Raw genomic sequence first — 72,089 nt, 5'->3', positions numbered from 1 at the left:
TCAGAACAATCTTGTACCTGGACTGACAACTTCAGGTGAAAGCAGAGAGTGGATGGGGGTGWGGAGAGCCTCAGCTGCTGCTGGACAGGCTGTGGTAAAAGAGGGGTGTCCCAGCAGAGCCCCAGTGATGTGTGTGCAGAGGGACACAGTGTCATCACCATATTGTCAGCTGAATGGGGGTCACTAGTGCCATCTGCAGAACTGTGGGAGCYGAGATCAGCAGGAGGGTGATTTTAGGACTGATAAGACCTTGTTTTGTCCAGTGGTGARGAAAGCAGTAGTACTATAAAAGGACTCTTCACAGTGGCTACCAACACTCTTTGTCCCATTCTGGTGTGACACCCTTCTCCTCTGCGCTGTCCTTGGCTTTGTGAGAGCAATTCTCCTCCCTGTTTGCTGCAGACCTAATTTCATAAGGACAAGTGCCTTCCATGACCTGTATCCTGAGCTCTGTTCCTCTCCTGTTAAGCAGGGCACCCTCCTGGTAAGCCAGGGCAATGCTAAGCCCCTCACCTGACAGCCCAGCAGCTGAAGAGCATCAGCAAGAGTGCTCTGAGGAAATCTGAGCCCAGCCCAGCCTGTCAAAGAGCAGGGATTAGCTGATTGTGCTGCGAGATGGCCCTGGAAAACTGCTCTCATCACTGCCCAAGCCACAATGCCACAGCTGAGGTGGGAGGATGCCAGAGGTGCTCAGCATCTCCAGCTGGAGTGTGTGAGCATGGGATGTCTCAGTCAGCAGAGGGATTCCACAATGGAGGAATACTCACTCCTYTTCGATTTGAGCAGGCCTCCTCAGGCTGATGTTTCCCTGTCTTTTTGCCTGAAAAGGGGAAGTTAATTCACTTGAAATTCGCCAGCAGTTCTATGCTGCTGCCAGTCTATCATCAATGTGAAAAAACTCTTCCTCCCCTCCCTGCCTTATGCCGTGCCCAGGTTGTGCCTCCTCCTTGCCACCAGCAGGAGGTTGTGCCTCCTCCTTGCCACCAGCAGGACAGACATCAAGGCCAGCAGCTCCTTTTATGCTGGCACAACTCCTCCATCTTCAGATATCCAGGTTTCAAAGGACAGTTGAGGGCTTTTTGAACCATTCACCAATGTGATTCACATCAATCCCATTCATTTTTGGGGACTCATTAGACACCTCAGTGTTTTGGGGGGATCCTGGCCTAAGRGATTTTCCATGAGTGAAGCACAACATTGTCACCAGGCTGTCTCAGCCCACGAGGCTTTATGAAATGCTTAGCTAGCAAAACAAAAAGCATTAATTTCTTGGCTACAGCTTTCTGCCAAAAGATAGGCAGATTGTGCTTCAATGCAGATGTCTCAGGGAAAAAATGTGCAGTGCATTAGAGAGCTGTGACTCATAGAATAATTATCCTTGTTTCTCATAGTTTATTAATAATTTAAACCCAATCTTGATGTTATTGATCTATCATTGAATAGGAGATTTATTTCAGATCTGTAGTCACTGGAGCAGTAAATTTAATCCCCCTTTCCTCCCGCCCTTCCACCCACTAAACTCACTTTATAACTAAAACATGATGTTTAGGCTGTTTCTGTAATAGCACAGGAGAATTAGAGCTCAGAGGCAGTGGGTGGCAGGAGCAGCCTTAAGCCCACAGAGGACCAAGGGGGCCACATTCTGGCTTCAATGCATCTTTTCTGACCATCCTTTACACACAGTCTCAGGGATGCCAAAATAACCAGAACCTGCTTGCTGGCACCTGCATCACTACCAGATCCTGGACCAATTTTGCCTCTTTTCAYCTAGATTTGATTATCCATGCCCACRGTTTGCCATCAGTTTTGCACGCATCACCCCAGTGCGTATCCCCAGCCCGACTCTTTGTCACAGACACGAGTTCACCGAGGAAAAAGCGTGGGCTGTTGCAGGGCACACGAGCTCTTGGGTCTGACACTAATCTTACTTAAACTGGCAACAACCTGAAGCAGCTGCCTGGGTGTCCCAGGGGTACCATGAGTGTAAAATCCATTTATGTGCATGAAGGATCAAGCCTAGAGGACCATAATGCGAAGTCTCCTACAGCAGTGCTCAGTGGGCTGTACTGTGTGTCTGGTGATTTCAATAACACAGCAGCCAGGCTTGGCCTTTTAAAAGAAGCCAGGAATAGAAAACAGCATCCTTTTATGGCTGTAATGTGCCCAGAAGAGTGATTTTTGTAGGCAAATGAAATACGTTTTTATTAGACCAATTGGAGCGTGCAGTTGGGTAAGCAAATGTGTTCTTGGCTGTACCAACTCTTTTTCAGGTCTCAAAGAAAATAAATGTGCCTGAATGCTCGTCTGTTCTTTCCCATCTATTTTAATGAACACAATTAAATATATTTCCATCCTCTGCCAGCCTCTCCTTGCTGCTGACCTTAGACTTTGCAGCTGGAACCACAGCAAGTGGGGTCTCTTGGCCACCATCGGGGTCCCTGCAGCCGTAGAAATGAGGGACAAGGCCAAACTGTCACAGCCTTGCTCTAAAAGCAAACCAAAGGTGTCACAAGACAGAGAGGATGTGTTGGTGTGCTGAAGTGCTGCGTGCACTCACACATTCGTGCTCTTAGCATGTCTGATGTTTCTTATATTCCTAGAGAAGAACAGCAGGAAAACAAAGCACAGCAAGCTCAGTGTCATTTAAGTCTGTTTTCCAGAGATATCATTCTCAGTGAAATAGTCATGAAGCTGAGCTTTCCTTGGTTTGGGTTTGGGGAAGTTTTGGGTTTTGGTTTATGTTAGCTAAACCTGGAATAATGCCAGGGAAATGCCACAATTTCAACAATCCTGCAGGACAAGGAATGGTGCCAGCAGTAAACACTGTGGTGCAGGTGCTGGGTGGTGCAGGGCTATTGGAAGGGGAACAAGACCAGGGAAATCCATGTCTGGAAATGCTGCTGGATCCTGGGTCCCTGTGTCGCTGGGTCCCCCTGTACTGATGGGACTGTTGTCATTGGCAAGTAACAACTCCTGCAAAGGCCAGGCTTGGCAGCATCCACCCTTTCTCTTCTTTGCAGCATCCACCCTTTCTCTTCTTTGCGGCCTGAGAACCTTGTTTGGTGAGTTTTCACCTGAAGCCATGAATTCCTGGAAACTGGGGCTTTCCTCCAGTTGCAAAGGCATGGCCTCCCTTCCTCCCTCTCCTTGGAGAARGAGCTGGAGCAAGCGATGGCAGGCACAGGTACCCATTGCCAGTGCAAGCCAGTTCTGAGAACCCACCCRTGAGAGGAGCAGGTTTGGTGCCTCTTAAGCACATAACCCCAATTCCCAGTGTAGGACAGCAGCAGGCACTGAGGAGGGTGTTTTCAGTACTGAGCAGTCGAGTACAGAAGCTGAGCATCACTTTGGGACTTGGCTCCCCCCCAGACCAGAATATGTCATTTAATATGTTTAGGTCTCACTGCACCCTGGTGAGGTGAGGAAATGTCTTTTCCTGCCCTTTTAGGAGTGGGTAACCAGTGAGCTGTGCCCACATCTCTTTCCCCCCAGGCTGGGTGCCTGCTACTCCCTCATCCTTGCTGCAGGAGTCTGCTCCTTGCTGTTGACAATACCATGCTCTTCAGGGTGCTCACCCTGGACCCCGTGTTTGGCTTTCTGGGCTGTGAGTGCATGTGCTGGGTCATGCTGAGCTTCTCAGCCAACACCCCAAGTCCTCCTCAGGGCTGTTCTCAGTCCATTCCCTGCCCAGCCTGTATTTGTGCTTGGGGMTGTGTGGGACCTTGGACCAGCCTTGCTGAACTCCATGAGGTTCACATGGACCCACCTCTCAAGGTCCCTCTGGATGACATTTGTTAGGTACAGAAGTGGCTGCCCAAAGCAGAGGACATGCACTGTGATGAAATCCAGAGTTCTCCAGAACAAATCCCAGGCAGCACAAGTGACACAGCTGTAGAGTCTCTGCCTGTGCTCTTTGCCCACCCCAAACCTCTCCATCTCCCAYCACTTGAAATCCGTAGGACAATTCCTGGGAATCCAGTGCTGTGCCTTCCCCTGGCCTGCAGCTTGTCCCAGCAGCCCTGCTTGTGCTTGCCAGGCATTTGTATAAATAGGATTAACATCCACAGTTACACTTAGCCGGGTTGCAAATTACACAGGCTATCAAGGCTCGTGCTTCAGGGCATACGCTGATTACCATCAGAGGGGCAAAAATGAGTTTTTCCAATAACAGAATATTGCRTGATTGACTGGGAACATTACAGGGCAGAGTGGATTAGCCTTTGYCATCAGTATCAGTTATCTGTCATTACCACATCAAAGCACCAGAACCSCCCCCCCATTGGGGCAGCAYTGGAGGCAKCTGGGTCTCGAGGAGCAGGGCTGCTTGCTAAAGCCGGCACAGATTTCGAAGCTKCTTRTAAAATGTGCCTCCAGMAAGCTGTGCTCCCTGCTTCTGCTCGCCTGCCTCCTGGGCTGCATACCTTCAGCTGGTCAGAGGAGCCTGCCTGTCTCTCCTTTGGCTCCTGGGCTTTCCTGGCTCTGGTGGGATCAAGGGATATCAGAGATCTGGAGCTCGCTGTAACACAAGGCTGGAAGGCACAGGTCTCCTGACCCCATCCTTGTGGTGTTTCCAGAGGCTTGCAGGAGGGGCTGAGGTCCCTGTTATCTTTCTATCATGGATGAACAGCTTTGCCTGCTCTCAGATCATCTCATTTCCTTCATCTTGGCAGCAAATTATTGTCTCATTTGAATGGAAGAGCCAGAACTGACACAAAATCTAAAATAAGAAATGTAATTAGCAGCAAAACTTTTAATTCTCCTTTCTAAGCCATTTCTAAATGTGTCAGTGCTTATTTATTGAACCTGGCTTGGCATTCAGACAGTTCCCTTTAGTGCTAATAGGGTTGATTCCTGGTTTGAATATTAGAGCTTTGAGGACATGGCTGCTCAGTATTCAGAGCTGCCAAGTTCCCTCGACACAGAAATACCCACCTTTCTTCACAGGAAATGTGTGTTATTCAGCACAAATATATCAAAATAAGGCTGTCACCGGAGCACAGGAGTCACAGATGCCACACCAGCAGCCACCATGAGCTGTGTGRCCATGGGATGCCAGGGCTCAGCCTTTCTGGGGCTAAAAACTCCCTCCAGCACTGGCAGGACATGCCAGCCCTTGTGATGGAAACTGGGCTGGGGTTTGCTCCAGATCATCGGCTCAAATCTGGTGCCAGGGGCACCCTGAGGGTGGCAGGACTCCCAGCCAGTGATCCATGGGGAGATCCAAAGAGGAGGAGGAGGAGGAGGAGGAGGAGGAAGAGGAGGAGGAGGAAGCCACCTGGTTTCCCCAGGTCACAGTCAGGAGCTGGGGTTTCCTACCCTTGCCCACTTCCAGTTCACACTTAAATCCATGGCCCTTGTCTCCCTTCCAGAGCCAAACAGAGCAGGGTCTCCTTCCTAATAGAAATGTAGGGGCAAGAAATGTGAGTGGGGATTTTTTCCCCCATGACAGTCATTATCAGAGTATTTGCTTCATTGTGTGTAATGGACCTTTTTGTGCTCCCTCTCCTGCAGATCAATCAACAGGACAGATGTCTGATTGTCCCCATTTCAATATATATCATCATTACTCCTTCAGAGCTGCTGCAAAATAGCATGGGTGTCAATAAAAACAGAATTTGGACTTCCATTTACTTTCATTTTGGCTTTATAGGTGAAAATGGTAGGTTTTCAGAAAATAAGCCTCATCTTTACATTGCTGAGCATGTGATGTCAGCATGAGGCTGCCTGGGTGAGGCAGYAGCCTCCAGAAATGGGCAGGTTCCCTACAGCCGAGGGTGTCAAGCCAGACTGTCTTGACAAGCTTTGCCAATGGCTAGCTGAGTGCAGTGGCATTACCCTGATCTGGGAACAGAGATACTTGAGCTCAGGAATTTCTCCCTGGTTGTGATAATCCTGTAATAGCCGTTATCCCACATTCTCATTTCTAGCTGGGAGGGAGGTGCAGAGTGAGGTTTCTGGTTTGTGTCCACCAGCTTGTACGCTGCTGAGGCGTGGCTTTCGAGGCAACCTTGGAAAAGCTCACAGAAACACAACTGTCTCAGCCATTAAAGTGCTGAGGTTTCCACCAGGAGAGTCACTTGCATATTGTGCCAGTGCACAACCAAAAGTTTGTTTTTAATTTAATGGGGGAAAATCTAGTGAATGCTCAGGTTTGGATTGACATTAGAGCCAATGCTGCATGGTTTTTTTCCTCATTCTCTTGTTGCTCATACCCAGGTATTCTCTTTCAATGACACCTTGGAAAAACACACACAGGCCAGGCAAAGGGAGATGCACATGAGATATCTGCTTGGAGCACCAGGCTGCATCCCTTGGTTATCTGTTGCATTCCAGAACGACTTGGCTTCGGCGAAGAAACTTTGTCCATGCAGGTGAAGACTTTTGCTTTGGGAGTTAAAGGAAAACAGGATGCACCTGCTTGTGGGTCTTGGYGGAAGACTTTTTAAGGTACAAAATGTGTCTGGTGTGGGAACAGAGGCAGGCAAGAGCACCAGACACCTCAGGCTACATTTCAGCCATGTTGCCTTAGTGGGATACAGGACCTGGTGTGAAATKTAGTACAGGGGCATGACTGAAAATGGTCAGCCTCCAAAATACACCTGGCCCAGCATTCTGCCCTGGACAAGACCCAGCAGATTCTCAGGAAGTGATACAGAAATAGAGCAAACATTTGTTTGTTCTTCCCAGAATACTTTCCATTTTCCCAGTGGTCTGTGACTCAGGAACCTCCTGAACTGTAGATGCCATCTCCGCAGTTAATAGCTCTTGATGGATTTCTCTTCTATCGATCAGCTTACACCCTATCGAACCAACACAAATTTTAAACATCCAATGTACCCTGTGGCAAGGAGTGCCTCAGCTAAAAATCTCCTTTGTTTATTTTGAACTTGTCACTTGATAGTTTTCTTTGAAGTTCACTCTCTTCCTTTGAAGAGCACTGAATAATATGAACAGCTGTTCCRCAGTCACATCGCTCTTCCTTTCACAAAACTCGGTCATATTTCTCCTTCAGTCATTTTTTCCTTCAAGATAAAAAGTCTTAATCTATTCAGTCATTCCCTGAATGGAGGCCCTTTTGTGCTTTTGATCATCTTCAATTGCCTTCCTCTGTAACTTTTCTATTTCTTCTGTATCATATTTGAGATCAGTGAATCAGGACCGCACAATGATATTCAAGAGAAGGGAGTCCATGGATTTATACAGCAGCATAATGATTTCCCCTGTTTTGCTCTCTCCTCCTTTCCTAATAATTCCTAGTTTTCTGTTTGCTTTTTTGATTGCTACTGAGTCTTGAGCCAACATTTGCATAGAGTTATCTATTATAACCTGAGGATTTTGCTCCCAGGTGGAAATAGCCAGCTTGGAGCCCATTATTTTGTATGTAAAGTCAGGATTGTCTTTCCCCATGYGCATCACTTTGCATTTATCTACATCAGATTTTATCTGTGATTTTATTACCCTTTCATTCAGTGCCACGAGGGTCTTCCTGCAACTGTTCACAGTCAGCTCTTTGCCTCAACCACCCTTAATATCCTCGGCAAACTTCTCTCYCTGCTTGCTGCTATTTGGAGATTATTTATGAATATTTCAAAAGCGTGGGACAATGCAATGGCTAATTTAGCAGCTTCCTCTCTCCAATTTGAAGTGCCAGCTCCCAGGGAGAGGGGACAAACGCTGCTTCCCAAGCTCTTGGGGTGTCACTGGAGAGCAGCTGGCATTTCTGGGAAAGAATGGCATTGTGCCTAAGCAGCATAACCACCTCTCCCCTTGCACAGATAGGATGGGGGGTGATGGCCCTTACTGGGATGTGTCTGCCCCCTCCCAAACTGGACCAGTGGAAGACAGATCCAAGCCCAAGGAGGTGAGCMGAAGTCTCTCTTCTCCTCAGAGGAGGGAACAATCCCTTCTCTGCTTGGAAAATTCCCAGTCAGGAAGGAGAAGAACTGATCATGAATGTTTCATTGCAAATGTTTTGCAAGTGCAGGCTATTTTACTTTCCAAAATGTAAATTTTCTAACTTCCCTTGAAGAGTCTTCATACTAACATTGTCTTAAAAACTGAGTGTGTCTTGGTTTTAAAGGTAGTTTCTCAGAGTTCTCTTTTTAAAGAAGATACAGGAGCTGCTTTTTTAAAGCCTGTTTTTAAAGTTTTAAGCTTTTYAAAAAGGCATAAATCCTTTTTTTTCTCTTTTTTCCCTACTTTTTCAGTGCTTCAGAGGATGTTAAAAGAAGGCCAAATTCCCTAGTTGTCCACATTTTCATAAGAAAAACAACTCTTCCATTGAGCTCTTAAGAAGGAAGTCTAAACATGCCAACTGTGTTTATGTGGGAGTACAGATAATTAAATATAACCTACATTTCCTGACTATATATATATTATATATATATATATATATTTGCCATTATGAGAACTGCCTAGATCTATGTCAAATTTAAGGTTTTTTTTTTAAATTAATGGTGCTGATGCTGACTTTTCTTTGTCCTCTGAGGAGACCACCTGTAGGGAAGACTCTGCAAAGTGCACCTTCTGCAGTGTTTCTGTAAAGCTAATCCCAGCAGTGGTTGATGGGAAGGAACAACCCCAGGAAATGTGAGTCCTCCTGTATGTGTGAGTACGGCTGCAGCATGAGCTTCTTCCTGGCAAAAAGGGAGATTGGCCACCCCATGGCAGAGGCAGGGAAAGAGACTCTACCCACTTCCATAACATTTACCTCTCTTACCCTCCAAGCCAGGCTGCCCCATTCAAACTGCCCAGCAGGGTCAGATCCAGGCTCCTTGGCGAGGGGAAGTGCTCCTGGTCCCAGGCCAACAATTTAACAGCACAGGARAAAGCTTTACAGGGTCCAGGCAGCCTTGAATTCATGAGTGAGGACATCACCACTGTGTCCAGCAAGGGATGGGGTATCCCGGGACATCCCCTCCCACCCAACACCAAGAGGAGCAGGGCTCCAGGACCTGTTGTCCCAGCTTCCAGGATCCTGGCAGGGCAAGCAAAGACTGGAGGTCTGCCCCATCAGCCAGGGGTTGGGARGGATCTCCCTGACAGCTTCTCTCTGCCTGCTTCTCATCTCCCTTCCCCAGCCAGACAGCATTGCAGTTTCTGCCAGCATGCAAGAAAATTACCTGTGATTTATCACACAATCAGTGATTTTGTTGGCTTTTTTATTTTGGACATAGAAGCACATTATACTGCTCTCCCATACTGAAATATAGGGGCAGCAAATCCTCCTGCCTGGGACAGTCTGTCTTTTCAGCCTCATAAAAAGCCTGAAAAATGAAAGCARGAGCAAAATTGTCAATTYGTTGCTTTTTTGCTCCCCTCTACCCCTTACAGGCAGGAAGGAATTCTCAGCTGTTCTGCAGAGCCAGAGCCTGCACCCTCAGGTTATCAGATTGTGCCAGAGCTAGGGCTGGAGTAACCCCCTTCAAGTGCACAAAACRCCTCCACCTGGGAGCAGCTGTGGATGAGTCCCTCAAGTCCCTGCCACAGCCACAGACCAAGCACGGTGCCTTCCTACATGTGAGAAGTGGCTGCTGCAGTGATGATGATCTCCCTGCTTCCCCTCTCCCARTTGCTCCCCATTCTTCCCAGAGAAGCAGGCAGTAATGCTGCTTATTTCTATTAAAAATACTAAACCCTTCTCCCTTGTAATGCTGGGAGCTAAGCCCTTAGCTAAGAAATGTTTCTGTGTTGCTTGTCAGTACCTCGCAGGATGAATTACTTGTGTRTCTGATGAAAAGAGGGCCCTCAGCAAATTATATCATCAGAGAGCAGCTAATACCATAGAATAAAAAGAGTTCTCTTTGTATATGAAATGTGAAAACACAGAAGTGAAGGAGTTATTTGAAAGGGTTTCATTAAACAGTAAGCAAACAACAAAAAAGTGGCAAGGTGAGGTGGAAAGCCCAGAGGGTGATGGTCTGGCAGCACTCTGGGTTTGGTACTGGTGGGGGGGAAGAAAGTCTGGGGCAGCACATCCCCATCCCCTATGTCCAGGCAGGCATCCCCACAACACTCCCCCATGGAGCCCAGGTGGCCACAATGGAAAAATGCGGGCTTGTTACCTGCACCTGTGAGGGGAAGCTGCCATAGATTTGGGTAGCTTTAGGTCAACATTGCTTCTGGTTTGTTTTTCATCCCCAGTGAGTGTTCTCACTAAACAGTGACTTAGGTGACCAATTCCTTGCAGTTAAAGTTGTTACATGAGGTGAGTGACTGCTTTAGTAAAAGCTGCAAGCATCTGAGCCATCAAATAATAATTTTTGACATCCCATTCCCAGTCTCCAAAGTTTCCCTTCAGAAAGCTKCTATCTGGGGGAATCAGTAAATCCCATCTCAATTTTACAAGTCCTCCCTGTGCTGAGGCTAATTAATGGACATCTTAAATGTCCAACTGGCTATTACAAATCACTTCAAATAGCTTTTGCAATATCGCTTCCCTCAGACTCCCGCAGTCCCGCCGTTTGCCTGCAGACACGTTGGTCTTTCATCCATCACRCAGCAGTCAGGTTTTACAGCTCGACACCAGGGAAATCCTGAGCCRCACTAAAACATCGCTGGCCAGTCCTGGGTCTCTCCTGACCTCGCAGGACYGCGCACTTCCCATCAGTGCCAGCCACACACCACTGCTGGCTCACCTGCAAGCCGGGCCTGGCTGCTGCAGCCCCCCCCAGACTGCCCAGCACCTGGAAATTCGGCACAATGCTGAGTGACCGTTCTGGTGTTTGTGAAGAGCATGTGATAGTTCTGATGGGAGGACAGGAGGAAACCGACAGCCTGTCCTGCTTACAGACAGGCTCAGGCTTGCCCACGGCCAGTGCTGTAACATATCACAGATGCAAAGTTAGATCTTTTTTCTGTTGTTTTTTTTCCGAGCTGCAACACAAGGTAACAGTGAAGGAGGCTAAGCCGCTGCTGCAGCACAGCGAGAATCAACTTCTTCACGCTTAGGCAGGAAAAACTCAATGCCACACATGCTGCGAATGATAAAAACTCCATGTGCCACAGCTGGCGGATGCTCCAGCACCCAGAGACATCTACCCAGGATGTCATCAGAGGGGGAGCATCAATTTGTTGCCTTTCCCTCTCCCMTGTAGCTTGGCAAGGCCATTTCCCACACCCAGCCACACACACAACCATACACAAACACATGCATGGAAAGGCTCTTTTTAGCATAAAGCTACAGAGAAAAAGACATTCCTATGTCCAGGTACTTTCAGAAGATGTAGATGGGCAATAGGAAGAGGGGGACTGTGGAAAGATGACTGGGTTAAAAAAGATAACAGTGTGGAAATTTTTTTGGGAAAATACATTTACTACCTCCTTTATGGAACACGGTCAGCACATCCAAGCTCCCACACACAACACAGCACAATCTAAGGGGGCCTAAGGGGAGGGTGGAGCAGAACAGAGAYACCACGGCCAGGCTCTGTTGAAACCCTTGCAGAGGAGGGAACTCAGTGGTACTTTCCAGCTAAGCCCCACATCAGTTGAAAACCAAGGGAGATAAAGGAAGCTGTCCTGCTGTTGAACAGCAACRTTGGTGAAATCACYCCTTGGTCTCAGMTTTCTGGGGCTGTTGACAGACCAAYCAAACACAAAGGGTTTGAGTAAATCTCCCCTTTTCACATGACAGGGACTCCCACTTACACAGCTCATGCACCACCCAAGTGGTTTTTCTGCCCTCCAGGGACTCATCGCTCTCCAAGCGCTTATCCAATTTCTGTAGCGTGCTTACTGGAGGGCAAAAACTTAGAAAAAACAGCCCGTCTTGATGCAGAAAGTGCTAGAAGTGACTCTTGAATGGAAAACRAAAGTTTGGTCCAGTTCCAGACAAAATGTGATATTGGGACCAGGAGGCTATTGAGTCTAAATTCACCCAGCTGTGTATTTCTCCACAGGACCACCGTGGACCCATGCATGTGGGCTGGGAGGGGACCAACCAAAACCACAGGAAGTGGCCTGACTTCAGCCACAACTCCCATAGCCTTCCCTTCAAGTCCAACACCATGAAACAAAGGCCACATCACCACTGAGGCCCTGGTTCAGGACCAAACTGACTTACTGTTCCCCAAGTACAACAATCCTGTCTGCTTCAATATGGGGTCCCAGCTCCTGCTGAGCACTTGCTGTGATATCCCTGCCTGGCTGCTCCTGCCTATCAGCTCCTTGGACGGCAGCAAGGAAACCACCCAGTGGAGAGAAACCTGGGACTACTGCATGGGACTGGTCACAAATTTTCATGTGGAAAACCACTGTTTTGTTCAAAACCAAATTTCCTGCCTGYGTGACTCTTAATGAAATTCCCTCTCAGGAAAGCATTAAGATGAGTTGAAATGCTGGCACTGAATGGTAAGAACAAGACTCACAAACTCATTTTGTGAGTCAAAACATTAATATTARATGCCAATATAAGCACAAAGCTTCTGATTTTATCTAAACAGCATTTCATTTCACGTGAAAGCACGCAGGGAGAAGAACTCCAAAATCCTTCGATAATTGTTATCATTCACTCAGGTTTCCTACCTCTGACCCTTCCTCAGAGATGAAAATGCTGTTCTGGCCAGCTCAGTGTCGGTGTGACTGTGCTGGTGTGTAATCCTGTCCTTTACCAGAGGCAAACACAACTGGTCAGCACTGAAATCACGTGTTGTTCATGTTTGGTTGGGGGCTGAGGCCTCAGGTGAAGGATTTGAGCTGTCTTCCCTGGTGCAGCACAGACCAAACATTGCCAGCCCTCACAGCAATACTCTGTACATGGTCACAGCCCACTGCTAATGGAAAGGAAATGGTGGAAGTTCAGGAGGGCGGCAATGAGCCAAGGCCCCGAGCGTGCACAATCATAAAACACTGGCTATTGCTTTTGGGCCCCCCAAATTCAGACCTCTGCTCAGCACCATCTCCTCTGTTAGACAAGGAAGTTATCTCCCACCTGAGCTGGCTCAAGTCACAAGTTTAGTTCTTTGCTCCTCAGTCCCCTTGCACATGTGCTGGAAGAACATCAGCTCCCGGGGRAGATGTAGGGTTAGGGTGCTCCACTGGCATGAAGGGAAAGGGCACCCATGACACACATGGGTAACAAGAGATGCAGGATGCTCTCCCACTTGGCCTCCCGGCAGAGAGTTTAGCATCAAAACCCTTCACTCTACACAGGCTCTCTTTGCAGCTGAAAGAYACAGAGAAAAGTCACCCACTTAGGTGGCCAGAAAGTGGAGCTCCCCCTTCAGTCTGAAAAAATTCAGTTCAGGAGCCTTTTCTCCAAGAATCAAGTGTTGCACTACTTTTGGCAATCTCTTTCTTTGTGACACCACTCCTTGCATTTTATTATCTTCTACCTGCATGAAATGCTGAAACGCAAGAAATTAATGCTCACAGCAAGCAGTCACATCAGCATTTCAGACCAGTTTTTCCCATATCAGGGTGGCAACAGTCACTTAGCAATGAAAATAAAGCTCCTTTCTTCAAGCTCACAATGCCCATCTACACAYCAGGTCCTTGTAACACCAGGTTCGCCTCAGCTGAGAGCACATGATGGATCAGTCTGAGCAGCAGTTACACACCAAATGTGCAGCCCCTTGAAGCACATGGCTTCCATCCTAGAGCTGATGAACTGGAAACTTTGGGAACTGGTTGTGCCAAGTGTGACTGATGAGCCTGCCTTGGCTCTCAGCCAGGAATACCCAGGCTGGTGGCCACAGGATGGCAAAGAGCAGCTTGGGCACAGGGACRAGGGGCACTCCAAGATAGGGAATACGAGGTGTCTCTTGGGTGTCCAGGCTTCAGTTGATGACAACTCCCATGGCTTAGTGGCATGGTTGGCCACCACTGAAAGGGACCAACTGATTGTTTTTTCTTTTTGCTCTCTTTAGAGGTCTTTATATGAAAGATCTGATTTGCTCAACAGTATTAGCTTTGATTTGGAGCTCAATGAGGATAAAAACGCACAAGTGTAGGAGAAAACAAGAGCTGGATCTATCTGTAGTCACCAGGATTGGCTTCAGCAGCAGACTTTTTCCCCTTTTCATACCCACATTACTTTGTCAATACCAAACAGGCAGTTTGAGAAAAGGACTATTAAGTTTTGCTTGAAAAACATGTGGCACATCATAAGGTTTTGCTGCAAGCATCACTGTTGTACAAAAAGGCCAGGCATTCACCCCATTTACAAGATGCAATCCAAATGGCCAGACCCCCTAGGCTCCAAGTGAACAAGGAAGCTCTAGTCACACATCACTGCCCCATGTCTCTCAGCCAGAAGCCAAATTCCACAGGGAAGGAGAATTTTAACTTTGACAGTTCATTCAAATGGCATTGTGAAAGGCAAGAGGGTGAAGGGATGCTTCACGCTGACATTACAGGGGACAAATCACAATCTTCTGGATGATGTGCTTCTACAACACCAAGGGCCAGAAGAGTACTATGGGTAATGAGAAACTCTGCGTAGATGAATCTGAGTAACCAGGCAAGAACGGTTATCAAATACAATAGTACTTGTGTTTTCTGCCACCAGCTCCCAAGCTTTCTTAGTAAAAGCCAACTTAGTTAAAATTTGTTCTTATATTACAGTTGTGGGTCACAGCTGTGATTTCTTCCTCCTAACAAGACGGCAAGGAAAGAGACCTTTTAGGCACACAAGATTGCTTGTCAGTAARGAAAATACAAATTTACTTTTATTATAACCATAAAGAGGCATTAATTTAACGATTAGCTGTACATTCAGCACTCAGGTATATATCTGTGCCAAATAAACTCAATTCTCTTACAGCTAAAAAAAGAACACTTCTCAGCAATGTACTGCCTGTGCTTACAGGATGTTTATTTTCTCTGTATTACAGTTACCTTGACAGACAAGCCTCAGGATACAGAATAAAGCTTTACTCTTGGACCAAAATAGGAGGCAACATTTTTATTTTAAAAAATTAAAAACAGCAAGTTTCTAGTCAGATAATATAAAGCATCTTAAATTAATCTTTTGAAAGTATTTACACTATTTGTAAACGTAAATATCTGAAACTGTACATGTTTAAACAAATGTTCATTTAGCAAACAGGCTGTATAAACTGATTGCTCTTCTAATCTCTCCACCAGCTGTCCTAGAGCTGTCTGTGTACTCGAAGAGAGAAAAAGATCCCAAGCACAAGAGTGACTACTGCCATGGTTTACCCTTCACATCAATTCTGTACAATGTCTGTATTAAGTCAGTCATAACTCTGTACACCAACCATGCAGTCCTTCTGGAAAACTTTATAAAAAACAAATATACATATATTACAATGCACTAGACATTATTTTACAGCCTGTATTTCTACATGAGTAAAGGGAGAGGATAAGTTTTCCTCCTCGTTAGTTCCTTTAGTTAATTTTTAAGGAATCATGTAAGGTCCTATGAGTACCATTTATGTACCTCAGCACCACTGCGGCAACACTTCTTGTGGTAGCTTTCAATCCTACCATCATATTCTCCAGCCTTGTTATTTATAAAAGGAAAATTATTAAATCAAAATACCACCCATGGTATTTTTTCCGTGCAAGGAAATTTCTTCATATTCAAAAGTACAGAATAGGCTTTATAAATAAGTTACAAATCTGCCACATCACCCACTACATTTTTTGTTTTGCAGTGCTGCACAATGAAGATTTATGCACTGAGACACCCTGAAGTGTTCACTCCATTAGTGGCCAGGCATTTAGCATTCAGCTTTCCCCAATAATGTCCAGTTAATGCACACTCAACAGTGTGCGCTCTCTACCAGTTACCGAATAGTTACCCTCTCTTTACAACACTGATTTGACAACCTTGCAATCAAATTGCAGGCATCCCCACATCCCATTATTAGCTCTTACTCCATGGCACAAAGGCTGTGCAAGTTCCAGCCCCAGTTCCCACTTTAAACAATGTAACACCACCATCTCATCTTAGGAAAGGCAAAAAAACCCAGTTCTACCCTAAAAGTAAGTACCTGAAAACCTCAATCCTAAGTGTTGCTTTAAAACATGTAGTTTCCTCAGAAACAACAGAAATGATATTGCACAGCTTTCCATTGCAAATCCCAAGGATCTGAGACTCTTTACATGGAGAAAGGCTAGAATACGAAACTTCAGCTCAGACCTCACAGATCCCAGTCACAATAGTGTAAGAAAGACAACACATCCAGTTTCAAGAAACAGTTCACAGGTGGGAAATAGTTTTTCTAAGTAAGAACCTCTGCGTTACTTTCAAGCATGTAGTGGATTACCAGGATTTTCAGGGAAGTTAAAGAAAAACTCAGACCTTGCCTGCTTAAGTCTCATTGTCATACCAATGTGCTTATCTTCCAAGTCTCACAAATATCTATTGCTGCGCTATTTGATTCCCTGCACAGTATTTCCAGCATGTCTTTGAAAGTGTGACTTTCCATTGCATATATCAGCTCATTAAGGGAAAGCAGGAATGTTTTTTTACATTAAAAAACAAAAAAGGTTTTCAATTTTGAAGTATCTGGATAAGGCAGTAATTGAGCTTCCATAAGAGTGATCAGCAAAGGTTTTTTGTTTGGTTTCCTTCTGCCCAATGAACAGAAGACCTTTAACAAATCAACAAACCTGTCCATTTTGGTTTTTCTTTCCCTGAAACAGGGTTAAGCAACCTGAATAGTTTTGATGCAGATTGGACTGCACAGTGGGCTCTTTCATTCACTTCAAGCAAATGCCTTTGCATTCCCTTCACTGCCTGGCATTCAGCTGAAGCTTATTCCAAGCAGCCTCACACTGTTGGGCTACTTGGACATCGACAACAGYAAATTCACCTGAAAGACAAAAGAAAAGCATGCGTTAGAGCAGTCAAGTTTCAGAACTGAAGTGTCACACTTTACCCTTTAAATATGATTCCTATGACTCAGAAGACAGCAACAAAACAACTGGCCAAAATTTTCCAAATCCCTACTCACAAGCTTTKTAAAATGCAACTGTTGACCATGCTGACTTCATACTCACTTCAGCAGTCACAAACTGCTGTGATGAACTTCCTAAAATAACTTCATGTGTTGTCAAGAAATTCCAAACATAGTCACACTGAGAAAAAAATGTCACCATTCATCTCAGATATCTGAAACACATTTGGGATCCTTCACATTACTTGTTTCCCATAGATTAAAATATGGTTTCCCATACACTTCAGTTTGTAGGATAAGTGGTCCTAGGGTTCATCAGATAAACAGTTAGAGGAAGCCTTCTCTAGRATAGCCCCACCTCCTTTTGGTGCATCACTCCCACACAGTGCTGCAGGACAGTTATCACACATTCCTGTGGTCACACTCACTGCAAGGCCATGTCCTCTAATCCATAAACTAGATTACGTGTTTCAATACTGGCATCCTGTGATCATCAAGATTCTACCCACATTGACCTTCGTATCTAGGGAAAGTGACATTTTAAAAAGCCTACTTAGTTTCTGACAGAGAATCCTAATGTAGAGAATTCTTAACCTCAATCATCTCAGAGACTGAAGACCTTACCATGTAGAGTTACACTTCCATAAACATCTGCACATTTTCTCAATACAATTTACTTCATATGCACTCTAGTATTTTCTAATTCATTCTCGTGCTTCCTAAATGTAAAAGTTGCTGCTTCTTATATTAGTCAAAAGCCTGCCTTCTAATGCGCAAGTTTTTTAAAGGCATATTCACTGGCTTTGAAACCTTTCTGAAAAGACAACGCCAGGAAATGGCAAGTCTCTTCTACAATGCTGTACAACTCAATCCCCAGCAACATCAATCACCACCTTGGTTTAGGAAAATCTATTAGGTATTCATTAAAAAAACCCAACCAAACAAAGCCCCCTACTAGCTGAGAGCCTAAAGATCAGATAAAGCCCAAAGTTTAATCATCCAGGATTAAGGAGGATAATAAAAAAATAAGGATTCTGAACACTGGAAATACGAAAAATGAAAAAATCAATGTTTAAAAAAGCCAGTCACCATGAAAGAGAAACTGATAAAATAGGGAGCTTCAATATATACCTGTTCCATTGAAGGACAAGCTATAATCTGGAGGTCTTCATTACTAAATTCTTCTTTTAAAAGAGCGTGGAGCTTCTGGAACATTTGCTGAATGTTATTCTTTTAAAGGAAAGGAAAAAAATCAGTATTAAAAAACACGGCACCCATCTTAAAAATGAACCAGAACAAGCACTATGTACATGGAATAATTAATGAAGTGACCATGTATGGAGAAGCAGTCAAGCTTTAAGAAGTTTTTTGTAACAAGCCCCAAAACAGCTACAAGGAATCCACATTAATAGTGAGATAAAAACTTCAGCTAAGATGTGCTAAATTGAAACACTGAGTCCCAATGACTTAACCTGGAAGCTTCAAACTCAAGCTTCTGGTGCTTTACAATAGGTTTTCCACTGAATCTGTATCCTTTCTGCCTCTGGTGCTCCTGCCCATGCATAACTGACCAAAATCGACTGGTTTGGTGTGGGACAGGGTTATTCTTTATGGTAGCTCACATGGTGCCAAGTGGAAGATGTACAGAATAGAGAACACCAGTTATTTTCCTGTAATATGTGTGTGTTACATAGTGCAACAGAGAGAAATACAGCTGTTTGGATTTGGCTTTTTTAAGCTAAAGATATCACCATGAAACAACTACAGGAAAACATGGCAGCAATACTCACCTTGACTGGCTTAAATAGAATTAACTCTGTATCTTTATTGGACAAGTATAAGGACATGCTTCGTAAAGTTGACGGCAACTTTGTTTTTATTGTCTTGTAAGTGGAAGAGACCAGATCGTTGATCTTTGCTGAAAGTAAAAGAAAATRTGTTTAATAGGGTAAAATGGAGTTCTGCTCACTGAAACCTACACTCCAGCAAATCACCTCCACTCCACTTCTGGTGTGGATCATTACCACGGGTTTGAGTAGATGGGAGAGAGGGGGTGGCTGGGCTGTGCAGTATCGAATCCTTCACAGGACCACCACATGCCAGACACTGCTTCCTTTCCCTGCAGAAAATGCATCCATTCCATTTCTGAAAGCTACCACACCCTCCTGAGGCTTCTGAAATCACAGCCCTCCAATAGCAACAAAGTTCTACATAGCTTCCCTCCCAGAAACCTTACCCAGAAAATAAACTGCTTGAAAATAAACAGTGCTAGTAAAGAGAAAAGAATATCAGGAATCCTCCTTGCTGATCACAGGCCATGTCTGTGACAGGAAAGGCTGCACAGAAATCTGGATTTTGAATCAACCAGATAGGAATACTCGGTCAGACAAGTCTTCTTTCTTTATTGCTAGGAACTTTAATGATTTTACAAGATCGTTGTTTAAAGGCCAGGAGAAAAATGCATTCTGTAGTTTTAAAATACTGAAGTTAATATCCTATGTGGGTTCCCCCTGGCTCAACTTCTGCCACATCTAAATTTTCTGCCTAATCCTGCTTCCCAGACAAATGACTCCAAGAAACAGCAGAAGGTCTGCTTCGATCTGCCTCTATACACATAATTATCTCCAAACAAACATTAAAAATACTCCTGAAGAAGAGGGAGATGTTAAGTAGAAGCACAAGTTAGCCCTTGAGAGTGTCTGACCCATTGAGCAGCACTGAATTATGTATGAACATGGCTGGCTTTGCATCTTAAGAATATGATGCAACAGAAGGTTCCGAAGTATGAATTGGAATAATCAGATTCTTTCACTCAGAAGTACTACTTTGTAATATAAAGAGCAAAACAACCCAGAAACATCTAAAACTGCTCCAAATGTTCCGATGAAGCATTCACATTTGAATTTTTAAAAAGAAGGAAACAAACCCAGATTCCATTCTTGCACAGTGACAAGAAAACTGAAGAGAAAGAAAATTACCAAATGTACAGACAATAAGTGCTTCAGTGAGGATTCATTCCTTCCTACAAAAGTAAAAGCTTTATCATAACATAATCAATTAATTCCTTAAGCATATTCCATGTGCTGTTGCAGAAATGCTCTTTACATGCAAGAACAGTCACAGCTTGAGAAATACTCAAGGCATTCATCTACTGCTCCAATTAAACACATATTCTGAACTTTGTCAGGTTTTCAGAGCCAGCTTAAAACATTTCAAATAGCATACAGGCTAAAATGGAAGCCAAGATTTGCAAGAAAATGGTAGACAGTTCTTATATGTARAATTTTTGAAAATCAATGACAGTCTCTCAGTCCAAGTTATTCTGGCCACCTTTTCAGATTCCTAATAGTTACATGAATATAAACCAAAGTAAATACCTGGTTGTGCCCAAGGTTGCTGTGAAAGGCTGTAATTGGGACCTCCTTGGGTGGCCATTGTTTTTAAAGCAGCTACCTAAAACAAGTAAAATCAACAAAATTATATTTCTTTCGGTTGAGTTCACAACAAAATGACCAAGTAAAAGTTGCACAACTGTCTTCRATACCACAGTGTACAGAATCTCCACTGCTCTCTATCTTCTATGATCTGACTTAACAACACCACAGGGAAAGCAGCTAGACAGAAATGCAATTCAAAATTACAACTGTGATCACTTCCTGAAAGAAAAATTCAAAATGGGATTAAATTTACAAAGGTGCTTAGGCACCTAAGGATACAAAACTCAAAACAGATTTATCCTTAAGCAGCTGAGTCAAACTCCCCAGATTCCCAGCAAATCATTGAGATCACTCAGACAATCTATCAGTCTCACCAGTTACTCTCTGTATTTTAGGCATGCCACTGACCCCTATCCCAGCATGACAGGCATGAGTAAATTTATTACTGTAATCTTCTAAAACCTCAAAAATCAGCAGCTGGGATATCTGCAGTCCACACAATGCTGTAGCCCCAGCTTCTGACAGGTCATGTCACTTATTCTCAGGCCCTAAGGTTCAGAATAGATCCTGTTGCGAGTTTTTCTTAACCTAGAAGTCCTGAGCTCTAGGAGCAGGGTCTAGAAAGAAATGTATTGTAACAAGCTGTCTGAGACTCTAAGACCTCCCTCAAGAACATACATGACCCAAGACTATTTCTGAAGTTTACGAATGCAGTGAAAGTAGCTCCTGCAAACAGAAAAGCTCCTGCCAACCTTCACACACCTGTTCCAATTCAATGAAAAAATAAAGCTTCTTGATCAAAGACCACAATGGTTGCTTTAAAAAAAAAACAAAAAACAACAACAAAAAAAAAAAACTATGTCATGTTCCTTTAACCCATTAATCTCAAAAATTCCTGAAAAATTGTTGTTGGAACTTAAAGGAAAGCACATTGTCTTCAGCTAAACACATTAGCAGCTTGTCCTATACCCAATTTAAGTACCAATTCCCTTGTCCTACCAGCACTTCAGTTAGGTTAACAAACGTACAACACATTTGTACCTTTGTCATGAACTCCTCCAGCTGTTCTATAAACTGTTTGGTTTGTTGCTGAATAAACTGCTCACAAGCTGATTTCAGATGACGATCTACATCTTTTTTGGAGTCGATATAATGTTCTCTGATTTCTGGAGTACCCTTCAATAGAGAACAACAACAATTCTCTTACTTGACAGAGATCACCACACAAGTAAATGACCCAATTTTTCTTAATGAAATAAGACTCCACATTACCTCCAACAAGAACTGTATCAAGGCGTTGTTGCTGTTTAGTCTAAAAAATCTTGAAACTGTCTTAGGATTCAGGATTTTAAATGCTGCATCTGTGAATCAGAGAGTCACTCACACTATAAGTCAATGCCATTMATTTCCAGGAATTACAAATTCTAATCACTCATTTATGCATAAAAAATGGCCCAGCATGAATGATTATGACTGCAACATTAATGAYTCCAGTACTGCTTGGAGTGGATGCACAAGTGCATATGCACAGAAGCACACAAAGTTTAATTCACTGCTTTTCAATGGCACCTATGGTAAACCTGAACCTAAAAGTTGCATGGTCTAAACAGATAAATACATTACAAGGAACTAACAAGTTACTGATATTAACCACAGTGCTGTGAGCATGAAAATTTTGCAAGCCCACCTTTTACTGTACCTCCAAGTGGAAGAATTTAACATAAGCTRTTTAAGCATTTACAAACAATATTTTACACACATTGACTGGAAAAACCAAGTACAGTTGCATGGAATAACTCTGAATTGGAGCTTTTTTCCTATTGTAGTTAGGACTAAACAACAAAACATCAAGGTGGATAAACATCCATGTTTATGTTCTCTACAGAAGTCCCACGAAAGAAAATCAACACCTGTGATTAACATGAGATACTGAAATTATACCTATAGTGTTAACAGGATGTTGTCAAGCTGAAATCTAGTAAAATTGGGAAAAAGAAAATTATCAATAGTTGCAGTATAGYTTATTACCCTACTGTAAGTAATTTATCATCCTACACATTCATCTGTTTTTCTTCATTTCTAAAGGAATTCTGCACTCTGTCTTGCTAATTAAACAGTGAGAGGGAAACAAGACATAAGAGTAACAAGTTCTCTCTGATGCATTAAATAAAGCAGGAATACCAAATACATAGGTTTGTAGGTTTGGCACTGAACTAAGAATCTGCACTCCTATGCAGTGAAAGGTGACCACAGAGAGAGATTATTTTTGTTCTCTGAATTTTTTACCAGAAATTTCAGAAATTCCAAAGACTTCCCAAATTCTTTATTAGAAGCCTATGAGCTAGTCCTTTCTCTCACAGCATATTTCAGTTACATGAAACTTAACATTGTACTACTTCAAAAAAACTGGGCAAAAGCATGACTTCTACAGTAAGCAGTATCCCTTCATCTAATTAAATCTTAAATCTGAGTGCAGCAAATTGAGCTAGAACACAGTAAAACTATTAGTCATGTATTTTCTCTTCCACATCTCATCCCTACTGGCCTGTGCTACACCACAGTAAGAATTAAGCACAACATACATCTTTTCAACACCACTGCCACATCTTTTCAACACCACTGCCACATCTTTTCAACACCACTGCCACCATCACCCAATATAAAGAAAATGTTTTCCATTACTTACCACTACCATCTGCAAGGAACTGGCTGGCACAAAAATTTATTCCATTAAGTAAAGATGAAGGACAAACTTGTGTGTCAGCCAGGACAAGACACCAAAAGGATGTATTTGCCCTTTAACCTCCAGTCAACTAGAAACCACTCAACAGGTAGGAGGTTTCATTGATGTTCAAATGCAACAAGTGAAATGGTTAGTGTAAGAAATGCTTGCTCCAGAGTTAAGACAGCAGCATAGTAGATAGCAGAAAAGAGAAGTTATTTCTTCAGCTTTCTCTTCTGGAATGAAAGGAGAGAAATTTGACTTCCAATAATTTTTCGGGTTATCCTTATAAACTTGAAAAGTGCATGACAGTTGAGCTCTGTATTAAGAGTTTTTTTCCCAGAATTTTAAAAGAGAACAATAGCACTATTTCAAAAACCACGACCATGGCCACTACCTCCATTTTCACTTCCTACAAGAGAGATGCTTGCCACATAAATACCATCCAACAATACTGTTTAYTGAACTTGCAAAAGAAGAAATCCTTCCCAAAACATAAACCTCACAGAAAGATCTAGGAAATCTTAATTYGCTCTAGGCAAGTTGACAACATATTGTTAAATGCACCTGCTAAGCAGCAGTAAGAAAATAAGTACCTTTAACGAGTCAGAAGAGGGGAAACACAACTCTGTGCAACAGAAATGTAGATTACTTAGCTGTTCTTTAAAGAAACTGGATAAATAAGTTAGGTCAGCAGCGAAAGCAGGCAAATGTATCTCATACAAAAATAAAGAATTGTTAGATACATCTTGAATTGCTCTGAGTAGAATAGTTTTGTTTTTTGTAGAGAAGTTAGGAACAAAGCAAGAGATTAGAAAATGCATACAGATCATTGCAAGTGAACATAAAATAAACCCAATACTTTTGCTGACACATTATGGGAGGACAGTCCCATCCCATTCTGTAGCCAGCCACTGTTTAGTACCTCTAGTTTTCTTAAGGTCCAGGGAAATTTCCTTAATGGTGAAATCAGTGTGGAAAGGAGCAATTTGTTCACGAAGAATCAAAAGGTGTTTTATTAAGAAAAGCTGTCCATCAACCTGGGTCTACAGCACAAGAGAAAGAATATACAATACATGTAAATAAAACCCACCCAAATAATTAAATGAAGAGCAAAGTTTCARCATTTCCCCTTTTATTAGTTAACAAGCTTTTTCCATTAGTCTGCAGCATATACTTTGGGACCAACAAACCCCACTTCTGTACTATTTCTAATACACTGCACAGCAGAAGCAGACTTTATTCCCATTTCTTAGAAGAATTAGATTACACAGCCATATTACTAAATGTCCTCACTAAGTACAGGTATCCACTATTTGAAAGATACAAATTTATTCTTCTTAAGAGACAGAAATTATTTCATGTTATTCATATAATTTATAGTGGAAAAACATGAGGTTCTAAATCTGCTTTCATCATTATGATGACTAAAAAAAGTTAATGTTCCTGTAATAACCTTGATTAACTGTGCTATTCTGCAAAGGTCTTATAAGGCATTTTTCTCGTGTCATTAAACACAAAGCTTAGTTAATTTCTAAACAATACAGCAAAGATACAAAGAATTAAAAAAGGCCAAGTCCACATCACCAAGATGATCAGTTTTGCACTGCTTTTTATTTTAGCTACATGCTTTATACTGCCTGCTGGTTTTAGTCTTTGAAGTTCATGGCTCATGGAGGTGAAAGGAGGAGGACTGAAGAATTCAAATTTGCTTTTCCGAGCTGAAGGAGAACTTTCCTTGATACAAAGTTAAATAAAACAGTAAAGAAGAAATCTGATTTAAATCTGAAGTTTCAACAAATACAAATTTCACTAAAAATAAATGGTGGGAAGGGCTTGAGTTGTTTGAGTTTGGCTTTTTTTTTAAATTATTATATGCACAGTTTCACCAGACAATGTTAAATTAACATTCATCAAGAACAACGCAGTACAGATCCTAGTTCTGGGCCAACCTATTTAGGATTCACTGCAGGATGAGTCTCGTTCTCTGCAACACTTTTAAGTCAATGCTGTCCAGATACACAGTGTTGGAATGGATATTTAACTGTAGAATTATGAATCAGTTACACAGAAGATAGTTATCTGCTCAAGCTAAAGGGAACTGGAGCTTGAATTTCTTCTTAAAGATACTGTGTTTAACAGATATTCTTCAAAGAACACTCAAAAGAAACACATCAAAACAGCTCATTTCCAATCAGAACTAAAACTTTTTTCATTCCTAAATACTTACTGCTCATAAAAATCCAACTATTTTAGCCTACTAAGACTTTTTTTTTTTAATTCACATCCTGGCTGTTAGGAATTAGCAAATTACTACAGCATTTAAAGGAACTGGGATATGAAAAATGAACTACTCAAACTAACAGCTAAAATGACTTGATGAATCTGCACTGAATTCTGAGCAACACATGAGATCAAACCTTTTGATAATACAGTTCTGAGCAGACAATACTTAAAAATTCTTCCCAGTGAATATGAAGTTACAAATATTTTTGAAAATTCAAAAATTGGAGGCAGAGAAAAAGAGAAAAGAGTAGCAGGCAGTGAAAATAAATACAGCTAGCAGATGAGTCCTCTAGCAGGAACTTTTCTTTAGGCATCACTTCATTGAATTCCCATGARCTGGAAAAGCCTGTAAACACAATTGCTATGATCTGTATTCCACCTTTTCAGACAGGCTACCATGTGAATCATTATCTTTGCTCTGCAATACATTAACTATAACTAAGAACTGCAAATCCACAATGTCTCTGGGGGCAGAGCAACATTCTTTGACTAAGATTTTAATAGAATTCTGAACTGCTGCTTCATTACTTTAGCTATACAAGGGGCTCGGGGTGGGGGCTGTGGAAATCATACCCAAAGCACAGATTCTGACCTTGTTTTTGCTGATGGAATCAGCAGCTACCAGCAGAGACTGGATGCAGGCAGATAAGGCCTCTTGCGATAATCCTTGAAACACTGCCCTCTGCAGGGAAGAAAAAAATCACACCAATACAAAAGGTGTTAGCAAAGCTTAGGCAGAATTTTAAGAGTTGCAGGTTGTGAGCAATATGCTCACGAGCATATAAAACCCCAGATTAACTAGCTACAAAAAATGTCGGCTAAATGCAGTGAGAAAGGATGGAGCATTCACATACAAAAGGCTGCTGCAAGCACTAAGACKGGATGCAGGTACCCACATAAGCATGCCCTGCTCACCCTGCAGCTCTGAATTGGCACCTGGGTAGTGACACAGCCAGTGACACCTCATGCATTCATCGCCAACATGATGAAAGATGTTTGCTGGGTAACCTGACCAGACCCTGCTTCATGTTAACCTGACCAGACCCTCCTTCGTGTGTCACTGCAACTACCTGTGCGTGCAAGCTCCATCTGCAATAAACACAGATCACTGAGTGAGCTTAACCTCAGGCAGTCTCAAATTACATTTATGACAGCTTAGTAAACAAACATGTCAGCTGCCACGGCCCAGGGGACATGGAGCAAGTCCTTGAGCTGCAGCAACAAGATGCTACGGCTGAGCCAGCCACAGGAGCACAGCTCACCCCCACCAGCACTGCAACGAGCACCTGAAAGCCCTGACTGCCCTAAGACTTTACAGCACTTCATTCATGTCTTCCCTATCTACAGGAAGCAGGCAAGGGGTACCAGCTCTGCTACAGTATCTCAGGGGAAAACTAAATTAACCTCTGTGCAGACACACTATAAATGAGCCTTGCAAACAAYGCAGAAATTACCTCGTTTACAAAGGCGTAACTGAAAACAAGGGCAAATACTCATCTATCTTTAATGGGATTGATACTTTAAGCAAYAAACTATTAGTATTTTCCAATTTCTTTTTCAGCAAGAGCATCTTGGCAGGAGTTTCGTGTAACACACATCAAAGATATTTTGAATGCCATTAAATATATCTAACAAAAATAAAACACAAACAGAATAGCAAAAACACTTGCATTAGTTTCCTCAAGAGACTTATCGGCCTTATATGTTATTAGATGAGAGATATAAAACAGATTCTAATGGCAAAGTCTTGAAATATGTSTTAAGTAAAGATTTCTTTTGTTTCTGCTAGACAGGAAGATTTCAACTGTCTTAAACTTTAGAAACATCTCCTACATTTTAGAACATGAAAAGATGTGCCACAAAAAAAATGCAGAACACTTCCAAAATGCAGAAGCAGTAGAGTCACCATTTTTAAGACCAGAAACATCACTTTGTCTGATGTCCTGCAAAGCACAAAGAAACACATTCATTCACCCAATAATTTCAGCAATAGTATCRTTCTCTATAATTGACCCAGAACTTTCTATTTTTTCTTGTCCTGCTCACTCCTCAACTTTGGTGAGACCAGTGTCCTGAACATCAGACAGTGAATTATTTCTGTAAGAGCAAAAGCAATACATGTACAAATCAGTGTTGTTYTTCTAATTCTACAAATGTATAAAACTGTCTTGAAAATGGTGACCTAAATTTGTCAGTTCACTTGTTTTACATAAAGATAGCAGCAGAAAGACTAAAGAGGTTAAGAGGACAGTACTGGTCCATTTCTAATTTATATTAAAATACTGAGACATGATGCTTCACACACTTCATAACTTCACCTAAAAATTAGATAAAGAAATTTTTGCATACATCAATACATCTGTACAGTTTGGAGAGACACACAAGAGTCCTTCTGACAGTAGGATACCACATTCCATGTAGATCTGCTGGTGAAATCGTGGTCTGGTGCCTGGGATTAAGAGATTCAGCTGAACCTGTTTAAAAGCAAAACACACACATGAAAAACGTGCCCACCTGTCCTTTCAACCAAAGGAGACTGTAATATCAACTGCATTTTATACTCTCTACACAGAAATAAGACATTTTATTTTACCCAAACAGGTTAATTTCTTTTTTCCCTTTTGAGCAGGTCAGTACTAGATTTCTGACRTGAATAGAGCACAAGCCTGTGAAAGACATGAATTTGCTTTCAGGGGTGGCCCAGCTCAACCTTTTTTAATGAAATAATTCTATAGGTATGTCTCCAATGACACACAGCTCCCAGTCAGCTCAACAGCTGAAACAATCAGTTACTGAAAAAAAAATAGCACTGTAGAAAAGAGGAAATTATTAGAGATCATGGAATTGTAGGAAATGCTTAGGAAAAAAAAGGAAAAAAAAATCTAATATTTTTTTTTCTTCATGCTTTCCTTGCTGCTCAGAATAATCCTACATGGATTAAACAGAAAATATATGGTTTAAACATAATTTTAGTAACTAAAAGTAACAGCAAAACCCATTTTGTGATGAGTTTGTKGTAAACATTAAAAAATGCTACTCCTGGGTAACCTTTGTAATAATTCTGTATGCTCAAAATGGATTTTCATAAGACTGGACAGACAGAAGTCTGTTTTCATTTTATCCTTAAATCAAACTGGGAAACACCAGACCCAATAGCATCAGAACTCTGATTTCAAATACCAATCGTTAAAAAAAAGGAAATTTTTATTAGTTTCACCTACTGAYGGAAAAAGCACTTGTGTTAATGCCATCAGTGCAGAAATCGTCTGAAATAATCCAGTAATATCTTTCTAACTTTTGCAACTATAAATTTATTATCACAGTAATTAGAAAGCCTGTAAAATCTTAAATTATCAGTCTGAGGTTCCTAGGCTATTTATTAGTCACTTCAGCTACTCCTGCAGGTACTGAAATGGGAGAGRCACCCTTTACTAAAGGCTAAATAATCCCAATTATCTCAGACACATACTTCAAATTATACCATATCCTTCCAAAGGTTCCTTCCATTTCCTGAGTGCAGGCGAGATTTACAGGATTTGCAAATTCCATACACCTGGGGTGAAATCTAACAAACTCCATTCTCAATGGGATTTGCAGAATCCAGCTAAAAGCACCTCTTCCAAGCCAAAAGCAAGAAGCCATCATGTAATCAAAAAGAATACGAGAAACAACTGATAAAGAGCTGAGAACAATGCTGCTGGGAAAAATAATGCTGTACCATTCTGAAAAATGATAAAATAAAAGGATAAATTCTTCATGGACCTTTGACAATAGTTTAAAGATTTGTAACACTCAAATGATTGGCATCAGAACAGCCACATTTTATGGAATTTTATTCCAGTTTACTGTACTTCAAGACACCAGTCACATGTTTAAATGTCAAGACCTAAATTCTGAATTATTGTAAACACCTAAAATTTAAGAGATATGCCTGACACACCAAATCACTTTCCTCATCTTGGCACAGCTAACAACAAAAGCATACTCAAGTACACATCTTGATGGCAGGACTACTTTTCAGAGGAGAATACAAAAGCTCAGCTTTATAAATAGTACAGTAGATTATGTTAGCTGAAAAAGTAGTTGCTTCACTTAATGAACTGGACTGCACTGGAAACACAAAGAAATGCCACCAAAAGAACAAGATTAAGCTGTTTCTCATAAAAAATATGAAACCAAGAATTTGAGGCAAAGTTCACCTTTCAAAATCTCTTATGAATTTCTAGGAAAATAACCCTTTAAGACACATGCAACTTGCTCACAGATGGTTCAAGATAATGCTCACATCCCATGAACTTTATGCATTAATTTGATGATATGAGATGTGTCTCATACCAGATTTAACTAAGCTGCAGGACTCGGGATCTTCCAGCCGGACATCTGAAAATGAAGCTTCAGGTGGCAGCTTCTTCTGTTCCTCTTTTAAACTCTGTGCAATTTGCTGCAAAGAAAGATACACAATAATATTTTAATATCATATAACAATGCTCTGATTACAACAGAGAAAACCATACTGAATTGCAAAAGGAATCAGCTACACTCAGCTCCCAGTATTTCAAAGACATTTATAAGAAATAGGCAGATGTTTCCAAAACAGTAGCAAAAATATTGCAATACAATAAAGATTCACAAACATATATCTGTGTAAAGCACTCTTCTTTCCATTTTGCCTGTTTTTACTGATCTCTAAATAATGACCTATAAAGCTACCTAGAAAAAAAAAAGCTCAAAACAGGGTAACCCAGTTCAACACTTACTTGGATTTTAAACAGATCATTTTTGTGATGGCTTTATTTCCATAAACGATACATGCAGTACTCTCTAGTTTATTCCCAGCAGGAGTTCAACCAAAAGCTTTTCCCTAACATTACTCAACATATCCACACTTCCCACCTTTTCCACTGCTTGGTCTGCTTCAAAGCAACAAGATGCAGCAAGAATGGATGAAGAACTGCATTAATATTTGAGCAGAACAGCACAAGAAACATTTCTGCCCTGTGCTTTTAACATTTTAATAATTCAGTTACTAAGACAGAAGGTCTCTCTAAATAGCAAGGTTTTGAGGTTTAAAAGCAATCAAGTAGCAAAATGAATCTCCAACCAGACAAAAATTGGAGTCTTACAAGGACATACAAAGAGCAGCATAATTTCTCAACTTGGAATGAACTTTCTCTTCCTAACTGAAGGGCCATAGGATCCTTGTTAGAAAACAAGGCCTCATACAGACCAAGTAGCAGCATTACTTGCCCAAAGATGCTTATTAGTCCTTAAACTTTCAGTACAAAGAGCAAGCACCTCACTAGGTTCAAGGTTTAAAACCCTATGAATGTCCCACATAACTGCCGAAGTACAAACGGTAGCACAATGAAAGCTTTAGATGTGTATAAAGACAATATCATAGCAACATGAGCTCACTACTGATRAGTTTCTCACAGTGTTTTGTCTGTTTGCAGGCAACAATTGAGCACAATAAGGTACAGTTACACAAGGCTAATTTCTTTCAGCCCACAGCAAAATATATACATTTTAGGTAGGTAGGTAAGGTGAGAGACAGATTGATAGTTAAGATAGATAAGATAAATAGATATAAAGCTTCTGTGTTTTGTCTAAGTAATGTTCTGATTCTGAAGTCAAACAGCAGCTTCTCTACAAAGTGGTCAGCTGCAAAGYAAGTCCTACAATTTTCTAAGCACCACCAGCTATTCTGGCAGCTATATGGTAAGGGGAATTCTACAATAAAACTTGGATCTTACTAGTSCATGCTGGAATGGCCTTTCTCAGTCACCTCAATCCTTTGACAGCTTGGGCCTCCCATTACGAAGCGAATGGCAATCGTTACTTGGAGAGGGGATCTTTACTATGCCTTTACTATGCCTTACTACTTCCGCGCAGTGTCCGCGCAGTTGCATATCAAATGTGTACCAAATGCAGCTTGTTCTARTCAAAAACTCATTTTGGGTTTCTCCTTGGCTACTTATTTTTTTGAAGTAGAATTCATTTGATCCATTACAATAGGAACATTGACTCRAAGGGCTTGGAATGACTGCAAAAATGGCCAATACTGATAACAATTTAAGAAAGGCTACTGGAAGCCATTGCTAACATGTTAAATTATCTAAAGCAAGTCTCTCTCACACTGCCTGAGGCACAGGGTACCCACATGCCTACCAAAAGCTAGGTGACCAGTAATTCTGAAAACGAACTTGAATGGAAATAAAACTGCAGAAGCTTCAAGTTTTGATAAAACTGGTAACTGTGAGAATATTGCCAGTTCACTAAGTTTGACATAAAGAGTTCTTTGACATCTAGTTTAGAGTAATAATTCAATCAGCAGGTGTCAATTTGAAAATGCCAATAACACTAAATACACCTAAGAACTGGAAAACCCAAGATGCAAAACACTGTACAGCACAACTGCAGACACTGCATACAAAAAGAAYACCAAGCCAGGACAATAAAAAAGCTGAGACTGTACCTCCATCATTTCCAGCTTGTCAGGATAGGCGAGATCACCTGGTGCAGGCTTGTAGCCAGTGATGTCAGTCTGAATGTAAATATGTGTCCTGTAGACAAGGCGYTCCTGTACATCTTCCAACATTTGCTTGACACCAGCTGCAAACGCACCCAGCTGTTCAGCTGACAAAGGAAAGAAAAGGCACAAACTTGTTAATTACAAAACAAGCTTATAGAAACACAAGTTTGAAGTATCACATATAGAACTGTAAAAACCTGGCTCACTGCAGATGGAGTAAAGCATGCAGACAAATTTGTGAAAACAAGGAATTTACTGAACTCCATACTGCAGTTGCTTTGGCTCTCCACATTTTCATTAGACTATGAAAATGCAATCTTACACCGATGACATCAAATGCCTTGCTAGAATTAAGTGTTCTAATTAATTGAGACCTGGGTACATTAAGTGGAATTTCAGTGAGAACAACAAAGCAAGGGGCTCTGGTTCTATCACAGCCCACGTCTGTGGTGTGACTGTTGGGAGTTGATAAAAACAGATGAACCAAACCAGCTCACATCCAATTTAAGAATTATTGTATCATTCCAAATTTAAGTAGTAGGAAGACACTTCTTATGATAAGCCAAAAGATTAAGTCAGCAAGTTATTACTCATTCCCAACAGTGTTACAATTATACTTCCAGGAAAGTGAACAATTCTTCATGATTACTGGCACTTAAGCAACAAAGAGCTACACAGTGTGATATACCAGCTACCAACTATGATTTCKGTTTATTGCCTAGTGCAATAAAGGCTGTGAAAGGATTCCAATATGCACTGGTCATAGCAAGGAAATGAGATACCAGGTCAGCTCACTCCTGTGAGACTTTGAGATCTGCATACTTACAAAACCCCAAAATCTACACTGCTGCTTAACTCTTTCGTTGAAGTTACAATTTCTAGTCTGGGAAACATAACATTAAGGAGAATTGAAAAAAAAATCAGTTTGCATTCATCATTATGCAAAAAAAAGCTCTGCACGGATGATGCATTAGCAGGGCCAAGTGAAGCAATTTGTTCATTTGAAAAGTTAATTTAAATCAATCCYGGTGCATGTGTATGCACTGGGTGGATGCTTTCTTGCAATTGTACAGTCTAGAGAAAACATGACCAACATCAGTACATTACTTCAAATTAAACTAYGCACAGACCCATACAGACCTTCACTATAAATGAAAAAGCATCATTCATTTTACACAAATATGTCAAGGATGAGGCAAGGTTAAGATCCATTAGAAACAAGGAAGCACCTAGAATTTTTTTTTACTACGCAATTAAATAATTTTATCAGTTAAGAAGACACTTAAAAACAATCATCTTCCATCTATGAGTTACCATTGTTCTGTACATGATCCTCAAGCATCTCATTTTTGAGAATCCCACAGAGTTCAGAAAGCGTCTCTAAGTGAATGACATGGATGATCATTGGCCTCAGGACATCATACAATGAAAGACACAACTTCTCCAAGAGTTCACTATGAAATAAAAATAAAGCAAAATACTTTCAGGATCCCCCAAAACATAAGAAAATTTTATCACAAACACAGATTATTTTGTGGCAAAGATTTTTGCRAGGAGGATGAAAAAACAAGTGCCATAGAAGACTTTAGACAAGACTGTTTAAACATAAACCCATTATTTCCTACAAAGTAGGAAAAGTTTTCCTTTTAAAAGATGTGGCATACCAACTGCTTAAAAATGGTGTTACAGTTTTTAATTAATTTTAAAATAAAWTTTTTAAAACCCAATAAACAAACAAAAAACCTACACACACCAACCAACAACTCAACCCTGTTATAAAGGGAAGATGCTGCAAACTGTTTTACTTGGCTTGGGTACAAAAAAAAGCTCCTGCTGAACTCAGAATCATCACCCAAATTTCCCCTCAAGAAAAGGCTCATCTGATTCCAAGTACTCAACAATGTATTAAAACCAGGAGCACACAMAGAGGGACACAGGACGAGAAGTTTGATAATGTTTTCTGTAACAGCTACATCTCAGAGCATACTTCCCCATCTAACTGAAGTTATGRCAGTGCAGTGACACACCAGAAATCCCACTTCAATTTAGTTCTTTCTTTCATGTTCAAAGTGATGCATTATCTTGGTGCATATCTTTGTTAAGGCACCAACAGCACTCACTGTAGACATTTTTGCCATTCTCAATGCTCCCTTCATTAATCACACTGATGCTATTCTCAATAGCTGAAAATTCAAGAAATTCCCTAGTTAGACTAGGAAATAYAAACACCAAGATCATTGAAGTAATCACAGTGTGATACAGATACTGAGTTTATTGCACTACTTTTTCTTTTYAATTCACACAGAATGTCTGCCAATAGAACAAGGACACTTCAGCTCCTCAGTGACAAAACAAAAATGCTCATGAAAGAGTACTCAGAAAAAACATTTTTAATGCCTCTTCCTTTGCAGYCTACAGCACCATAAGCAACTTGGTTAAACAGAAACTCTCCATGTTAAAAGCAGAAATAAAMCAGAAAGTTTCACTAGCCTTATTATTAAACACAATACTCAATCTCAGATCTCTACTCTTGGCTAGAATTTTGGTAAATTCTTATCTGTACATAGACACCTGGCTGTAATGTCTTCAGAACACCTTAGCASTGCAGAAAAGAAAATGAGGCTATGTATTACGCTAGGAGAAACCTAATAAAGTAGCTACTGTTTGAAACACTTTCTAAAAAAAAAATTTTTAGATGTAAGAAGGAAAAAAAAGCAAATTCTTAGGAAATGAGGTAACTACAGTCCATCAAAATTCAGAAAAATATCGTAAGTCTATTCTCATTCTTGGTGTGAATAACACTAGTGACACAACTTCTGGTTAACAACATTTTACACTGATTTCAATTAGGGATGTTTACTTCAGGATTTGAACTGAGACAGCTAAACTGAATCTTAAGTAAATTTTGTTAGGTCACCTCAAATTCTAAGCAAGCCTCACACGAGGCCATAATTTCTTAGAAAAGACTGGGACTACTCTGGCACTATGGCTTACCTCTAGTGAGGCTTTATGCAGTTTTGGTTTTCCTTTAGCTTAGAAGGATGGATAGGGTAGTAGGCAGTCTTTTTTTCAGGTTACACACTTGTTCAGCTCAAGCTGCACTCGATTTAAGTTATATTAATAGGAATACACTTTATTTGTGAACTTTATACCAAGGRAACATGACTACCCAAATTTTGAAATTAAGTATCATTACTAAAACATACCAGAAAACTGGAGAAGAGGCATAATCTATTCAATACATCTACTACTGCAGGTCTGTTGTGAAAAACTGAACAATACTTTTACAATACAATTAATGTGTGAAGCAACAACCTGTCCCTCACTTAGGTTTAGGCAGAGGAGAGAGAGACACTGTTCTTGTCAGGCATCCATTATCCTGCCTTGTTCAGCCCAATAGAGGAAACATGCAARCATTCCTTGACAATAAGGGTAGCTCATTAAATCCTTCAGGAAAARTAGCTAGAGTTCATCAGCCTAATTTCAGATTGAAGCAAATGAAAACACTAGTGCAGCAGGCTGTGCAAAAGAGGCTGTACAAAAACAGCTGAGAGCTGTAGACTTCTGTAATTATTTTCAAAGTACCTAAGTATCTTTATTTCTTTCAGACTATCTACAGAGCATTTGCAAAGATTATTTATGGAGTGGGAACTATCAACTTTGCTTGAAGAAAAAGGAAACACGAGAACATCAAATTCTGATGCATAAAGTGATTAAGTTGGTTTTTTATCTTGCTAGTTCTTACCAAACCCCTTGAACACAGCTCTATTTACCATATAATATTGCCTACTACATCACAACACACTAAAAACAACATGCAGTAAAACAGAACCAGCATGTACCACCTACTCCAGTTTTGGTGTTGGCTTTGTGAAGAACTCATTGTAAAGCTGGTGTTCATCCTGGCATACATGGACCATGAAGGCACAACCACTTCGTACCTGTATTCACAGAAATACAAATACTTCATTATTAAATTCTTTTCYTTGTATCAGTATCTCAGGAGGTATTACAGGTATTATTACTATACATTATATATTGTGTTCTGAATATTATAGCTATGATTAAACTGAAGCTTTGAAAAAATCAAAATTAATGAGATGAACTCTAAGACTACGGACTGAAAACATGTYACTAATCACATAAAAGCTCGCTGTACAACTTCTGTGCCTTTTTTGTTTCTGAAATTAAAGTAACCACAATTTATGGGGCTTTTTTTATCCTCCCCACTTTGCAAAGTTTGTAACAGAGTGGTTTTTACAGAAATGAAACATGTATGGCTTGAAAATATTAGTAAAATGTTAATGATTCAAACCCACAGACAACAGTAACAATTCTGCGTGTAAATGACTGAATTAAGTAAGTTCATTTTACCTGGGGGAAGGAATTCAAACATAACAAAACCCACAYAATACTTGACTACTTCACCTACCAGAGCACAATGATCTCTGTTATTCTGACTGGTTAATTCTGTAACAGTGCTAGCGATACTTGGACCAAGCAAAAGCTCCCGCTGGTCGAGGTAACATTGATGGATTTCATTGAGAACTTGTTGATACCTAGCCAAGAAATTAAAAAAGTAACTGAGTCCTGAAAGTCATTTTCTGGCACACATAAAATCCATTCTCATACCCTCTTTAGGTCTATATAATTTAAATTTTTAAAACTTTCTTTTAAACAGACAATGTGGTAAACAATATTAAACAAAAGTAAATACTTTCAAAACTTGAAACTATTGAAGATAAATTACATAGACATACTCACTCTGGCATTTTTTCAGATCTTTGCTCTACTTGTTCAATAAGAGTCTACTCAAAAAAAAAAGGATCATCAGTAAATTACATTTTTTTATTAATTGGAAAATAGTTGATAGCATTTTTTCATGGATACAATACTCAATCTTTGAATATTGTCACTTTTACAATAGGCAATCCTTGCATTCACACTAATAAATTCAAACCTCATTTTCATAACTTCCTTTCAGAAAGTTAGTTACCAGCCTACTTACTCTGACTTTTGGAGCAGCTGCTCTGAATCTCACATAAAACAGCGTGAAGGCATTGTCAGAATTTGGCATAGCTGAAGGATCCTGAAAGGAGAGATGAGAAATTGGCTAAAAAGCAAAATACCRTATTTGGCTTCTAGTATAAAATGGCTGAGATAATTAGGCTCCAAAAAAGGGTATTGGCTCTTTATGCTTATGCTTCCAGTGGAACAGCTCTTGGCCACTTCCCACCAAGAAAGGCATGTTGGCTTTAGAAGTCAAAGTCAGATGGAAGAGCAAAACCAACTCAAAAGTTTCATCCAACAGCCTCGACAAAGAAAGGAACATTTTCAGCAATTACAACATTCTCCAGTAGAGACAACAATGTTCTCTGAACCTGCCATAGTAGTGATTGCTGGTCTTTATCTGTAGGACTGCAACAGAACACATTACCCTTTAATCTGCCAATCCCAAGGCAGGAAAGCTCAGTTTCAGCTCATATTCAAGCTCCAATCGGAATAACAAGTCTTGAGGCAGCTCCCCCTGCAGCCCCCCCTAGCCCAGCTGGGCAACAGCTTGAACTCAGACAAATTCTAGCACTAACAAAGCAGAGCAGAGCCCCAATTTACACACCAAGCTTTCTTCCCCTTAACCTTACTGATGACAGAGAGAACAGATGGCCTTCTTTAGCAACAAGATGGGGACAGGAAAACTACACCATTCCCACCTCCTGTTTTCATCCTTGTGAACAACCTGATCATCCCACTACAAATATATCAAAACCTCCACTCACATGTATGTATCATCAAAGAACATTCAGGTCTCATCAGTCCCTTTCCTGTCCTGACAAGACCTCTTGTTCTGTTGCAAYAGGAAAACTCAGCACTTGATCACAACTAAAAAACACTGGTGCAGTACTGCACTTCTAGCAGATGGAGCCATTTCATGTTTCAAAGTATACAAAATATCCACAAAACCCCCATGTAATGGGAAGGATATCCTTCCTGACTTAAAACTCCTAAGCAGCAATTCAAATCCAGAAATTAGGTTACACACTTCTTTCTGTAGAGATGCTTATTATCAGAGATGTTCAATTTTGTTTAAATTAAGCTCAGTCAGGGCAATTCATTGGCATCAAACGAAGCTATGATACCTTTTTTTTTTTTTAATGAAGTCCAGTTTTGCATCAAACATGAAAAATGTTCAATGCCACTTAAACAAGATCTTCACTCCAGGAGTACCCTTTCACAAGCTTCCATGTTCACTGTCTAAAATTTCCTTCTTTTAGGTGTGCCAGTTCTCAATTCTAGCATCTTTCAGTTTCACTGATTATCCCTCAGGACACCCTGGTGTCATGGTTTTACTTGGTCTGATTTTTGGTGGTGGGAGGGTGGGACCAAGAAACCACAAAGATGGCTCCTGTGAGGAAGTTCTAGAAGCTTTCTCCTTCTTCTCCAGCAAAAGGACCCCTACCCGCTGTGTTTTAGAGCCAATCCATTATGGCTCTGAGGTTGATGGACAGGCTGCCCATCAGGCCTGGGCCAATTGCACAGGTTGGTTACATCTCTGTGATGACGAATGGTCTTGTACTTAAGAAGAATTCAAAACAAGATAGGGGTGGCCGCCATGTAGTTTTTAGGTTGTTAGTATCATGCACTGGGGAAAAACAGAGCAGGAAGGTGAGGAGATGTAAGAAGGAAAAATGGAGACCCAAGATCACAGTAAGGAGAAGATGGGATGAGTTGCTGTGCTGTTGCTGTGGTTCTTCGAGCATGGAGAAAACAAGTTGTTCTCAAAAGGCCTGTTTTATCAATGAGAGACCTGTATAGAAAAGAGAGCGACATTGCTCTGAGGAAAAAAAAAACCTGGCGTTTGAGGACTGGACTGAACTGATCAGGAGCCAAAAAAAGAGGAAGAGGCTTGCCCCCCCCCCACGACGTTTGAAGCGAGGTGATGCTAATAATAAGTGGATGCTTAGAAGAAGTTGCGATCTGCCAGGAGATTTGTGATTTGTGATAGTGGTCTTACGCCGCCGAAACAACGCAGTTTGGCCTTGGAGAACATTCTTTCCTTTCTCCTACGAGGTAAAGAAAAGACTCCCTTGCCATCAGCAGTTATACACTGACTGTTTCTTGAGAAAAGACCTTCCACAGCTTGGAGCTGTAAGAACGCTTCTCCTATGATGCTGGACGACAACCGTAATGAGTAGTTTGATCTGTGTTAGACTTTCATTCCTGCTCCCTGTGTGTGCAGGAAGACATGGGATGACCCAAGAAGGAGACRGGTCCCYRGAAAGAATAACAGGTGTCTTAAAATGTCMGTTTTTATTTTTCTTCYCCTTGTAAATTTTTCCCTATCTTTGTTCCCCTCCCYGGTGCAGTAGTATTCTTAGTAGTTTTTAGTAATAAATCTATTTTGCAACTTAAGTTATTCAGCCTGTCTGACCATTCTATGGAGCACATACGTATCTTTCTCTCAATTGTTATGTYATCTGAAAGCCATAAATTTTCGTGTTAATTGGGCTTTTGCTCCCCCTTCTTCCTTTCCAGTGGGAGAAGGGAGAGAACGTTGTGGGTACGGTGCTTTTGGCTTTCAGCACAGTCCAAACCACGACACCTGGACATCAGGTTTGCCTGAATAGAACTGAGCACAAGGTACAGAATAATTATTTGGAGAAGGAATCAAAGTGTGTAGAAAGAAACGTTCCGCTCTCCTTTCTGCTATGCCAAAATATTGCAGCATGAGACTATCAACATTTTAATGAGACCAAAAAACCTCCCTGCTCATATTTATGCCCAAATCTCACTGGAGTGATGGGGAGTAAACACCTAACTCTTCCCTGGGACACTAACTCTCAACATTTTAAAATGAAACAAGAAATACTGGCAATATAGGATAGGAATATATCCCTAGATAGGAATATAATAGGAAACTGTCACAGTTGTTATCTGCAGCTACACAATCCACTGCAGAATAAAGGAAATATTTAGATGTCCAAAAGCACCCAAGAATAYTCATTGGAATGTAATACTGAAATGGTCACAGCATGAACTTGGACTTGTGCTTTAACAATTATCATCCTATAACACCCAGCTCCTGTATGCTTTTTTCACATATTCCCTGCAATTTCTGTCTCCAAAGCAATCCATCTCCAAAAAAAACCCACCACAATACCTTTATTTCTCTTGGGCACCTTCCCCACTTGGCAACAGATGAATAGACAGTTGAGAGCTCCAGTGCATACATTGGTTCAGGAAAGCAAACTGGCCATCTGCTGCCTCTAACACAGTCCTTTACCCATCCCTGGCTTTCACCAGCTTACTGCTCACCTGTTTCAATTCACCAACTTCACTTTCTTCCATTTTCATGACTTTTTAATAATTACTACTTTTAAATCTTTTGGATCACTAGGTCTCTGTTTGGCTGAGAATTGGACAACCTACACAAACACTGTAGCATTGACCTATTTTCACAAAAAACTGCTGACACATCCCACCCTCAAAAAAAAAATAAAAAAGAACTGTTTGATCTTACAATAGACATTTCAGTACAGCTCGACTTCTCACTTACTGATTCACCTTACCCTTTTCATTAACTGGCTTGTGAGGTTCTGTAGTATATTCACAGTGTATGTCTTGATAAGGTGCATAGCTTTAGAAAGGCATTGTTTAAACTTAGTCAAATATACAGGATAGTCTTTAAAATTTGGCTGAAAGAAAGGAAAAAATCCATTTTAAATAGAAACAGTAAGAGTCAAACATTTATCAAAACTTAAAATACTCATACAACTAGCTAGAAATGCCAGATTGTACAAACTAAAAGCAGTGTTTTATAAAAAATAAGTAGAATAACAATTATATTCAATTAAAATTTTCTAAGTTTATAAACCACCATCCTTGACTTCTTCCTGAACTTGGCAGAGAAAACTTTCTATAGGAAAAAAAATTTAAAAGTATGAATAGTTTTGACAATTTAACTAAAATTAATACAGAATTACTTACATGTGATGAAATATATGCAATACAATCATCAAGCTTAGCCAGCATGGGAATGAATCCTTCACTGTTCACGGACAGTGTAGGGGAATTCAATTTCTTTGGAAAACAAAACAAAGCATCTTTGTAAGGAACCTACGTACATTATTGTTGGTGACAAAGTTCAAAAGACTTGTACACTTTCATTTTCTAAGACTATTAACAATGAAATAATACTTACAGTGTTGATGTTTTCCAGCTCATTAAAGTAAGAAAGTTTCTGCTGGATGTTTTCAGCCAGCTCAACAAGTTCTGACTATTAAAGAAAAAACAAATAAAAGAAAATCATCAACCTAGCAAGCAGCTTAAATATACATATAATTTGTGTGTAAAATTATTAAGCCTCTCTTTCAGCTCTCAGAACATACCATTGTAAAATATCTTCAAGTAACTTGCAACTAATTAAGTACAACAAAAGATATAAAAAAAACAGCAGTGCTCTCTTGCTCTCTCTTACCAGACACTGACACATAACTTTTTAGTATTTAAAATAATATATTCTACACATTTGTCAGCGTCCCACAGACAATGCAGCATACAAATAGCAGTGCTGCCATCAGTATTATGGAGATCTGTAGAAATCCTGTATTTCAGGATTGGAATCTTAAAAAGTTGTCCTTTATCTAATCTGATTTAAAAAAAAAAAAAAAAAAAAAAGTTCATTGTATCACTATTGAAGCAGTTCATCAGGAAAAAGCAGCAGTTTATCTGGGAAATAAGCTGGCAACTTTAAAGATCCTTCTTCTTGCAGTACCCAGCTCAAAATACTTCTGCAAGTGATATGAATTATTAATTTCAGTACAGTTTGCACTTGTCAGGCATCAGTTACAAAAGCTGCCCTCAGCTAGTTTTCTTCATTAAAGCATATACTGACACATACTGAACATTTTACTTTAGAGCCTGACACCCCAGCARCAAGTGAAACACACCCAAAAATTTAGGTCCAAAGCAAATGGAGGGAYTGCTACCATAGCTCAGATGTTTTCCCAGCCCAAGAAAAAGAAACTTCCATTTAAGATGTCTTAGTAGTACCCAGTAATCCTCCCATCAAAGATTACCTGCTCTTTCAAAAGCTGTTCACAGGCCTCATGTAGCGTTCCTGTCTTTGTGGACACAAAAAGATACTGTTTTTGCAGTGACTCCAGGTGCTGAAGGGCACTATTCACATCATTCAAGATAGCATCACACTGCTCCTGAAAGCCAGACAAGTAATCCCTCATCTGTCTAGAAAAAGAGAACCAACAGATAACAGAAGTAAAATTTCCCTTTCTGTATTTGCAAATCCAGCTGCCTGCAGGGACACTGCCACAACCTTTCTCCCTCTAGGAATAAGAGATCACTTATAGCAAGCAAGAGTGCACAAYAAGCAGATGATTCATCAGCTGCAGAAATAACAGAGCTGAAGGGTCTGGAATAGCCACTCCATTTCCCTGACATTCCTTACAGCAAGCCTACCTACAAAGCAGCAGCTTCCACCACGGCTGGTCTGGAGCATGTGAATCTCTCTAAATGGGCAGCACAAACACAGTGACTACTTCAAGCAGCCAAATTCTACCTGCCTTGCTCCCACCAGGGTGTTAATTTATGTCCCTTCTATACAATTTTCAGTTTCCATTTAGAAATTATTTTTTCTCTCCTGAAGTGGTTGAAACTATCTAGAGGATTCAAAACTTAATGTGAGGATTGAAAGAGGCTTAGATGAAACAGACCTGGTGTCTAATGTCCCCAAAGTTATCTAAGGCTCAATGCAGACAGAAACTCTAAATAATAGCTATTAATATTATTTCAAGCATTTGGCTAACCTAAAGCATCATTAACATTTAATTACACTTGGATGTCTGCGAAAACTTCTGAGTTCTACTTTACCACTTGAAAGCTGCAAGTAAAATAATTCTCGTCATCCACATGCACCAAGCAAAGAACTTACTTATTGTCCTCCTGCACCTTTGGCCTCCTGCAGACAGTTACATATTGGCCATCTTGAAAACCACTGAGCATCCATGCCACATTGAAGCACCTGTGTGCACTACTATGGACATGTCAAATGACAAAATGCAAGCCTGATACTCTTTTTACGTTCTTAATGATCAGATCATGGGCTCAGTATATACCTAACYCTCTGCTTTTAAGAAAAATCACGTGTCCTCAAATGTCAGAGCAGAAGAGGAAGAAACAGCCCAAAGAAAAGCAGAGGTAAAACAGAAGAGGAAATAGAGCAGCATCCCTTTGTGGCCAAGGGCAAGTTTATGAAGTCTCAAAACACAAGCCAGTTTCCATAAAAGCCACCAGCAAATTTAGCTAATTCATTCAGCTGTACTTCAGACTGTAAAGAAGTAACTGTGAAAGTCAGTGGGAAGGGGTTCTTCTGAGCTGACGGGAAAATCAGTCAGATGAAAATAGATGAGAATGGCAAGACTCAAAACTGGAGTTGAGCAAAGTGCCRAGGAATGCAGGGAATGCAGATTCAGAATCATAGCTATTGTCACTGTTGTGCCAAATGGTGAGAACAGAAAGGACCACCAGCCATATCTGCTTACACAGTCTCACTCTCAGAGGATGCCATTCCAATAGCAGCAGCAATTGGAATGGAAAATGCATAGGAAAGCTCTTAGATTGCCTTTGTCTACAGCCCTGTCTATAAGCCTAATCTAATTTCCATCTGTCTAAATACACTGCACAGTTCAGAAGGAAATCTGCATCCCTTGAACTGCTCTGCCACCTGGGCAGCAGCCTTCAGGATGGGAGTGAGGCACACAGCCTTGGAAAGCTCCAGTGCTCCAGAACATTCCCACATTCCTCGCCAACTGAATGYGAACACATGCTAACATTAATGGCCAAGATGAAGTTCTTCAAGGGTGGAACTGCTTATAGGGAAAGGAAGAACACGTACCTATACTTGGCACCTTCATCTTGATCCATCTGTGTTTGCACCTGAGCAAACCAGGAGAAGAACTAGAAGAGATTTTATGGTGTGAACAACAGAGATATCACATGCAATCAATTAAAAACAAAATAAAATCTATGATCTATGAAATGAAGATGAGCTTTCGTTAAAAACAGAGCTGTTTCASAATTCAATTATTAATCTAGGAAAGAAATTCCTCACTATAGGTCCTTTGCAATTGAAACATTCCATTCTATTCCTCAACTAAGCTAAARTGGGAAAAATTGAATTTCATCTGACTTTATTTGCACAAGAACAAGAGTATCACATTAGAAAGTGGAGATTCTTCTACATTAACAGCAACACCACTTCACTGAAGGGGTGCCTTATTCTCACATTAGACTCCACTCCAAACAGAAAAAGTACCTATCACTGAAGACTTTTCCCCAAATTTCCCCTTATGCATCTTGAAAACAGCCCAAAAGATTTAGCAAACCCACCAAAAGCTATGSAAGATACACAGACACTAACAGAATTCTCTGAAGATCACTTCATCTTGGAGGGTATTCAGTATCACTTACCTGCTGTGCTGTTTCAATTCTTTCATCCTCCATCCCCAGTGATGTAAATCCCTTCAAAAGGACATCCTCTGTGGATTCTGGCACCGCAGCTGTCAGCATAACAGGCAGTGACTGGGATGTCAGGCTGCACAAGTCCTCAATTGGAAGCTGTTCATAAAACACCAAAACTTTGGTTAGGCAACTCACTGAGAATTAGTAAGTGCAGCTCAACTGTAAAGAAATCCAAAGAAATAAAATAAGAAAATTACAGGCATCTGTTTTTGAAGAAACAAATGCAATGGACATTTTATCTATCAATATGATAATCACAGAATCATTAAGTTTACAGAGACCTCTAAGATCACTGCRTCCAACCATTACACCAACTACTACACCTACACATTTAAAAACACCACTCAGGAACTGTCAGATTTTTTTGCCAGATATTCAAGGGAAATTCAAGACTTAACGCTGCCATGATTATTTGGAAGACAAGAAATAGCTCTGCTGAACAGGAATTATTTTTTAGCCACAATTATTTTGTTTAAGCAAGAAAAATATAGAAAAAATTACCTTGGGATAAGTTGTATCTCAATTTATCATCCTTTATTTATATCATCCTATTTATCCATCCTTTATTTATATCATCCTCCAAGTATGACAGGAGGCTATTAATTAACTTGTATGGAAGAAATTAATTCAAGAAAAGAAACCTGTTATATACATTTAACTAATATCCTCTTTAATTACATGATATGTATGAATTGTATGTTTTCTAAGAAAATCAGTAGGGTAAAAACAGAAAATATTGCTTAACTACAAACTGTTATCTGTCTAGAAAACAACTCAGTAAAATATTCCTTGCCTGGTCATACTAGTCCAGCAAAGAAGGAACCATCATATTTCAACTATTTGAAAAAGCACAGATAGTTATACATTGTCCAACTTCCACACACCTCTCTGCCCTGCCCCACAAAACAGAGCTGACTCTGGAAGGGGAGCCAGGGTTTCTCTCATGTCTAATATGGAGGGAAAGGCAAGTCCATCAGAGACTGCTGTTTCAGGGCAGCTGAGACACCACTGTCCCACCTCCCCGAAGAACAAAATGTCTTAGCATTGCTGTTGTCCTGACTGGCAAATACAGCACCTGCCTTGTTGCAAAGCTGGTTTAGATCCTTAGGAACATCCTCTCATAGCAGGACATCCTTCTACACTCATTTTGAATGCCTGCCAATATTTACTTTTTGCATACTGCTTACACAAAAAAAAGAGGAACCAGGAAGGATTAATTGAAACAGGTGCATTTGAGAAAGGAATTGCTTTACACAGTCCCTTTTGCAGTTYGGAGCTTTCAGACACTTGCTGAGAGCAAACTTTGTTGATTTTATGGCACTATCTCTTGTGCTATGATCCTGCTCAAATACAAATCCACTGCTGAAAAGTGCACTTAGGGAATGCAAACATTCTGCTCCACCACCCTTTGTATACAAGGGAAAGCTCATAAATAATCTCTCTGTCAGAGTTTGGAGTGCTATAGCTAAGTGACAKACTATGTCCTCTATGGTGCTGACGAATCATTAAGCTTTTTACCACTATTACCGCCTTTCCACAGCTCATTCGAGAGCCTGCAAGTCGTACCAGGAAATAAGACTGGCGCCAAYAGCTACACATTGGTACAGATCACGTTAAGAGGACTAAAAGAATGAACTCTWCCACTAAACCTCCCAGTTTCAAGAGGACAAATGCTGGTGGACTGGAGCAAGCAGCGAGGGCAGGCAAAGAAAGTCCGTGGATTCTTAGAGGAGAGCTCCCACCACTGCCTACAAATCCCTGCAAGCCAGGGCGGGCGGACYGGCGGCATGGGGTTCCTCGGGAAGGCTGCAGGCAGAGCGAGCCCCCGAGGGAGGGCGAGAGGCTGGGGACGCGGTGCGGGCGCAGTCCGGATGGCAGAACGCTGCTGAGACCCCTAAAGCCCGGGAGCAGGCGCGGCCCCGCAGGCCCAGCCGCTCTGGCCGGGCAGGGCCGTCACACCCGCCCGCCTGGCGACGTGGCACCGCCACCCCCCGCCCTCGCTCCCGCCCGCTGCCCCTCCGGACCGGGCAGCGCCGCCGCCTCACCTCGGGAGGCACCGGCAGGTTCTCGGCGGCCGCCTTCAGCTCCAGCACCGAGTCGGTCTGGCGCTCGCTGAGCGGCGCGGTGGGCTGCGGGCGGCGGTCCCAGAGGCTGAGGCGGTCCCGCACGTCCCTGGCCGCGAGCGGCGGCTCCGCGGGCGGCGGTTCCAGCATGCTGCCGGCGGCGGGACGGGCGGCCGGGACGGGCCGGGAGCGGGGCCGGGAGCGGGGCCGGGAGGGCGGCGGAACGCCGGGAGCGGGGCGGCGCTTCCGGGGGAGGCTCGGAGCGCACCGCGCCGCGTCGCGTGGCAGTGACGTCACGAGCAGGCAGGGATAAGTGCGTCATGAGGGGCGGCTGGCCGGCATAGCGCCCCCTGGCGCCTTGGAGGAGCGGGGGCGGCTGCGGCACCCCCGAGTCCCCAGATGGATGCACGGGATCACAGACTCGCTTGGAAAAGACCTCGGATTGTCGAGTCCAACCYAGGACCAAACACTTSCATGKCARCTAGACCATGGCACTGAGTGCCACGTCCAAGTCATTCCTTAAGCACTCCCAGGGACGGTGATTCCACCACAYTCCTGGGCAGCCCATTCCCACGTCTACCGACCCTGAGAAGAAATTCCCCGATATCCAACCTGGATCTCCCCTGGTGCAGCGGGAGGCTTTGTCCTCTCACTGTGTTGCTGGTTCCATGGGAGAGGACACCACCCCCTGAGCACACCCTCCTTCCCGGTGGCTGTAGGAGTGATGAGGTCCCTGCTGAGCCTCCTTTTMTCCAGGCTACACATCCCAGCTCCCTCAACCCCTCTCATGGGATTTGTGCTCCTGGCCCTTCCTCAGCTCGGCTGCCCTTTCCTGGACATGCTCCAGCACCTCAATTCCTGAATTGTGGGGCCCAGAACTGGACATAGCACTTGAAATGTGGCCTCACCAGTGCCAGGTACAGGGACCACACTGTTGCTGATACAGGCCAGAATGCCATTGGCCTTCGGAGCCACCTGGGCACRCCTGGCTTGTGTTCAGCTGCTGTTGGCTAGCACTCYCAGGTCCTTTTCTGCTGGGTCACTCTCCAGCCCCTTTCCCCAGCCAGCAGCACTGCAAGGGGGTGTTGTGGCCAAAGYGTAGAACCTGCACTTGGTCTGGTTGAACCTCCAGGCAGAGACCGCCACATCCATGGCTGTCCCAAGGACACTGGTGGGCAGCGTGGCAGCTGACTCACTCCTTCCGTTTCCTGGAGCCTTCTTTCCTGAGGCAGCAAAGGCCATCATCTTGGTTTGTTTTTCATTTTTGTAAACTTAAAYCTTTTATCATTACACACCAAATCCTAACTAAGGCACAGCAGAATTACAGAGGTTGAAAAGAACTGSAGGGATTCACTGCAATAGTCTCAGCTGAGATCTTGAACTACTATTTCACTGTTTTGCATTTGGTGCTTAGCAGTTGATGYCACTCCATCTTGCCCAGCTCTCCCTCTGCAGCTTCCTCACAGATTAACTAGTGCAGGGCAGTTACTGTCACTCCCAAGTGGCAGATTCTTCATCCCCCTCAGAGCTGGTCTATCACATTTATCCTACCACACATGATATTCAGAACCCTAGTCTGGTTACCAGTGTGATAAACTTACTCTGWGGCTACACAAAGCAAAGATGATTGATCTGTTTCAGACCAGTTTCTGTAAAAGCAGGGGAAATGGTGTTACTGTTTAAGATATGCCAAAGAATAGTGAAAACCTGTGGTCAGTGCATGTTATTCAGCCATAAGTCATAGCAAGACAAGCATTGAACTGCAGCAGCTTTAGTCTGCCTTGGATAAATAACCAAGAGTTTGGTATCCAAATAACTGAGTATCCAGTTCAATGCCAGCAACAGCCTTCCTTTCTTAATCAGCTTGAAGTATTTGAAACACCCCACTAACACTTGAAACTTAAAAAGTGAAAGCAGTTCTGAGTCARCACACCTTACATTTTAATACTTTTAATAGGCTTAAAAATGTAAAACATACACTTTGCTTACACAGCATACAAAAATATTTACAATTGTTTTTATTAAAGCACAGAAACAATTTTAAGGGGAAACACTGCACCTCAGCGTGCCCCTAWATATAGAAAACATTGTCCTTTAGGAAAGAAAGTGCCTTGTGCATTAAAAAACCCATTTGTGAATTCAAAATTAGTAGTTTTAATTTATTACAGTAATTTTGAAATCGCAACRAAATTTCTTTAAGTGGAATGCATGATTCTGTGAAAAACGTGTAAAATATTAACACAATACCACAAAAATACAAAGCTATGCATCCTGCTTTGCTGACCTCTCTAAACACAGATCCATCCCATGGACTTGCATCTCACACATTGCTTTTTCCCAGAATTTAACAGCAGCATTTAAGAAGCAGCCTGCTGTAACTGTTTAGTTAATGGCCCTGAAGTTTTRATAAACCTTTAAGCCTAAAGGTAGTGTTTTATAGAAGGCTGTGGTTGATTTCCACGTCAAGTGTTTCCTTGTGCGTAACAGCAACTTAAGCCTCTTTGGTATATGAAAGTRTTCACTAGTTCTGGATTTGGGTGTCTGTTTCAAGAAGGAAAGCAGTCTTTGTAGTAGATTCACTTTTGGAGGGTTTGGTTCTTGTCACAGGCACCTGCATGACAGAGCCTGACTGCTCAGTGTAAAACTTGCACCTCAAGATGACACCTAAACCAGCCAGTAACCAGTAGTTCTTCCCAGTGATGGGAGAGGCATGGAAAGTTGCTCTGCAAGATCAGCCGATGGGTATGAACTTGTTTGAACTTCATTCCTACTTGCAATTTACATATGAATGTGTTGAAGAACCACTTATGCTGAACAGCAAGAATGATACATTGGAAAAAAACCCACAAATTTCTTCAAGCTAYGCAAAACTGTCAACTGTAGCAACCACACTTGCTAATGAAGCTGGATTACTCCCAGCAAATTATGCAGACATCTCAGAACTTAAAACACAGGAAAGCTTCAAAACCAGAAGCAGATTTTATACTGCCAACTTGAAAGCCAGCAAYGATGTCTTGTGACACTTCCAGTTAACTGGAAGCTCTAAGCTATTACCCTCAAATTGTATATACTTCTGAAATCAGGAAAAGCCCAGCTCCTTGGTTCTGCTTATCTTCCTTACAGAAATACTTTTCTCCTTTACAGAAATCCTTTTCCTTTCCTTCCTTTATGGAAATCTACAGAAATACAGAAGAAATAAACTGTTCTTTGACTCAAAACACTCTGCTTTGAGACTCAGATGCACAAAGTTGCATGAGAGATCTTTACATTCAAGAGCATTGAAAYAGTTGACAGAAGGTATTCCACCATGCTCAGTTCAGTCTGGAAGACAGTGCACATCATGCACTGAATCACATGCACAAGCCATGGTCACAGAAGCCAGTTTGCCTTGAAATCACTTCCAGGCTCTTCTCACTCAGTCTTGCAGTAACATCTTCCTTTGGCCAGCAGCTCGGACAATAAAGAGCAAACACTCAAGACAACTTCCACTTTGCTCTAAASTCAGTACATTAACAGAATTCTGTACACAGCTCAGCATGTCAGGCATCCAGCTTCTTCAGCTGTTCATATGTCAGAAAGAACTGGGACAGCTGATTAAGGAAAACTGTTTCATGTTCATGCAGTGCAAACTGGTCACTTTGCTACTGACGATCAGCTGCATCTGTGTGAAACTGCATTCCACTCCTTGTTCTTTCCTACACCATGCTGCAGGTTGGCCACTTTTTTACACAATACTAGGCAGAACAATCAAACTTGCTTTAAGGCTGGTGACAGAAATTACTTTCCCATTCCTTCTTCCTCAGGATCTTAAACCCAGGACTGAAGAGACAGGATAATACTGCAAAAGCCCTTAAGAGTCTCTGCTCATGTAGCTCTGATGGGCTACAGAAGGTTTGTTCATGGTAAAAAACACTACTACCAACCCACTTCCCATGGCTCTCATCAGCTGGCTCTTGAAACAAAGCCAAAATTGTGTGAGACTAAAACAAAAAGATTGCATCGTTAACTGCCAACCGTTTCCCCAGTTCTGGAGAGAGCCCCCATTTCTAACTCACCTGGTCAATTTTGTTTAAAACTAGGCTCAAAACAAAGGAAATGGACAGGGCTGAAATTGGAAGAGCAGAAAATTGTTTTTTAAGATCATGTTTTAATATTCACTTCATGTGAATCACAAATTCAATCTGACTGGAAGCAGTGGACTAAAAAAAACCTGTCAACTACACAATTTTYCATTCATAGAAAAAAGGGAATATCTGAGCTGATATGACACTTCCCACACTGAGTAATTCTGTGAAAAACAATYCTTGCTGTTGTATGGCTCAGTGGTTTTGCACACCTTTAAAAAGGATACAATGATATTCCAAGGACCAAGTCTTAACCAGTTTGGCCAAAAACCTTTATACAGGGCAAAAAAGCCTTCATTCTTCCATGTCTAGGGGGAAAAAACCAAAAACATAACAACAACACACTTCTGTAATTTTTTTTTAGTGAGAAATCCAGACAACATCTCAGCTAACAAGACTATATCAGACTTGATATAGTCAAAGGGGTGGCTTAGTCCTGTAACCTTAAACTTATTGTCTGACAGGACAAAGAAACACATTTCACTAGGTAAAAACAAGATTAATCCAAATTGCATTCCTGCACTTGGCCCCACCTCCTCTCCCCCCCAAAAAAAAGAACCAAAAAGCCCAAACATTTCTCTCCCCCCCCCCACCCCCCAAACGCCTTGCAGAGTACTGCCTGTAAACCTGAACATTAGGCAGTCCCTTGAAATATTTCACTTTGCTTTATGGACCTCACAGAATTTCACAAGACAATGCGACTTGGACTGATCAGTCAGCAGGTTGACACCAATAGCTTACTATCCATTCTTCTCCACATAAAAGGCCATCATGCTCCCACCTCATACCAAATTTAGAGACTTAAGAAACCAAATCAAAGTAATCAAAATCAGAGGCTGACCTTGCCTCTGGCTCTACTAGGCTTTCCATTATGCAGTAAGCAACAGAGGAAACCATCTCTTCTAGAAGATCTTGTTCTTTAAGAACTGACCTAGGAAATGGTAATTTTCTGTCAGCCTGACACAGYATAAACTTAAGAAAGAGAGACTGCTGCTGAGAGCCTTCCTCTCTTCATCCAAGCACCCAAAGGAAGCAAAGTTCTGCAGCAGACACTAACTTTCTTCCTGCCTTTCTGTCAAGAATACTTTTCACACKTAGTGCATTATTGGCTGCATAGTCCTTTTGAACATTATGAAAAAGCTAATTTACTAGGGAAAACAGAACCATTTTGAGCTCTACAGCAAAACCCTTGCTTGGTGGCAACAGTTTCTATTTATGCAGATACATGAAGTATTCACCTGTACCAAGCAATCCAAAGTGCCCTTGTARGCTGAGTGTCCCCCATGTTGCTGGCTTTTCTGATTCATCATGCGTGTCCTCACAACATCAACTGGGTTGGATGCAAGAGCTCCAGCTAACCCACAGGCAAAACTGGAACTAATAAAAGAAGGGTTTAATGAAATCTGATCTACCACACAGAGATGCACAAGAATTTCCCCTTCCCAGGAAACACAGTAATAATGACTGTTTAATGCTTTTAGTTAAAAATCAAATCAGTGAATGGATGTGAAAAGTTACTTTTCATTTACTATAAAAGCATAATTTTGGAGATTTGCTATACCTATACAGCCTTACATATACAGTATGACTGAAAATATGTTTGTGCCCTTGAGTATAATATTTKACTGTGACTTTCTTCTAACCTCAATTTGCACAGTTGAGTGACTCACCCCACCCACAAAACAAATTTCCATATTTCAAAAGGAAGTTAAATCCAAAGCCTAAATAAAATTAGCTTCCATGCTACATGCTACCATTTGAGATGCTATTACATTAAAAACTATAAACACATCAGAAGTATATTTACATCTAGTCAGATGATAGAAAATGCAAAACACTCATCTCCTCTACAGCAAGAACTAACCAATGCTAAGTCACAAACAGTTACACAAACTTACAGGAAGTGAGTATATACTGTATCCCCCATAAATCCAGACATAATTAGGTGTTTCTTGGTAAGGTCATACATTGGCAATTCCACTCCAACAACAATTGCAGCTCTCTGTGCTGTCAGTGATACTCCCTGGCAAAAGAAAGGACACAGTCAAAGCTTAAATTCAACCTTGGTACACTATTAGAAAAATGAAGCTCTTATAAAGCAACACACCATAAATGTGTTAAGAACATTGTAAATTCAAATAAGGCTAACTGGTACAAATCTTAGATGTACATGCTCCAAAAACACAAATTTGAAATAACATATAAATCACTTCTCCACACAGAATGACAGCTTCAGATCCTCTAAGTTATTTGCTGTCTCTGCCTAACATCTCAATTCTTGCATCAACAGTCAGCTAAAATCTCAAAAACAGTGCTCCTTTGCTGCTAGCTGAAAAACTGACAAAGTAAGGAGGATGAACAGAAAACTGAACATGAAGAAACTTTGTGAGAAAAGCACACTAATAGAAAAACATTCCTCTTTTCCAGCTGTTTCAAAATAATTGTCCATTTTGAGTCTTCAGTTGTTATACAGTCATTGACTACAACTGGCGTAAGAGACAATTTTAAGACTGAATGTGAGAATTCCTGAGCTAGAGGGGATGCTCATTAGCTCCTTTGCTTCCAAATGTTCTTTAGCATGTTTTAAAACAGAGCATAAAGATTTAGAGGCGTTGTGCCAAAGGTTCCTGAACTATTCCTAGAGTCAGTCACCCTAACTGAAGCCTACATTTATCTTCCCTTTCCCAAATGGCAGCTAATCCTTGCACACAAGGCTGGCAGTAACCCTTCACCTGAAAGCACTGAGACACCAGCAGTGAAGAAGTCATGACAAATGACAGACGTATTAAATCCTCCATATTTCAGCTGAGAACACTGTAGGAGTACTTGAAATTCAATTGAGCAAGAAAGTGTACTTGAAGTGTAAGATACAGTTAAAAAAACTTGCCTTCCATAATCCTTTAGTGCCTTCCTTTTGGTAGATCTGTATGAAGTTTCCCATCATTCCTCCTTGAATCACACTACCTTGGGCTTGCATTCTGATCTGAGATTGATTTGAAGATAAAATTAAAAATACGACCAATAAAATAATAAAATTATAATAAACTATTGAATTAAAATTTTAAGCAGCAAAGGCAATTTCTCTTTGAATATAAATTAAACCATGGTGCAATCTTTTGCCTTAACTATCCAAATGCASCTGCTAATTTTGAACAAGTATGTGGCAGAACTTTTAGCTGCATTAAGTCACTTCTATTTCTRTGTAGTACACTCCTCCATTTAGATAAGACTGGCAGATGGGTTCTGCAGGATGTCCTTTACAGTTGTCTCACACTAACATGTTGAAATAAAAGGTTAAAAAGATTAATGCTTCAGTAAGTGAGAACAGTAGTCTTCAACCCTGTACATTTATAAGAACATCCTGAGGAACCTGCCAAGGTAACTTCCAAATACAAGTTTGGCAACACATTAAGTGGACATATTTTTAGGAAGTAACTAATTGAGGTCACACTTGAAATACAAGCTTATGTTCGAAATGCCACTACATAACCACACTAGCACTATGAAGGATTAAGATTTTAGTGGTTTCARAAGAACGTAAGAGTTATCTTGACTTCCTTTTCATTAGGAGCAGATGTATAAGTCACAAGCTCCAGTGTTGTAAGATAAATGCAAGTAACTATAATTAAGCTAATAGTTTCTTAAAGAGTTGATTATTTCATTAATTCACTTTAAATGACTGATACTGGAATGCCATTTCCTTGGGGCACACATTTGCAAAATTCTTAAGGAATCTTACAGTATGAGTAGCACTCACCAAAACTCTTGCATCTGAATTGACGTTCACCTATTTTGAGCTCTAGAAACATCTTAGTGTAACAGCGTTAACAAGAACTACACATGAAATGTGCAGTGTGGCTTCCACACAAACACTACAGCATGAAAGTTACTCTCTCCCCATAGTCAGAAAAAGTTATGTGTATCCAGCTACTGCCCCAGCCTTCACTTTCCTCATGCATACTTCCAAATAATTCATTTGGACCAGAAGAAGGTTCCAAGAATTCAGGATGCTACTGATTTTTTAGAAGTTAAGAGACAAGAATAAATAGGGTTACAAAACAAATCCTATATTCATCAGGAGAGTGTTCTTACTTCAGAAGAGAAGAAAAACTAAAAAGACATGCTCTGCATAATTACCTTTAAGACATCTGTAGGGTTGGCAATAGATGACGAGATTACTCCCGAAAGAACGCCACACAGAACATTCATCATCAGGGTTTCATCTATTTCACAAACAAAAAGAGTTTACATATTTACAAAGCTTAAGATGCATTAGGACAGAATGATGCCTCCTCTCATTTAACCAGAGAGTGCCAGTTACAAAGCCATAAAACCTGCTCTGCTGAGTTATCCTTGGTAACTGGTATAAGGAATGTCTTCTCTGTAGACTTGTTGAAATGCTACAGTAAGATACCAAATGGAAACAATCAGCTTCAAGCAAATCAACCAATTAAATGGAAAATAACCACTCACCTTCTGGACGCTCAACAAATATTCTTTTTAAGCTCTGGTAAGTGCCTATTTTTATAGTTCCATATGAAGCTTGCCGTAGCATWGCAGGTGCAATCCTGTAAAAACAAGCAACAATAACATTTATGCTCAAAAACTGATCAGAAAATACTTCCTAGTGCAGAAAAGTCAGAGACATCTAGCAGAGAAAGGTTTGTTCATTTAAATCAACATTTTAAACTCATTATAAACAAAACAAGCTTGGAGGTTTTTCACATCTCAAACATTTTTAGGTTTTGGTTTTTATTTTTTTAAATAAAGCCTGCAAGAACAAGAATGAACTGTGTAGTGATTACTATTAGATCATGCTTCAACTTGTAATCTATAAAATAGCTGGCAGGCATGTCTGAAACATAATTCCCCCACCAGTTTGCATGTTTTGAAGAAAAGCATGMTCATTTATAGACAAAGGTCAATTCAATTTTAATTCTGAGAGATGGAACAACCATAGCAGCACTGTAGAGAGTACCCTTATGCTCAGCTCTTTTATCAATTAGATTTTGTTGTTTGTTCAAGGGGTTTTATAAATATGAAATGCTATTGCAGTGTGCAGCACTGAAGGTATCTAAGGTTGATCTTCCAAATTCCAGGTTAAGACTAACCAAACACTTTATAATCCTGAAACCCAAATATTCACATACAATGGGCTTATCAATAGTCTGTTCATAAGCCATTGATGCAGGCCAGTTAACCCTACCCAGAGTATAAGGCTTTCAATCCTTCTTCTTTGCATATTCTGATGAGTGCATGCACCATTCCACGGTAGCGGATCTCTTTATATTTGGCATCATTAACTTGACCTTGAACCTGGAGACGTGTTTTGGTCAGATCAATCGGGAAAGTACCTTAAAGGAAAATCAGTGATAAAATTAATCAAGTACCTACCTAACCAAAGACAACAAAGAACATCATCCAAGAAACAGCAACATTTCTTAGACACTAAAATATATAAAAGTACTCTCATGGGAAAAAAGTCATTCTAACCAAGACTTCCTTTTAAAGGAGTGCTTCACATTCTTTCACCTAGTTTCTTCTACAGACCTGTCAGAGGCCCTGCCTACTTCCTGTGTTTACATTCCACATTCACTATATTTTCAGGCAACATGACATTACCTGGTTGTAAACTGCCATGCTGACCAGGATTCTGCCATGCCAAGCATGTACAGAATTTGCAAGTGTATTCTACCAAAACCTTTGAGAAGCACATGACTGAAGGCACATAAATTCTATATGACAAGCTATACAGATTCTGGCCTAGTATCTGAACAAGCAATTGCAGCAGTACCTATTTCTGTCACTGCTTTCCTGCAGCTTGCTGCTAKGTTATGTCCAGTCTCCATGCTTCCCATCCCAAAGGGTTCAGAAAGCAAATCCATCCAGGAAAAAGGCCATCTCAGCATGCCATACTCACCTAAGCACTAACAGCAGTCAAGATTAACTACACCTGTTCAAATGAGGYTTACCAGACAAACAAAGCTTTCACAAATTGTCTTCCTTACAAAGCTTTTGGCATTATTGGCCATATCCAGTCAAGTCATAGTTTCAAACTCATGTTTGCACAAGTTTCCTAAGCAGAAATCTGTCCCATCCYGGAAATCATTCAAAGTCAGATTGAACAAGGCTTTGAGCAACTTGAGCTAACTGAAGATGTCCCTGCTCAAAGCAGGGGGGTTGCATTTCAGATAAGATAAGGACAGTGATATTTTAGGTTTGTCTTTAGAGTAGACCTAAAACATCAGCTGTCCTGTCTCACTACAGCAATTATTTGATGATGCTTACTGCCAAATTTAAGTGTTCAAATCTAAGCAGCCACTTACATTCAAGAAAAGGGAATTTAAACTGYAACATAGATACTCAGGAAAGCTAAGAGAAAAATGTACAGGTTCAGAGCTTAACTTGTCTATGTAGCAAATCAAAAAGAGTACCWACTTATGACACTGTCTAGGAACACATCACACAAATACCAAATAATAAAACATAAAGGTAAAACACGTATAAAAACGAGACTCAGCAGGGATGAGAATTTACAGACACACGTGTTCTGACATTGATATAATCTCTGTTGCAACTTTCCAATCAGCATTATACAAAAAAACTATGCTGTAGGCCACAATACTCCAATAGTACTACTGTGTCACTGACAGCATGGAACCAAACTTGTTTTACATAGGGACTATCCAAGTGAAGAAAATAAATTCAACACTTAAAGGAAACACTTACCACATTCTGCTGTGATCGATGCTAAACCTCCGTAGATAAAGGGCTTCCAGTTCAGTGCTGGCATTATTGGTTCCTCTTTCTGTGAAAGGGGAATATTTAATGCTTTTGTAAGTACAGGTCATAAATACATTAACACTTAGTAAAATCTTGGTGCCTGGTCCATTTAAAATGGACCTTTCAAACACTCCAGTGGTAAAAAAAAAAAAAACATTTAATACTTTCGACAATCAGAAGAAAGTGAGGAAAACCACAGAGAGGCATCTGGGTTCATATCAGTGTCTATTGTGTATTTGGGCCATCACTCTCCTCACCATGAAAGGGTAAAGCAGTTTGTCTCCCAGGCACAATGTTAAGGAGCACTGCAGTGTATCGCCTCCAAAGGTTTTTACCAAGCTGAACTAGCTCAAMTACATCCTGCAATCAAGTAGAACTTTTAAGACAGTCATTACAAAACTTCATTTTTCTGATTAGTAGCATCAACGTGAGCTGAGCTGGTCCACTTGGACAGAAAAAATAAGGGTGCATACACCACCTTGCTTCATTTAGACCTATTTCTGCTACCAGTGTTCACAATATTAATTCTTGTGACTGTTRCATGAAAATTGTGTCAATTAAGTGAATGACACAAATTGCAATTAACTATAGCATATGCTTTGCAAGATGTTAAAAGTAATCCAATTATCTTAGAAGAGATAACTTCAAAACCAAACTAGTCCAGCCAATACAAGATTGCCCTTCCCAAAACAAAGCAGGTCTCTCCACAGGTTATTTTTCYCTTCCTCACAATATAAATACATTTCATTTCTGTAATATCCTCCTAAACATTGCAGTCTACTCTCATTTTTGCCAATCAATTTTATGGGGGAAATTGTACTTGCAAGTATTTCCATTGGCACCTACACTCCCCTGCTCATTCACCCATAGCACCCAGCTGGAAAATATCACCAATACACCAGTTTACTTAGCCCTGCCGTTTGTACAGCTGAACCTTCTTTAGTCYCCTCCTCTAGAAATTCCAATAATCCAGCACCTAAATAAATTTTCAGAATTGCGGACACTCAGCAGGCCTGAACAGTTTCTGCAGCACTARTTTTCCTTTTATCATCTTCACTTCATGAGGAGTTACCTGGGTCCTCTGACAGAAGAGGGAAAAAAGAAGCTAAAAACTACACATATTCAAAAAAAAAACACACATATTCAACACACATGTAAGAAATCCATCTTACTCTTCCAAACAAAGCAAACAAACAAAAAAAAAACAAACCAAACAAAACCAACCAAACCACCCACCAAAAAAACAAAACAAAAAAGTAAACAAGTAAAGACAAATAAGGACACCCCACTATACTGCAAAAAAGAATGCAGTACAGAGGTCTGGACAAACAGGCTTAGACTATGCCAGCTTCTCAATATGAATGAGGCAGAGCCACATGGACATGACCCTGTATCAGAGGAAGGCCAGTTCCAGTTCCAAGTTCCTCATAATCCTGTTCTGCTATGACTAAYGGCAGATCCTTTAATTAAAATAGACAAACCCAAGCTCAGTTTGACCACTGTCAGCCACAAACCTGATCTTTGCTCCTGAGAAACTCATCAAAATTGACAGTTAAGCCCCTCAACAAATTAAAACAAATTTTCATCTATCACAAATACTGTTACACTAATACAACTAAAATATATCCTTTTTCTGTTTGTTTCATATTTTACTCTGCCTCGACAATGAATACTAYTCACTTTTTCTAAGTAATTCTGAGCACAGCCAAATAGTTTTCAATTTGCACAGATTTACAAATTATTCAATATATACAGAATTAATACAGATTATTAGTTSAAGCTTCAATATATACATAGTATACCCTAACAAAAAAATTTTGTAGCACACTCTTCTTTTGACAGAKCCCAAGGTGAAGGTCAAGGTCTGTACATCTGAAAGGCTTGTGAGTCTCAACTCCTGCCGGTATGCCAAATTAACCCTATGAATCTTTCCACTTCCATCCTCCAGCCCTCCTTCTAGATTTCCATACTTTAGGCAAAAGTAGGGAGAAGTAGAAAGGAGAAAAAAAAAAGAGTACAGAGGAAGAGTTCTAAAAAAAAAAAAAAAAAAAAAAAAAAAAAAAAAAAAAAAAAAAAAAAAAAAAAAAAAAAAATCAAAAAGACACACCAGCCAGTAATTTCGCCCCATGACCTCAGCTGTCTCATTTTCCGTTCATATTCCGAATTCTTGGTTTGCTTCGTATTCAGAACTCCTTCCCTATATCAACAAAAATAGTAAATGTCTCCTTAGAAGAATCCCGTACCAGTTGAGTGAGTGACAAACTAGTTAAAAAGATAATCCAGCCATCATTTTCAAATAAATTAAGGTCTCCAGTTTTCCTAGAAAAATACTATCTTTATCAAACATACACTGTTGTACCCTGAACATCAATGATGCCAGAGAGGCTATTCGACTCTAAAGGACATTGGAGATTCATCCACGCACTTTCTGCAGAGATCAGAAGYGAGTCTTCTTTCTTTTAACCACAGCGTGACCGGAATAAACCCAAAAGCCCGGRTTCCATAAAAGAATGAATCACTTAAATAGCTCGGTATTTCCCTCATGGGAGAGCAGGCTTGAAAAGTCACACATCAAATTATACATCGGGCGAAAACATCGCTAACGTACTAAGTACACAGTATACTGGAGTTTGTAGAAGTTTTAGCTACTGAAAATGGACTCGGCTCCAGGGAGGCAATAACGACTGCATAAACTACACACGAAAGATGGTCTCCCACCCCCCCATGACCTGAAGACGACAGRAGTAGAACAGCCACCATATCTCCACTCACCACCGAGCCCTGCCAGACTCTGCGTCCCGCCACGCCGATCCCTCCGCTCCCAAATCCCAGCGCCACTCCCCGCGGCCGCGGCGGCTTTTGGGGAACGCGGGGCTCCGCCCCGGGGCGGGCTGATTCGAAGGGCCGAGCCAGGAGTGGGGTGTGGAAGGGGTGGGTGTAAAGCCGCGGTTGGTTTGAAGGGTCCGCCGAGCCGGCTGTAATTATCGGGGGAAAAGATTAACTACGCTGACCTTGCAGTCAGCGGTCTCCCCTCGCCGCTGGCCTTGGGACACTACTGGGCACGGGGGCATTTTCCATTAGCATTCCTGCCCCAGGAGAACGGAGCGGCTGTGCCGGTGTTTCAGCTTTCCCCGGTTAACGAGTGGGTAACTCGCCCCGCAGGGTTTCTCCTCATCATTACCTGTAAGGACATTGATTTTGCCCCTCGGTTTACGATCATATGGGCGCATGTGCTGGCAGCGACTGCTCCGCAGTACCTGGGCTAAGCTTTCCTGAGGCGATACAGAAACCTTTAGCTMCCTGCTGTGTGAGGGAACTCAATAATTACTTTGCTCTTTAAAATACTCCCTTGAATATTGACAMAACGGTTACACAGGTGACTTACTGTTACTATCATGATTACGCGGTTTTATGCAATTCTAACTAGGTATCTTCGCATTACCGGCGCTGAAATTATGGATTCAGTACACAAACTTTACGTAGCTTTGTRACACATATCCAGTGCCTGTCCAAAAGGAAAGGGGCTATCCAGCCCGGCAGATCTCAACCTCTCTACAGGTGACAGTCACCACTCCGTGAAGGCTGGATGAGTGCCAGAACTACTCCGGTCCAGAGCTCAGGGCTCCCTGGGAAGAAATAGTTGGAAATAGCTGGAATCAGCTCTTTCGCTGCCCGTAAAGGCAGAGTGTTCTTGGCAACTCGGTGCTCTCTATTTCTGAGTGAAGAGCTGCCAGGAGTGCTCCTAAGGACATACCCCCACGATGCAGCCCTGCTGCTGCTGTCAGTCCACTGCCTTGGAAGCGGATGGCATGCGCTACCCCGGAAAGGGCAAAACACCCTGCGGCATTGCTSCCCTCGCTAATCTCAGGGAGAGGCTGGAGGCTAGGAATCTTTATTTAAGCTTATTGTCTGGTGGAGAAAGGGGTAACGCCTGCCCAATTCTCAATAAGAAGCTGGATGTAGCCTTGCTGGATGCAATATTTGATAAAGCATAAGGAATCAAAAATTTGGGTTCCAGTATGCTGTAAGTGCTTCATACAATGAAAATAGTTCCRTAAAGCAATCCAAATCCATTAGAAACTTCCCAGAAATTTTACATTTCAGTTGTTAAAGGATGAGCAGCCCACAGAACTCATGCTCTCATCAGTGTTGCAAAGTTGTCTTTGCAGGTGAGCGTCACAGAATGTAGCTACAAACTCCTRCCTCAGAACTGGTATTCATGTTCTGACCCAATCCTGAAATTCCTAGTAACTGGCTAATACTTTACAGGTTTTATGTCTACAACAATTAGTAGTGCAATCTTACATGAGGTAAACTTTGAATGGCTACTTTCTTTTTGCATAGAGATCATTTGGACTGGTTCTAACATTGACTGATTTTGCAGCCACTTTGATTGGCAGCCACTCAAATTTCTGTCTCCCTTTAAGAAGGGCTTTAGTTCCCCTCTGACCTTGAGTTGGCCAGCTTCTTCCACAGGCAGATGGGTTTTATTACCTCTGATGAAAATCAGTTCCTGCTCACAAGTCATATCTTGCACCCAATCATATTTCTTAAGCACTTGCCAGTTCTCAGCTGTGTGTTTCTCAATATAGAGGAATTCAGGTGAACTTTTGCTACTGCTACTGACTTTTGCATGGGTCCTCTGAATAACATCTTCTGTTGTATTTTCAATCCAATTCATACTACATATGAGATACGTAATGCCTTTATCAACATCCAATGCACTGCTTTTGGCAAGCTGCCTTGAACCTGACATCTGCGTCATACCAGCATTGACTTAGGTGCTCAGCATCTTTTCACATATCTCTGAACGATCTATGTGCTACTGATTACACAGTCTTACGACAGCTTTGTCAAAGAGCCAGTTCTTTCCCAATGGGCTATGTAGGGCTAAGATTTAATTAATTAATTCCCAGACTCCTAAACTTACTGCTCCTGATTTTCCTCACACATTTTTTGTTTCTCTTTTTGAAGTAAAAGGAGACTGCCCTCAAACAATTTTATCAGGGAGATCTGTTCTTTATGCATTCTTTCCTGTTGCACTATTTCCACTGCTGCTTAAAATGGAAAATCATTTCACTTCTAGTCTCTGCAGTGGTGAAGACAATGTTGTGAAGTCTCCTGCTGTTTAAATGAATGATTAGTGAAGAGACACAGATGGCTACAGGTATTGTTCAAACTGCCTTGTCTTTTTGTCACTAGTTGTAACCTCTGGAGAGTTTCCTTTGTCCCTTGGAAACTTTCACAATTATTAGTTACATAATTTATTTGCATTTTTCATGTTCCATGTGCTGCCTGCTGAGAGCAGTTCTAGGGCATGGGAGTCAACATCTCCCTGCCCTGRCACAGCTCCCTCACCTTCAGCGTTTGTACTTTCTCTCTGAAGAGCAGTTTATCTGACCCTCAGTCATACAGCAGATGACCTTGTTGGAAAAATAGACACTCAGTGTGCTATTGGCATGTGTAAAAATGTAAGACATATTAAATTGTACATTGCRTTTGCCAGGGGCAAAGCCTCAGCCTGGAGCACCACATCCAGCTATGCGTGGTGTGTTTCAGGAGGACTGTAGAGAAGAGTTAGGAAAATAACATTAGGAATACAAAACACAATCTGTAAGGACAAATTGAAAGTAACAGACTTTTTTTTTTTTAATGAGGATAACATAATCTTCAAGACTGAAAGTTATACATAAAGAGAAACTTAATTATCTGTTCTCCACCACTTAGACATAAAACAGACTTTCTAATGGTAAGGACAGTGCTAGACGAGACTGACTATGGAGTTTGCAGTACCTTCATCATCACCAACTTTTAAAAACCGTCAAGCAGCTGTTTTCGAGACATAATTACAACCTGGATTACCCAGCCCAAGCATTGGAATGGACTCTCAAGTCTCTTTCCAGCCCTTTTTTCTGTAATTATTCAATGACATTTCCTCCTCCAGCTGCTAGTATATGTCATGTAGGCATACAATAACAAGTCAATTGAAGTTTCTAACTTACTAACAGACTCTACTGTGCAGATGTCAAGGAGAAATCAAAGTGRAATCAGGAATAACAATAAATGTTATTTTGTAGCCCTTTCTTAATAAATATTTTTTATAATCTGTTTTGGGGTCTGGCATTTGCAAGAGCCAAAGGTCTTTACTGTATCATTGCTTTGTGSATACAAAAGGGTCATGTTATTTGTTTTAATGGGTAAAGGGTGAMGGAGCAGAGGGCAGTTTCAGGCTTTGAGGGTGAAGGAACTTAGAACAGTTTCCGAGTGGATGAGAGTCACACRGCATAAGGTCCCAGCAAGGCAGTTCTAGTAAATGTAAACTTTTAAATCAAACAAAAYTTTCTGAAAGTGTTGCAATCTTGCAGCAGATCCTGGGAAATCCTGGGAACTCGATTTCTCTTCTTTTTTGAGACTCCATACAGATATGATAATTCCTATGTACGTCACAGCGTTGGATTTGTTGTTATTTGAATGAGCAAATGAAAAGCTGCTGAAGTTGCTTGGATAGGAAGGCACTATAGGAGGCTTTTCACTACTACAAAATACTTTCCAACCTCAACAGTGATCTGTTGTCCTCTGTATTCTTGCTAAATAAAGATCAGTCACAGTTGCTTCGCAGAGACACTTGTCCAACATGGCATTGCACTAAAYAAGAGGCAACTGGAAGAAACCATGTCAATTTAAATGCTGGTAGATGCAACACAACAAAAAGCAAATATTTTTCTATGTCCTACTAAAAACCAGACAGAATATGGTGTGAGATACAGCCTAACCTCTTCCACAAGGGAGATGATTCAATGTTGAATGAATGATGGAGAGGTTGACATGACACCAGATAATATTTTACATATGGTATGCCACTTTCAGTACATCTCTTACTGTCAGTACTCKATATCCAGGGATAGTAGGGAACATCTGTTGGGGGAAACACATATTTTTGGAAGCATCTGATGGGGGAAATACATATTTGCGCTAGACTATGCTGTGAAAGCAGAGTTGCAGTTGAAGTAGTTCTACAGCAAGAGAAAAGTGACTCAACAAGACAATGGTCAGGGAGATGTGCTGGCAGGTGACCCCAAGCCATGTCCTTCACAGTGCAGGATTTAGGTTGATCAGAATAYGGAACTGCCTATGTAAGAAAATTTCAAGCTTTCAGTGCTGTTACTTCTTAAAGGAGCCTCACTATTCTCTTTCCTTATTCTCAATTTTTGATGATTTTCCTCCAGTGCTTACAGAATGCCTTGCATTAAATCATTACCCAAATAATCGAGTGTTTCTCCTGTTAACTCGAGTCTGGCTTTGGGTAACCTARCTTTTACTATCAGCATTTGACTACCATTTCTGTCCTTCTAAACTAAAAAATGTACTTTATAAAATCTTGTAAAATTAAGCATTTAAGTAACTTTTTTTTTTTTTAATTAAAAGTTATGAGCAGGCAGGATGCTTTCTGAAGAAATATTCTCTTGCTTTGCAGGCCTGCTGATCCACAAGATGACAAGGCCAGAACTAACACTATGTTTGGCTGAGATGAGCTGAYTGCAGCTAACCTTCAAAAAGGCAGGTTATTCTGCACAGCCGAGGATAACATCTGTGGGATTTTGTCTTTGTGGTAATCATCCATCACAAAAAAACATGTCCTGAACAAGTCAGTCACGATCTTTAGTGTGTAGGGAGACTCCTTGCTGATGCTGCAAAACAGAGGTCATGGGTAGGAGCTCAGGTCTCTACGGGCTCCTAGTAACAAAGACTGGCAGAGCAGGAAAACAATTGTGTTCCAGGGGTCAAAGAAGTACAAACGACAGTGAGAGACATTCTGGTTTTCCAGGAAACATGGCAGCTGACATGTTTCCACAGTCATCCTTCCCCACACTTGGTTCAGTGGATGCCAGCTTCTGGACTCACTCATGCATTAGTGAGGCAGCACCAGGGAGCAGAGCAATGTGTCTCACAGCTGTAACAAGGATTTTGGTTCTGCAACAAGGCAGCACTGCTTTAGCAGCTCACTGCCAAAAGGCAGATGCTCCCTTACCTTCCCACATTCCCCTCCCATTCCCAGACACAGTTATGGCCCTTTGCATGGTAATTGCTGTCATCTGACTCATGAGTGGGTTCAGTTCACTGATTACAGAATGCACCCATCAAAATCCAGGCTGATGGAGCCGATGGAGCTGAACTGGCTTCACACTGGCACCAGCACCAATATGACAGAAGCAACAGGAGTGCATTACTTGAAGTGGGTTCAGCCTGTGGGAAGCATTGAAATATTAGAATGTCTCAGCATCTCACAGGACTTAGCCACAAGTACCTGGCAGAGCAAAAACTCTTGAGGGTTGCAGTAAGCTTCCTGCCTTTAACACCCCTTCCTAATGCCTCTGGCCTCCTGTCTGGAGGTCTGCAGTAAGAGCAGGAGGTGGTGTTAATCCCCAAACTTCGCACAGTGTGCCGACAGCTTTTTCTGACTTTCAAAGTTTGAGAGCTGAGGCAATGCAGAGGGACCTTGCAGCCAGCAGGCTGCCAGCTGTATCATGTGTAAAATCTCATAGGAGAACTTTGGATGGACTCCTACAACACAGCTAAAAATGCAGAGTCTAATTCATGCCTAAGATGAGTTGGCCTTGTTTCAGCTCCAAGGCCATGGGGAATCCAGTCTTTCCTAATTAAAATACCAGCCTACAAACTTCCTTGCTTTTCATTTCAAATGCAAAGCCAGCAAGAAGACAGGGAGAAAAGAGACAAAAAAAGCAATTAAGAGTAAAAAAGATGAACAAGAAGAGATAGTGCAAATGAAGRCTGAGACAAGAGACATGAGGAGAACAGGCATGTATAAATTTTGGAGGAGTTTTTACTGGTGCTAGACTGCCAGAAATGAAAAGGGGTTCTTTTGTAAATGAAAAGATAAGTGATGCTTTGAAAACAGATGSTCTGCTGGTTCAGTAATAGTTGCCATGAGGACTAAGACATCTAGATAACTTGTTCCAGACGAAAGCACTACAGTTGAAAGCTACTTCTAATATTTTCAGCACTCTGAGGGAAGAAATGTTCCAGGGAAGGTGTCTGGAGATTGAATGATTGTCTCCAGTTCCTGGAGGAGGTGTTGAGGGATCCTGGAAGGTTAGGGCACTATGCAGTCACACCTTAGGATACCCAGCATGGCCATCCTTCCAGGCTGCTTGGAGAGCAGGACTTAGCAATAGATTATACACTTTCCTCTGGATGGAGTTAAACTTTGTGAGTTTGTAATATCTGTAAGTTTTACAGGAAACTAGCCAAGCTCTTGTAGCTCTTACACATCCTGAATTTCATGTGATTCCAAATATCCATTGTTTTTATTATTTTTATATCTTAAATTGCAGTCCCTACCTGAAAGGCTTCTGTAACAGAGGTAATTGTTTGTGTGTGTAAATGAGGTAACTATAGAAGCTACACAGTGTTTTTCCAAATGTATCTCAGCAATATGCAAATGACAACACTTTTTGCTGATGATGATTTTCACTGCAGGCTTCATTGTAACATTGAATTTTGTATATTATAAACAGGCTGTTCTGTATTTCTAAAACCTTGAAGTACAAAAGCATTTCCTGAAATAGGGGAGCCCCAGAAGATAGCTTTTGATCRGTAAGTATACAGCATCTGAAAGGAGTGGGAGAGGTGAAAGAGTGAGCACTGAAATGTCCAGTATAGAGGATCTTACTCACTCCATACATCCAGCATATTTAAATGGTATGGTTAAGGACTAGGYGGGGAAAATTACAGTGGGGTGCAGACTCCTGCAGCTCCATCTGGTTTATCTGAACAGAGCTCATTCAATTATCTCAGCAAGTCTCTAATCAGCAAAAAAGATCTCAGTTTAACCACTGCCCACGTCACCAGTGCAGAAGGAATGAGCTCCCAAACCGAGCTCATCTGACCATGTTAGCACATAGTTACATGCATGTCTTTTCTGTGTCAAAGTTGACACACCTGACTTCACAGGTTTCAAGTATCAGATTAGTGTCTCAAAAGCCCTCTAAACTTAGYCAAACACAGGTTTTTGGATACCAGCCCAGAAACAGTTCTAAGAATTTACCTAAGCTCTGCATTGTGCTGTAATCCCCTAACAACTGTGATAGCAGGCAGAGCTGCAGCAGCAGTGAGACCTTCAAAACTTCCTTTACGTGTTGCAGGAGGACTGCATTAGGAATGAATTCTTGGCACTGTAGCACTTCTTGCAGCAGGAAAATCTGAATCGGGAGTCTTACGATCAAAGCTGTTTGGCCAGTGCCACAGATTTTTTGGCTTGCATTAGAAACAATGAGCAACATTTTTACATTTTCATAATTAACATTCTTGGTCTAAATCAGTTTACCCAGAAAGCTCAACTAAAAGGCTTTTTTTTTTTTTCCTTATTATTAATTCTTCTAAATTCACTGCAAAATACATGAGTTCTCTGGAAAACAATTGTTCAGACAAGCCACAACATTCTTGCTGCCATCTCAGCAGTTCCAGAAATCCCACAGTGCATTTGCAAGGTTTGGAGGTATTTGCCATTTACTGACAAGTGACAATGGCATCAAGCCCTGGAGTTTCTCACTGGCATCCAGTTCTCCTTTATTTTTCCTGTTTTGTTTACTTCATATGCACTGAAACAAATGGCCATAAAAATGTTAATGAATTACAGGTTTGTGAACCGGACCTAGGTTTGCCTCCAAGTTTTAGCTGATCTCTCTTTAGCCTTGTGAGCAATCTACTATGAAAATTCTTGAAAAGCCAGAAGTTTTGTTTTAGAGAGTGGTGGTGGTAGGCCAATTATTATTTTCTAATGTTGTCAGGGTACTTTTTAGTAGCAAAAATGGGGAAAAAAAGAGCCTTGAATGAAAATCAAGAGCAAAATATTCTTGCAAGGAGGTCAACTGCTCATCCTAAACCAAGGGTCTGATGTTCCAATATCTGGCTAGACACAGTAATGTCAGAATACTTTATGTGCACTAGCACTTAAGGTTCTGCTGCAAAAGATGTGGCTGAATTCATGATGCTGTTGATTCTCTCCAGTGTACATTACACCTAAAGGCATCCTGTGACATTGACAGTCAGTATTGCACTGTAGATACAGAGATGTGTGTTCCAGCAGAGCTCACAAAGTCTCTGCTCTGCTGATTTCAGTTGGCTGTGGCAGYTGGGATGAGGAGTCAATGGTGCAAGGCACAGCTGCAGTCACTCTAAATTTTTGATGACTGAGATTGCCTGGTTGTATTCATGCTTGCAAACATGAACCATAAAAAAGGTTCCCCAAAAGGGCAATCGGGAGCTCTGTGGGAGAATTAAAATTATTCCAATAAATCTCCGCTGTCAAAACTTCATCTCAGTTCTTGCTGCCTCTGTTTTTAAACCCAGATTTGAATGTCTGAACTTTCCCCCAAGTAGCACATGACAGAGCCAGTTTGTGCCAGGTTCCAAAACCAGATCCCAGAGACCTTTCCTGACCACAGACAGGAGCCAGTGCAGGCAGTGTGACCTTATTGTGGGGTCACTCTGCGCCCATGTATTAAAATATAATTATTTTCTTTTTCTGTTTTGCCCTTCTGCAATTACATTMATGTTTCATTTCCTCTTACTATACACTATTAACATAAGAATTGGTGTTTGAATTAAGTGAAAACAAAGCCATGGTGTCATTTGCCAAGCATGGAAAAGAAAACATTGCATTGAAAATCACAGCTCTTGTCTTGCAAACTGAGTGATTAAAAAATGTGACAACTACAGCCATCTCTGTATTACTAGTGTATCACACACCAGGCAAAACCAGAACACATGGATTCAACAGTCTTTAGTTCTCAGATTTACTGCACATTGGTATTAAAAGTACTAAAGTACTTTCTCCATGAGTTCAATCTGCAAATCCAATATGCAGTCTGTAGCTTTCAGATTTTTCATATTTTATTGTTCATATTTTTCATTATGTATTATATATGCTAACAGTAATTAACATTGTGTGGATTTCTATATAATTTTTAATCTTTCAGATAGATATATAGATGATAATATATTTAAATGCTGTGGTGAAAGTATAAGTCTGTCTTTCTCCTCTTTGTGCCTTTATGGTAAATTCATGGCTATTCCTAGTTACGTATTTTAAGCTGTTAGGTCCTTCACATTAGTGATGTGAAAGAGCAAATAAAGAAATTCAGAATTCTGGATATGACTGAAATTGTACTGATAGTGAAAAAAGGCTGTAACAGTGCCTGATGTTGTTCACTTCTCTGCAACTGGGCTTGAAAAAGGGGTGCAATTCTTACATGCTTTGTAATACTTTGCCTTCTTCCTCGAGGTCTTAAAAGCACCTCATCTCAGAGATTGCACTTCTGAGCTGTTAGCAATGACTCTTCAGAGTATTTCTGTGTGGTCTGTAACTGCCCACATGTACATGTTATGAATAAAGGGACTGAAACAAAAAATGGAAATCCAAATTGAGTGCCAAGAACAAGACCTGAGCATCACAGGAAGCTCCTGCCTCTGGAGGGAATCAGAAAAGTACTTTGATTCCTAAAATTGTATTTACAGGCTTAACCCTGAGCATCCTAGAAAGCGCCAGAGCTCCAGCAGGGCTGGGACATGGGACTTCCCCACTRTCAGTCCAAAACCCAGTCCTTTGTTATGTTTCTCTTTCAAGGTTAACGTTTTGTAACTTTGGTCAAATGCCACACTGTGAAAACAAACCTTGTACCTCTCTGTAGACCAAACTTCAGCATCAGCACCACTGATATACTACTTTCATAGGAAGATCTCAGGTTCTCGTTATGTATCCTGAATATCCATTGTCTCCACAGTTTTGTTTCCCTACCAATGGAAAGAAATAAGAAATAATTTGTTACAGCTGCATTACACCAGAACACTAGCTATGAATGAACAAACATATTTTGTCAATATATCTACCAATCATCATGGTTATGTTTGGAAATAGAGAATATAATCAGAAATCAAGGAAATTATGAAAAATAATATTCCTCATGCTTATTTTTCAGTGGGCTACAAGAATCAGAAGACTCAGCCTTTATGTTTGCAAGTTTCATGTGAAATGCTCAAAAAAACCCACAGGAAATAAAAATCATGCCCTGACCCTCCGTCTACCCAGATCAGACTCCAGGTAGTAAAGGCACCCAAAAATGGTCAGGTTTTTCCTCTGGAAAAGTTGACTTTCTGGGAAGCAGCTTACATCTAAACAGGACTGCATGCAGGAACTGAAATGGTGCCTTTTGTGTWCAGCAGCAGCAGAGCTGTTCAATGAACTAATGGAGAAATTGCTGGTTTTCTGTCTGTTTCTTGTGTGAAGCATGCGAGTGAGGGCTTTGGGCGAAAGCCAAGTCTTTAAATAGCACTGGCCACCAGCAGAAATCAAAGCAGTGGATAATAAACTCAGATTAGCAGAAAGAAAGAAAAGCTATCCCCATTTCCATGGCATTGCSCTTGCATGCCTGGCTGGAGCTCACCCTTTTGCCTTGCCTCAGAGGAGTTTGGAAGCAGAAGTCAAATTCTATCCTGCTGTTTAGGGGCCCAGCACAGCTCTGGGCACCACTGGCACATCACGCCCTGCATGCTGTCACCCTTTGCCTACAACATCCACTCTCCCCAAAAGCAGCTTCTCTCTAGGATGTTCAGCACAAACCTGCTCGTRAATAGCAAGGAAATGCACCAAAAATATGAGCAGAATAATTTGCATATATTTGATGTTCAGCATAGTGCATCTGTTGCATGGTTTCCATATTCATGCTATTTTCAGTGGAGAATCGTTTGCTTAGTGTTAAAARTGCTACGCCCCCGCACCTCCCTCATTTCTCTGAATTTGCTTGCTCCCATATGTATTAATTTTTTCAGTGAGATTTCTTCCTGGTTTCCTATCCCCATAGAGTAGTTCTGATTTGTTCTACCAAGCCTAGCAGTAGGTAGATAAACATTGCTAGTCTCATTTGATGCATGGAGAATCTGAGACTGGAGGGTTATGCAGAGACTGCTATTGCAGAGGAGAGCAGCTGTAAGCACCAGTTTGGACACACAGGAATTTCTCTGTTGCCTCACAGGTGTGCACTGTGCTCCCACCCACGCTGCTGAGCTTCTCAAAACTGAAGGACAGCATGACCTTTCAGGAAAAACAAGCCCAAACCTAACAGGCGCTGTGTGCACTGTGGCCACGGTGSTTTTTATTTACAACAGAAAAATACTTCGTATGCAGATAAATGTCTTTTCTATGTCCTGATGCAYTTTGCTTGTACACATGTCCATGTTTGTGGGCTGACATGTCCACGTACGGCAGGATGTCCCTGACAGGAAACTTGCAATAATTTAATGCCTGATGAGCTGCAGCTGGAGGAACATGGGACTAGACCACATTACAGAACAACTCAAAAATGAAACACACAGAGGGGGGCCTGTTGCTGCACAAAAGAGTGCAGAGGGTGGATGTGATTTCTTGGCACTGCTGAAACAAAGCAGCCTGACCTCACAGCACCTCTGTAATCCTTCACTTACTCAGGGATATCCAACACTGCCTTGGCTGGGCATTTGAGCACAGTCATTAAACAGTAAGGAAGCTGATGGCAGCTAAACCACCTGTCACATGTGAGGGAGGCTTACTTGCTCTTTCAAATGTCAGAACCAGGTCAGAACCGTAAGACAGCAGAACTAGACGAGGAGAAATCCTCAAAGCAGCAGCTTATGTAATTGGCATCACTGGGAGCTGGTGATACAGAATGGGCAGCAGTCCTCCGTC

At 41.1% G+C, this 72,089-nt stretch overlaps 2 protein-coding genes across 2 annotated transcripts; both read right to left on the bottom strand.

Moving 5' to 3' along the window:
- Positions 1-14,620: 14,620 nt before the first annotated feature.
- Positions 14,621-46,672, bottom strand: COG3 (component of oligomeric golgi complex 3). Its single transcript, XM_057374696.1, has 23 exons — positions 46,425-46,672; positions 44,329-44,475; positions 43,754-43,815; positions 41,922-42,087; positions 41,045-41,119; positions 40,831-40,923; positions 40,413-40,538; positions 36,854-36,934; positions 36,610-36,653; positions 36,278-36,404; positions 35,695-35,786; positions 33,160-33,299; positions 31,789-31,949; positions 29,649-29,754; positions 27,663-27,787; positions 25,906-25,995; positions 23,953-24,073; positions 21,578-21,666; positions 21,347-21,481; positions 20,246-20,321; positions 18,659-18,786; positions 18,000-18,098; positions 14,621-16,784 (listed from the first exon to the last, which is right to left on the bottom strand). Exons 1-23 carry the CDS (start codon positions 46,590-46,592, stop codon positions 16,755-16,757), a joined length of 2,481 nt encoding a protein of 826 aa, XP_057230679.1. The 5' UTR covers positions 46,593-46,672; the 3' UTR covers positions 14,621-16,754.
- A 1,700-nt stretch (positions 46,673-48,372) lies between these two features.
- Positions 48,373-60,199, bottom strand: SLC25A30 (solute carrier family 25 member 30). Its single transcript, XM_057374718.1, has 11 exons — positions 60,122-60,199; positions 59,457-59,546; positions 57,296-57,374; positions 55,773-55,920; positions 55,040-55,134; positions 54,704-54,789; positions 53,450-53,549; positions 52,465-52,585; positions 51,805-51,943; positions 50,794-50,874; positions 48,373-50,023 (listed from the first exon to the last, which is right to left on the bottom strand). The coding sequence occupies exons 2-11, from the start codon at positions 59,475-59,477 to the stop codon at positions 49,982-49,984; spliced, it is 912 nt and encodes a 303-aa protein (XP_057230701.1). The 5' UTR covers positions 59,478-59,546; positions 60,122-60,199; the 3' UTR covers positions 48,373-49,981.
- Between the last annotated feature and the right edge of the window lie 11,890 nt (positions 60,200-72,089).

This window comes from Malurus melanocephalus, unplaced genomic scaffold, assembly GCF_030028575.1.
Source record: "Malurus melanocephalus ecotype Western Australia unplaced genomic scaffold, MMel_1.1 scaffold_231, whole genome shotgun sequence".
NCBI classification, from domain to species: Eukaryota; Metazoa; Chordata; class Aves; order Passeriformes; family Maluridae; genus Malurus; species Malurus melanocephalus.
Note: the sequence above shows the minus strand (reverse complement) of the source record. Positions and strands in the feature narration are given on the sequence as shown.